Source organism: Ailuropoda melanoleuca, chromosome 6 (assembly GCF_002007445.2).
Source record: "Ailuropoda melanoleuca isolate Jingjing chromosome 6, ASM200744v2, whole genome shotgun sequence".
NCBI classification, from domain to species: Eukaryota; Metazoa; Chordata; class Mammalia; order Carnivora; family Ursidae; genus Ailuropoda; species Ailuropoda melanoleuca.
Window position 1 is genome coordinate 10,684,026 of NC_048223.1, and position 55,524 is coordinate 10,739,549.

Sequence of the window (55,524 nt, forward strand, 5' to 3'; positions counted from 1 at the left end):
TAACACATACAAACACACACAGGTACTGTCCGAGCTACTTCCTGCACACTGTGGGGTTAGAGTGGGGAGAGCACTGAGAAGCAAAGCCTCCAAGCCCCCACAGATTTCACATTGACTGAACTGGAGAGGACACAGCCCTGACCGCCAGGCCCCGGACTAAACCTAGAGATGCTTTAGCTAATTTGGTTCTCATAAAGACCCTGCTAGATAAAGCTTATTTTTCCCATTTTACAGAAGGGTTAAGTGATTTTTCCAGGGCTACAGAGTTTGGGAATGTGGAAATATAAAACGTGTCTTTTAAAAAATTTTAATTCCGGTACAGTTAACATACAGTGTAGTATTAGTTTCAGGTGTACAATATAGTGATTCAACGATTCCGTACATCATCCTGTGCTCGTCACTACACGTGCACTCTTAATCCCCTTCACCTGTTTCATCTGTCCCACCTAGTTCACCCACCTCCCCTCTGGTAACCATCAGTTTGTTCTCTACAGGTAAGAGCCTGTTTTTTGGTTTGATTCTTTCTCTCTCTCTTTTTTTCCTTTGCTTGCTTGTTTTGTTTCTTAAATTCACATATGAGTGAAATCATATGGCATTTGTCTTTCTCTGACTGACTTACTTCGCTTGGCGTTATACTCTCTAGCTCCATCCGTGTTGTTGCAAATGGCTAGACTTCATTCTTTTATGGCTGAGTAATATTCCGTTGTATATATATACCATCTCTTTATCCATTCATCTAGCGATGCACACCTGGACTGCTTCCATAATTGGGCTATTGTAAATAATGCTGCAGTAAACAGAGATGTGTACGTATCCCTTTGAATTAGTGTTTTTGTATTTTTTGAGTAAACACCCAGTAGTGTAATCATAGGGTAGATCTATTTTTAACTTTTTAGGAAACCTCCATACTGTTTTCCAGAGTGGCTGTAGCAGTTTGCTTTCCTACCAACAGTGCATGAGAGTTCCTTTTTCACCACGTCCTCATCAACACTTGTTGTTTCTTGTGCTGTTGGTTTCAGCCATTCTGACAGGTATGAGGTGGTATCTTATTGTAGTTTTGATTTGCATTTCCCTGATGATGACTGATGTTAAGCATCTTTTCATGTGCCAGTTGGCCATCTGAATGTCATCTTTGGAGAAATGTCTGTTCATGTCTTCTGCCCAGTTTTTGATTAGATTATTTGTTTTTAGGATGTTGAGTTGTATCAGTTCTTTATGTATTTTGGATTCTAACCCTTTATTGGATATGCCATTTGCAAATATCTTCTCCAACTTATTAGGTTGCCTTTTAGTTTTATTGATTGTTTCCTTCACTGTGAAGAGGCTTTTATTTTGATGTAGTCCCAACAATTTATTTTTGCTTTTGTTTCCCTTGCCACAGGAGACATATCTAGAAAAATATTGCTACAGCTGATGTCAGAGAAATTGTTGCCTGTGCTCTCTTCCAGGATGTTAACACATCTTTAACTCTAAAGCCTTGACTCTTTTCTCCCCTCTAGTAGGCGGCAGGAATTCCTGGAGTGAGAAGAGTGCCCTGGCCAAGAGGGAGGGGAGGAACAAGATTCCCCACCAGAGTAGATGGCTTACAACATCCCTACTTGATCTTGGTCCTGGCCACCCAGGTCTTTTTTTTTTTTTTCCACTTAAAAAATTGGGGTAATATATATAATAAAATTTACCATTTTAACCACTTTCAAATGCACAATTCGGTGGCATTAAGTAAATTCACATTGTTGCACAGCCAACACCACTATTCATCTTTAGAACCTTGCTGTTGCCCAGACCCAAATTCTGTACCCATTAAACAATAACTTCCTATTCCCTATACTCCCTTCACCCCGCCCCAGCCACTTTCTGGAATATCTCTACGAATATAACTATTCCAGTTACCTTGAATAAGTGGAAGCACAACGTTTCTCCCTTTGTATCTGATTTACTTCACCTGGCATAGTATTTCCCAGGTTCATTTGTATTGTGGCAATCAGTATTTCTTTATGTTTTAAGACTGAATAATAGCTCATTGTATGTATGTAGCACATTTTGTTTATCTGTTTATATGTTGATGGCTTGGGTTGTTTACACCTTTTGGTTATTGTGAATAGTGCTGTTTGAGCTTAAATATACAAATACCTGTTTTAGTCCCTGTTTCCATTTTTTTGAGTATATACCCTGAAATGGAATTGCTGGATCGTATGGTAATTTTATTTTTAGTTTTTTGAGGAATCCCCATTCTCTTTTTCACAGCAGCTGTAGAATCATTTTATATTCCCACCAGCAATGCTCAGGGGGTCCAGTTTCTCCACATCCTTCCAACACTCGTTCCCATGCACTTTTGCTTTGGCTGCCCGAAGAAGACACAGAGTGTGGCAGATTGAGACTGGAGTGGGAGGGAAGGCCTTCGAAATATCCCAGAAATCTGGGTCTCAGTAAAGCAGTGACTGGCTGGGGATCAGGGACCAGTATCAGGAGAGAAAGTTCTTCGGTCCTGCGTTTCAGAGCTGGATCCACAGCACAAGCTAGAGGGTTGGGCGTTGTGGGTTTGCTTGCCTCGAGGACTAGCTCTGCCCCTGCTCTTGCTTTCCAGCAGGCCAGCCTTTGTTGCTAGCGTGTGTGCGTGTGTGTGTGTGTGTGTGTGTGTGTGTGTGTGTGTGGATGGGAGAGCCTCTGGCTCCCTGGGCCCCTCGCGGCCGCCCTCTCAGCAAGGCCTGGGACCCGCTGTCTTGGATCCCGGATTTTCCCGACGGATTAAACGTGGCATTCCCTCCCTCCCGCCTCCGTAACAGACTTAAAAATAGCTCGTTCCGGGGGCGCTGGGGAGAGTCTCCACGCCCGTCTGGGTGAGGTGGGGCTGCGGTCCCGGGAGCCCGCGGCGTCGGAGTCCCCCGGCCTCCAGCTGCTGGCGCGAAAGGCTCGGTGGCCCGCGGGCCCGCAGGTCGGCAGCACTGGGGGTGGGGGGCGGCTCTGTCCCCGCGGGGGAGGGCGTCCGGGCTCCCGGCGCCTGGGGGTGCATCCCCGGCCCGCGTGGCGCCGGGCGTTCCGGGAACGGCCTCCGGGCAGTCGGGGCGGTGGAGCGAGCCGGGAGGCGGGGCCGGGGCCACGCTGGGGAGCCCGCGCCTCTGGACCTGTGCCGGTCCGCCGGCTCCGGCGGCCCCCAGTGAGCCGGGCCGCGTGGGAAAACTATGGGAGGAATTCGGCCCGGGGAGGGCCGCGGTGGCGGGGGGCGCCCTTCCAGTCCGAGCGGTGGGTGCGGCGGGCCGCAGGAGGTTAAACATTAGCGGCTCAGACGCCCTGTAGGGGTGCAGCCCCGGAGCTGCTGGAGCTGCACTCCGGGGCTGCCTCTAGACCGCCGCTAGACCGCCGGGCTCTGCCCTTCATCTCCAGCTCCCTCGGCCTGCTCTGGACCGAGGTACTCCCCCCCACCCCGGCCCCGGGAACCACGGGTGACTGCACCCGCAGGACTGGGCTTCCCTGGGTGGACAGACTTGGATGGCTACTTTTTGAAAAAAATAAATATAGTTTGGAGGGCTTGATGCTTTGAGTTCTGCAGGTAAAGGGGATCTTTTGGTAATGAGATGATTTAAAAACAAACACATTGGCATCTCTGTTTTGTCCCTCTTGCACTCTGGGGCTGGAGTTTAGCAGGAGGCAGCAATGGTATTTTCCTTTTGAGGTGGCTGCAGATAAAAGTGCAAGGGAGACTTGCTTTGTAGGGAACAAGGGTCTAGAAGGGGATCTGGAGAGCTTGGGCAGGGCTACCCTTCACCCAGCACTCCTTAGGGCCCAGCACATTCCTGCCCCCGCATTGTGTCTGGGAATTTAATTTCTTTCTTTCTTTCTTTCTTTCTTTCTTTCTTTCTTTCTTTCTTTCTTTCAGAGAGAGAGGGAACACAAGCAGGGGGAGTGGGAGAGGAAGAAGCAGGCTCATAGCGGAGGAGCCTGATGTGGGGCTCGATCCCATAACGCCAGGATCACGCCCTGAGCCGAAGGCAGATGCTTAACCGCTGTGCCACCCAGGCGCCCCTGGGAATTTAATTTCTTAAAAGGACTTTGAAGAGAGGCCTGTTGAGTGTGAGGTGTTCTGACTGTGGCCTCTCACACTTTCATCTGCAGACAGGGTGGGTGGTCTACCTCTGTCGGCGAGGTCCCCCATCACCTTTTCCTGGCCTCCCAGACCTGAGGACTGGTCAGTGAAAACAACCCCTCTTAGAGAAGGCTGGTCCTCCAGTCAAGTGGTTGATAAGCAATCTTTTTTTTTTTTTTTTGTTCTGTCTCTGTCAGCACCAAGGGTCTAGAGACATCTTCCTCATGTGGAAATAGTTTTGGATACTATCCAACTTGATGAAATGGTCCCAGGAAGTTATGTGCTTCAGGTTGGGAACGGAAACCTGAATTCCTTTGTGGAATTTAACTGGGTTCTGCTACAAAGCTGGAGTTTGGCCAAAAGGCTTGTGGCTCAATGGACACTGACAGGAGCAGGGAAAGGGTCAACTTCGTGGCCTGTTCTAAACCTCCTTGTGGGCCCTCTTCAGAGAGGGTGAGTCCTGGTTAGGGGGCTTAACTACCTGCGATGCCAGCTGTTGCTAGGCCATGCAGCTCTAGGGAGGGTTTTGTGGGGGTCTGATGGCTGAAGCTAGAGAAAGTCTACCAAGAAGCAATGACTCTTCCATGGGAAAGAAAATAGCAGGATATTCTAAACTCCTTTTAGATGTGAAAAGCAGTGCTGATTTTTGACAATTCTGCACCTGGGAAGGCAGGTCACATCAGTTTGTAATCTTCCCCTCTAAAATATTCCTAAGCAATGCCAGTCAAAGCCCTAGCCGTGATTTTTAGTTTAAAGAAAATTGTTTTGTGGCATAAACTTAAGAGAGATTTTTGACAAACCACGTGGCGCTGTCTTTTAAAAATACCTTCTTAGAAGGAGATCCAGGCCTCCAGTTCTGGAGTAAGTCACGGGAATAAAAAGCAGAGCATAAGGGGGGTGCCTGGGTGGCACAGCGGTTAAGCATCTGCCTTCGGCTCAGGGCATGATCCCGGCGTTATGGGATCGAGCCCCACATCAGGCTCTTCCTCTATGAGCCTGCTTCTTCCTCTCCCACTCCCCCTGCTTGTGTTCCCTCTCTCGCTGGCTGTCTCTATCTCTGTCAAATAAATAAATAAAATCNAATAAATAAATAAATAAAATCTTAAAAAAAAAGCAGAGCATAAGGAATAGAGTTAGTGATATTGTAGTAGTGACGGAAGGGGACAGATGGTGGCTATGTTTGTGGTGAACATAGCATAAAGTAGAAACTCGTCAAATCACTAAATTGTACATCTGAAACGAACATAACATTGTGTGCCAACTATACCAAAAAAAAAAAAATCCCTTCCTACAGTTATTGGGAATGGAAGCCAGCTGTAAGGGAGAGCTGTGTTCCATTTGATGGTCTGGCAGTGGGTGCAGCCCCTGTGAAGGGCAAGAAGGAGTGGAAAGGGTACACCTTCCTTTGGAAAACAACAGAATCAGAGAATAAGTTGAAGCTCTGTAATGATGGTGTTCCAGGAGAGTGCCTGAGTCACTCTGGCTCTTTTGGGCTCCCTTGCCTACGGTGTGTGCATAACCTGTTTGCAAACTGTGTGGAGGTTTCCTTGGCAGCCGCAACAATTAGCGCTAATGACAAGCCTGGGCTCCCCTGGGCAGGTACTGCTGAGAGTAGCCCTGGGAGCCAGGGCAGGCTTGTCAGTGACTGCCTGGCGGCTGCCTTGGTAGCTTGGCTCCCCTAACAGCTCCTCTTGGCTGCATTCTTGAGGAAGCAGAAGAGACAGTAAGGTGGCAGCCAGGGTGGTATATTCTAGCTGTCCATTGATATTAAAAAATCAGAATTTAAAAAGATCAGCTGTTTGGTTGATTTTGAGCAAGGTATCTTTGGCAGATTATGGGTGGGTAGGTTTCAGAAGAACCATAAATTCTCCAGGAGTTGTGTCGCCGTGGGATGACTGCCTTGTGAGGTGGTGAACACCCCATCACTGGGGGTGTGCAAAGCAAGGGTGGTAGATGGGCTTTCTTTCTTGGCTGTGGGATTGCTCCAGGTAGAAACCATCTCATCAGAAATGAAGCAAGTTTGGAATACTAGCATAAATATCATTCTTCTAGGTCCCACTAGTTCATGACATCGGTCTAGGATTGGGAAGCTTCCTGGGACCCCATCAAAACATGCAGAGATGGTTAACACAGCTTTGGATTTCCTAATGCTGCCTTGTGTTTCTATTCCCAGATGTGGGGAAGGCAGTCTGCCGATGCCTGGAGAGAGCACAGTGTGACTTCCCTTTGGGGTGTGTGGTTTCCAGGTAACCTGCAGCACTCTCCCTGGGCTTTGTCTCCTGCCATCCTAACCTGGACGCCAGCTGTGGAGTTGAGTCCTGTTCAGCTAAGCTCTGCGGAGATACAGAGAAAATTTTAGGCCCCTGGCACTGATCCTGTTGTGATTTGCCGTAAAGTTTCTATTCTTGCAGTTTGGTCAAGAAATCTCAGGTACTGTCTTTTCCATGGTGGGAAGTAATTTCTGTGTCATTGTCATCATCATTGGGAGGTAGTCGGGCAAAATTCAAAAGCTCTGGAGTTAAGACAGAGCCTGACTTGAATCTTGGCTTCATTACCTAGTAGCTGAGGGTGGGTCTCTTAGCTTTTCTGAGCCTCAGTTTCTACGTTTGTCAGATGAGGCAAATCATAGCTACAGATAAGGTTGTATGGTGGCTAGAAATAGTACTTTTATTTATTTATTTATTTATTATTTTTTTTATTTTTTAAAGATTTTTTATTTATTTATTCGACAGAGAGAGAGATAGCCAGCGAGAGAAGGAACACAAGCAGGGGGAGTGGGAGAGGAAGAAGCAGGCTCATAGCAGAGGAGCCTGATGTGGGGCTCGATCCCAGATCACTGGGATCACGCCCTGAGCTGAAGGCAGACGCTTAACCGCTGTGCCACCCAGGCGCCCCTATTTATTTATTTTTTAAAAAGATTTTATTTATTTATTTGATGGACAGAGAGATAGCCAGCGAGAGAGGGAACACAAGCAGGGGGAGTGGGAGAGGAAGAAGCAGGCTCCCAGCGGAGGAGCCCGATGCAGGGCTTGATCCCAGGACCCCGGGATCACACCCTGAGCCGAAGGCAGATCCTTAACGACTGAGCCACCCAGGCGCCCCTAGAAATAGTACTTTTAAAGGCCGGCACGGTGCCTGGCACACAGACTTAATCAGTGATGGCTGCTAGCATAATCTTCAAATTTCCCCAGTTCTGCTCGCCTTTGGATGCCAGAGCCCTAAGACTTCTGAGAACCCGGGGGTTCTCCTGGAAGACAAAAGTTACACTTTTGGGGTTCAGGAAGACTGCATGAACTCAGATCCCTAATTTAGAATTCTGTATAACTGGGAGTGGGGCTGCGGTCCTTAGTGTTTACCGTGTGCTCAGAGTGTAAGTGTGAGGGTTTCAGGGCTGCAGCCATATCTTGATAGTCAATGTGGGCTCTGGGGCTTCTCGCTGATGAGTCTGAGACCACCCACAAGGGCTCTGGCACTCTTGGCTTTCATTAGCGGCCAGTGGGATCAAGCTGTGGACACTCATGGTAACAAATCCAGCATTTTAGTAAGTCTGAATGGCATTCCTCTCCAGTGGGTCCGAATTAAGGACTCTTAACTCCATTCTTACTCTTTATCCTAATTCTTGCTGGTTGATAGGCTCATTTCTCCAAATCCCCAAGAATATAGACTTTTGAGGCAGATATTCTATGATTTTGATAATTCTGCTCAGGTCAATAGCAATCTGGGCTGCAAGTAATACGCTAGGGGCTAGAATACAACAGATATGAATAAGCCATGGTCTCAGCCCTTGCAGAACTTATAGCTGAGGGACTTGAGGAGAAAGGAGACCTGATTGTCCTGGTATGGCCTCTCCTTGGTACACACACTGTGCCCTGTCCCAGCTCCGAACCTGGCGCATACCACTCTTTATGGTCATTTATGGTCTATTTTTCTGTCTTTCTGGAGAAGTCTGGAGCCAAACACCATCATTTACTACTAGGTGTTTGATTGTGGGAAGTCGTTTGTCCTCTTGGGTCACCTCTAAGTTTCTTCATCTGTGTACTTGGCTGTAGTGAGAACTAAGTGGGGTAGTGCATGGAAAGCCTTGTAATTGTGTGTGCAGAACTGTTAACTAGTTTTATTAACGATGGCAGGGACCGTTGCCTGGGTCACCATCAGTTCTGAGTGCCAGTCATGGTGCCTGGCACTTAGTAGGGGCTCAGCAGTCATTTGTTGACGGGATGAATAAATGAATAAATGAATAAATGACGGCATATCCACACCGATAGAGACCAGAGTGCGGCGAGGCGCCCAAAGGAGTGTATACCTGTGCTCCAGAGGGGGCAGGGCACTTTGACTGTGGGCCTGGGCGGGATTTATGGTGGCTGTCATGTGTGAGCAAGACCTTGAAGCAGGCACTCATTCACCTGCAGTAGGAGCAGGGGGAGGTGGTGGAGGTCCATCTGTACCGACGGGCAGCATGGGATAGTGGCTAAGAGCTCAGACTCCATCAGCAGGCGGTGTGGGTTTGGATCTTGCCTCCTGCACCTGGGGCAGGCTTCTTTTTTCTTTGTGGTTTGGATAATATTAGTACCTCCTTGAGGGATTGTTCTGAGGATTACATGAATTATTCTTCACAAAGCACTTAAAAATAGTGCCCATAAATAAATCGCGTGAATGTGGGGACAGCAAGTCATATTATAAGTGGGAGATGCAGCTAGAAAGGTAGTTTGAAAAGAGTTCATAAAGGTGTTTGAATATCGTTTTGGTGAATTTGGAATTAGCCAATGAGGAACACAGAAAATCCATTCCCATGTGGCTGAGGCCCAGGGGTGGCTGCCCCTTCCTTTGTTTTGTTTTGTTTTGGTTTGGTTTGGTTTGGTTTTTAAGGTTTATTTATTTATTTTGGGGGGCAGAGCAAGTGCCTGTGCACCAGTTGGGGGAGGGGCAGAGGGAGAGAATCTCAAGCAGGTTCCCTGCTGAGTGCGGAGCAGACCCAGGGCTCCATTCTAGGACCCATGAGATCATGACCTGAGCCAAAACCAAGAGTCAGTCTCTCAACCAACTGTGCCCCCCAGATGCCGCAAGGTGGCTGCCCCTTCTAAACAGGGCAGGCAGTCTCCGTTTTGCCACAATCCCCAACACTCCCGGCTACAGTGGTTCTGAATCAATAAATCCGGAGACGTGCATCTCTACCGAGTTCCCAGCTGAGGCTGATGCTCTGATGCTGCTGGTCAGGGACCACACTTTGAGAACCTCTGCCTAATTGTATCTTGGGCACAAAAGAAGGGAATCAGTTGCCCTTTCTCATCAAGCTCATACTCTGATTTTTCTTATACCTGGCACATTTCCTGCATTTAATGCTACCTTCCTGGCCCTGGGGGAATTTGGATTTGCAATTTCTGGTATAATCAGTATCGGAAGGCTGGATCTAAAGGTCCCAAGAGAGATGGGCCAGCGAGAAATCAATTTGGGAGTGACTGAGGCTCAGCCTAAAGCAGGCCTTCGGTCGCTGAAGCTGTGGGTGTGTGTGAGCTCACCGTCAGGGAGAGTGTGCAGGGAGAGATGGGACATGAATGAACAACAGAACATCACGGGGGCACTGCCCACATCCCATCTTCCCCCCGTGTTAAAGAAAGGGTAAAAGGATAGCAACCATTCAAGAAAGAGGCTGGAAGGAACTTTCAAAAAGGTGGGGGGAAGCTGAGAGTTGCCGACGGGGCGTTCTTAGCCTTAATATTAGAGAGAGGATTGTGGGCACACATCGGAGGCCCTAGCTTAAATAGTTAAACAGCAAGTTGTAGGTGAGCGCCCGGTCTGGGGAGGACAGGAAGCAGGTGTCCTGTTACCCTTGCCCACAGCATGCCAGGTAACCTGCTGTTGCTCCAAGGCATAGCTTGTTGTGGCAATCGTCTCCGAGGCTCAGTGAGTCGGTTGCAGCTTGGAGCTGAGCATGGTAAGTGTCATGTGTCCCGTCTCCTTTTTTTGTTTGTTTGCTTAAATAACATAACGCATTAAGTAGAAATGGGCTGATCTTGTCATGGCCATGATGGGGGTGCAGGTGGCTGGTTGCTTTTGGTTTTGGAAACTGTTTGGGGGAAAAGTATCTGAGAAAGGGAAGCATGGGAGCTGAAATGGAAAAGTTGGGTCACTGGCAGCCTGCAGGCTGTCTTCCAGGCCAGGCTAAACAGTGTGGACATGGTACTGTGGCAACAAGGGGGGCCACGCTGAGCTCCTGGGTGGAGGGTGTGTGTGTGGTTCATTTACGTCGGTAGCTCCAGCGCCTGGCATGGGGCCTGGTCCAAGTGGGCATGCTGTAAACGAGGGGGCAGTGGGTGAATGAATGAGGGGGTTTGAGGGATAAGGGGCCATGATCTGATCAAAGCAAGGTTTTAGGACAAGTAGCCTCAAGAATCCATGTTCAGAGCCCACAAGCTTTGGAGCCAGATGTGCCTCCAACTGTGCTTCAACTATGGCCTTCCGGTCTGGGGCAAGACTCTTAACTCCTCCAGACACCTGTTTCCTCTTCTGTAAGATGGGAATAGCGATTGCGGCTTGGGGTTTGCGCGCAGAGTCTGTGTTTGGCATAGAGGCGGGCACTCCCCGCACTGCGGCTGATACTGTTACTGGGCGCCTTGGCCTGGCCCCTCCTCCGGCCCTCAGTACCCTGTGGGCAGGTAGGGCAGGCCTATCCCTGTCTTTCTCAGGTGAAGGCTCAGGGAGGTCGGGGACAAAGACCTCTGGCAGGAACTCTTGCCGTGGACTTGGGTGTGTGGCGCAGTGGAGGGGGGAGTTCACTTGTCTCATTCCTAGCAGGAGGACCTCCTATGTGCCAGGTGCTAGGCTGGGTGCTTCACTTGCCTCATTCCTAACCACAAGCCTGAAAAGTAGGCTCTGTGATCCCCAGTATACACGGAAGGCTTAAGGATGTGAAGGAGCTTGCCCGAGGCTGCGATCTGAATCCACACCTGTGTGATTGTGATTACAGAGCCCACACCGTTGCCTTCTGCAGCTGTCACCCTGTCACCCTGTCAGTGCATCCCAGGCGCACTCCAGCGGCTGCACAGCTCCCTCCCCTCACCCTCCCGCTGTGGGCTGCCCAGTGTACAGTATGTGCAGCCAGATGCATCTTGCTGAACTCAGACACTCTCCTTATTTCCCAGGCCCTGTCTCAGCTCCTGTGCCTGCTGCCGTGGCCTTGGTGGCGCCCTCCCTCGGTGGTCAGCCCAGGGCTTCCTCAGCCCATGCAGTCCCCGGCTACCCCTGCTGAAGGCCTCAGTGGCGCCCTCTTTGGGGCCTACCCACTCCCTACCTTCAAGTTCCAGCCTCGCTCCGAGAGCGTGGACTGGAGGCGCATTAGTGCCCTGGACATGGACCGCGTGGCACGGGAGCTGGACGTGGCCACCCTGCAGGAGAACATCGCTGGGGTCACCTTCTGCAACTTGGACCGGGAGGTGTGCAGCCGCTGTGGGCAGCCTGTGGACCCGGTCCTGCTCAAGGTGCTGCGCTTGGCCCAGCTCATCATCGAGTACCTGCTGCACTGCCAGGATTGCTTGAGTGCCAGCGTCGCCCAGCTGGAGGCACGGCTTCAGGCCAGCCTGGGCCAGCAGCAGCGTGGCCAGCAGGAGCTGGGTCGCCAGGCTGACGAGCTCAAGGGCGTGAGAGAGGAGAGCCGCAGGCGTCGCAAGATGATCAGCACCTTGCAGCAGCTGCTCCTGCAGACGGGGGCCCACAGCTACCATGCGGTGAGGAATCAGTGTGGGGCAGGGGAGGGGAGGGATGTGAGCTGTCACCGGGCCACATGGGGGACACCACCATCCTGGGCCCTGGGGTTGCTGTGGGCCACGCTTACTGGGGCGAGGAGCCGATGTTAGAGACGTCTCATCAAGTTCTCCAGCGTGTGTGTGTGTGTGTGTGTGTGTGTGTGTGTGTGTGTGTGGCAAGTGCATATCTGAAGGATGTGTGTGCATACATGAGTGCATGTGTGTGTGTGTTTGTGGAGGGGTGCATGTCTAGCGTGTGCAGGTGTGAATGTGTGGGGGATGTGCATGTTAAAGGACAGTGCGAATATGCGTGTCTACCATGTGAATGTTTGGAGCACACATCTGTGTGTGATATGTGTATGTATGTATGTGGAGTGTGTGGTGTGTAATGTGTGCTTGTGTGTGAAGTGTGCACCTAAAGATATATTGCGTGTGTGTGTGTGTGTGTGAGTGAATGAAGGATATATATGTGTGTAAGGGTGAGTGTGTATGTTCGAAGGGTTTGTGTGTGCATGTAACAGTGTGATGTAAAAAGGAGTGTGTAAGAGGTGCGTGTGTGTGTGTGTGTGTGTGTAGAATCAGTCTGTAGTAAGAGACTGGTACTGCCAGGCCCATTCCCAAAAAGTGACTCCATCATTCAACCAGGTGACAGTTCATTACCCAGCGCAGCATTTGAACATTCTCATCTGCATGGCAAGTGCGGCCTTGGGACCGTTGCACTTTCACGAATTGTCGTGGTGGCCAGACCCTGGGCCAGGCTCTGAGGAGGCAGGCACAAGTCATGCTGGCTCAGGTGTTCCAGAAATTCATAGTTTGGGGGTGGATGGGACAGAAGGAATCATATGATACAATGTTAATGGATCCAATGGTAATTGATACAATGTTAATTATGAAAAAAGGGTCAGAACTCTTTCAGTAGTAAATGCCAGAGCCCCAGTTTAACTTGGCTTAGGCCAATAAGGAATTTATTGGTTCCTTTAACTGAAAAATCTGAAGCTCTGGTGGGCCTCAGGTGTGGCTTGTCCCTGGAATCAGGTGATGGGCACCGGAATTTAGTTTGTCTGTCTGTAGCTGTTGGCAACTCCTCTTCAGGGTGGATTCTATTCTCAGAAAGATTCTGTCTGTGTGGTAGCAAGTTGGGCCACCAGTGCCAGTATCTGATTTTCCTAGGTTCAAGGCTGGCATGATAGAGGGCCTACTTTGGTCCCAGAAACCTGGTCAGTTTTTCACCATGTCCTGTTGTTGGCTGTTTTTGGATCTCCTACCCATGTGGGAGCCGCTCACGGGTCTCCGGGAATTCAGGGTTGTGACTGGCTTTGGTCTAGGTCACATGTCACACTGTGGAGCTGGGGATGGACTGAAGCCCATGGATGGAGAGTAAGGGGCAGGGTAATTCCCCAGAAGAAAACTGGGGTTCTGTTGTCAGAGGAAGAAGGAGCTGCTACTGTACGGTTTTAACTCTTTAATGATACCTTCTAGAAGTTGCATATGTCACTTCTGCTTACATCTCATTGGCCAGAATTTAGTCACATGGCCACACCTGGCAAGGGAGCCTGGAACATAAAGTGTTTATTCTCATTAACCTCATGACTAGCTAAAAATCAGGGTTTCTATTACCGAGGGAAGAGAGAAAATGGGTCTTGGGGGGCAACTGGAAATTTCTGTCACATTTGTGTAAAGATAGCAAATAATCTGTCCTCTTAGTCTGATTGAGTAGGATTGGCAGCCTGCAAAGTTGTGTTAGAAAAATTTTGAACTTTTACAGTAAAAAGATGACATGATAGATTGGTAATGTCTGAAATGCTTGAGGAGAGTGAAGCGGAATTAGAGATACTATTGTTTTCTACTCTCTGCTCTGGTGGTTCTCAACCCTGGGGTGGGACCTGGGCAGTGGCTTTTTAAAAAAATTTTTTTACTTTGTATTGTGAAAATTTTTAAATGTGTACAAAAGAGAGTAGTGTAATGAACCTTCATCTGTACACTACCAGCCCAATCATTATCAACTCATGTAAAATGTGTTTGCATATGTTCCCCTACCCACTTGCCCACACCCCTGCATCACTTTGAAGTGTGTTAGGCGTATGGTGTTATCTATAACTATTTCAATACGTATTTCTAAAAGGCAGGGACTCTCACTTTTAAACAAACACAAGACCATCAGCATGCCTTGAAAACCCAACAAAAATTCCGTAGTATCCTCAAATACCTAGTCAGTGCTCACAGCTCCCCAGGGCGCTGGCAGTGTTCAGATCAAATTCTTCGTTTTTGAACCAGCCCCAGGAGCCCAAGGAAATGGGAATTTTGATATTGGGAGAACCCCAGGTCGACCCAGATGATTTAATTCTGCGCTTACCACTGTTTCCGTTCTGTGCAGTGCCACCTGTGTGACAAGACATTCATGAATGCCACCTTCCTCCGGGGCCACATCCAGCGCAGGCACGCGGGTGCGGCAGAAGGCGGTGAGTCCAGGTGGTCCTCCTGGGACTGTGGAAGAGTCTGGGTTGGTCTTCAGTGGGTGTGGGGCACGTAGCCCATCACAGCTGCCCTCAGACCTCATCATCTAGTAAAGGAGGGGATGATCCCACCATCCACGATGGGGGGATCCATCCCATGTGGGGCTGGGAGGGTTTCTGACCATGTAGAGAAAAAGGGGGTCAGGTAAGTTCCAGGGTTAGCTTTATCCCTTTCTATTATGACACAGTCAATACATCCACTCTGAGTCTCAGTGGTCTTTGCTGTGAATGGGGCAGGCAGATGGGGTGAGTTTGAAGGGTCCTTACCTTCCAGCCTTCTATGAATCTGCTATTCTCTGATGCTAACTATGAATGTGTTTAAACGGGGTTAATGAGCAGTTAGACCACTTCTTTGACTTTTTGTATGTACATGAGCTAATTATGACTTAACCACTTTAATTTTACTATTTCAAATTCCAAAACAAGTAGCAAGGCTCTAGGTTTCCCCATAAAGAGATTTGCATACCTTATATCCACATTTGTGGTTCCCTAAGAAATAGCTGTGAACGCTTAAAAATAGGTATAAAAATATAAATCATATAAATATAAAAATCCCATTAAATAAAACCTTTTCCTTATTTTCTTCATTTTAATTTCCTTTTCAAAGAGCAGACTTAGAGATTTAAAACAGCACCATTTACCTAGTTATTATGCATTTATTATCTATCTAACTCTTCTTGGTGCTGCATTGGAGGCTGCTAAAGAAAAACAGGTTTTTTACTTCTTAAATGAATTTTTCTGATAAAAAGATGTGTCTTTGAAGAGATATTTGTATACTGATGTTCATAGCAGCAATATTTACGGTAACTAAGATGTGGAAGCACCCAAATGTCTGTAGACAAATGAATAGATAACATGTGGTATGTACATGCAAGGGAATAGAATTCAGCCTTAAAAAGAAAAGGAATTCTATAACATGTTACAACATGAATGAACCTTGAGGATATTACGGTAAGTGAAGTCAATCAGTCTCAAAAGGACTAATACTGTATGATTCCAATTATATGAGGCACCTAGAGTAGTTGAATTCATAGAAACAGGAAGTAGAGTGGTGGTTGCAGGGGGCTGGGGGAGGGGGTCCATGGGGAGTTATTTAAAGCATACGGAGTTTTTGTTTTATAAGAAGAGAAGAGTATGGAAGTGGATGGTGGTGATGGTTGCACAACATTATGAATTATGAATGTATTTAATACCATCGAGCTGTACATTTAAAAATGGTGAAGATGTCACATTTTTATGTTATGTGTATTTCACCACAATAGAAAAATTGGAAACAATGCCTTTGACCTGGAAAATTTAGATACAGAAAGGTAGAAAAGAGAAAATAAAAACCATTGACAATATCACCTAGTTAATATTTTGGTGTGTTCTCTCTTATTATTTTTCTGTGTATGTGTATAACCCTATATTATGCAGTTTTGACTGTTCCTTATCTTCAATTAAGAATATATCACATTTCCAATGTCATTCAGTCGTCTTGGAAAACATGATTTTTAATGGCTGAATAGTACCCCATCCTGTGGCTATCATTAATTTATTTCACAATTATATTACTTCATACTTTATCTGGGTTACTCGTAAATATCCCTATTGTAAATCACATGATGATCAACACTCTCGTGTGTAAATCTTTGTGCATATTCCTTATCATTTGCTTAAGGTTAATTGCTGAAGGAGAGGGAAAATATGTTCTTAAGGCAACTGTTGCTGAATTAATGTTCATGACCTTTTTATTCTGAGGCAGCTGGCTTTTCAGATACCCCTGCTCTCCTATTTGATATTATCTCAGATCACTTTGTTAACCCAAATTAATTTCCACTGCATCTAAAAATTGCTTGTTTCCAAAAAGTCCAGTCTGAGGAAAACCGTATCTCATTTCGGAGACAGGCTTACAGTTTTAATAACGGAGCTATCTATCTAATAGGCACTAAAGGTACTTTAAAAAGTAACAAATGTTGGGGCGCCTGGGTGGCACAGCGGTTAAGCGTCTGCCTTCGGCTCAGGGCGTGATCCCGGCGTTGTGGGATCGAGCTCTACATCAGGCTCCTCCGCTGTGAGCCTGCTTCTTCCTTTCCCACTCCCCCTGCTTGTGTTCCCTCTCTCGCTGGCTGTCTCTATCTCTGTCAAATAAATAAATAAAATCTTAAAAAAAAATAAAAAATAAAAAGTAACAAATGTTCAAGTACAATTGGTACCTTTTTCATGAACCTGTAACTCTTGGTTTATCAGTATGTGGTTTAGTTAGAATGTTCTCTTACAATGCATTCTTTAACCTGAGAAAAGGTAAAGTATCCACTCAAAGCAACCTTGGCTGAAAGTTTCCTTCGTAATGCAGCTGCTTTTATTTTTCATTTGAAACTTAGTACTATGTTATATTTCTGAACAACGTGAACTTAAAGCTACAATTATTTTCACGACGTGAAACTCCTCTCTGATGGCTGTCAGGACGCACAGATGCCTGCTTTGTACTAAGAAGCCCTGTGCCTGTGCAACTTGGCATTCTGCTTCGGTTACTCCGATCTCGCGTCTGCATCTGCGTGTGTCGGGACTGTCAAAATAGTTATTTTCAATGACAATAATAGTTCACCTTTATTGAGCTGTCAGGCCAGGCACTGTGCTAAGCACTTTGCACTCTCACGTTTCATCCTCATGACAACCGTCTGAGTTGGGTGCTGTTGTTTTCTCCATTTTCCAACTCGGGGAAACTGAGGGTCGAGGAGGTTATGTCCCTTGCCCGCGGTCATCGTCCAGGGGAAGCGGCATAGCTGGTCACAGCCTGAGGTGTGGCTGATTGCATAGGCGAGGAACCACGCTTCATTCATGTTTTCACTTAAACTGGCCACCCTGTCTTTGCCTGGACCCCACAGGGATGCGGAAGCAGCAGGAACAGCCAGTGGAGGAGATGTTGGAAGAGCTGCGGGCCAAGCTAAAATGGACCCAAGGGGAGCTGGAAGCCCAGAGGGAGGCGGAGAGGCAGCGGCAGCTGCAGGTGGGCCTGGAGAGGAAGCGCCGGGGAGACCTGCTTGTGGACTGCCCAGGAGACCCCTGAGGCCCCCGTCTCCCACAGGACCAGAAGTCTGGCTGGTTCCCTGCAGCTGGGAGTCAACGCCAGGGTGGCATTTCCTGGGTGTGGAAAGTGATCTTACATTGTCAGGGAAGGGAAATTCAATTATTTTTCCAAATCTGTATGGCCAACAGGAGAGCTGAGCATTGTACTTTCCTGCATTATTCAGCACCCCATGAGGGCATTTGAACCAGCATGTTAGCTTCTTACACTACCCTGCCGGTTTGCTTTTTTGAGAACAAAGACTGGATAAACTCCAAAGTCCGGTCTCGAGGGCGTAGTTAGTACATAATTGTAGAATGAAAATGTGTAAACTTGCCTCACCCCTTCCTTCGTGTAGTCATTCTTCATTCGTTTCCTCAGCACCCATTTACCGAGTGCCAACTATGACGGGAATACAAAGAGAGAGAAAAGACAGGGTCCCTAGCCTCAAGGGACTTTGTAGTTCACATAAGACTAGTCCCACTCCATGTCCAAACGATGGGAGCTGTAGGACGAATGTTCTTTGGGTCTCCACAGTGACTTGCCCAGACAAGAGACCCTAGCAGTCAATATTTGCCATGATGTGGAATTAATGATTCTATTGTTCTTGCTTTTCTTTCCAGGAAGCAGAGATCACCCGTCAGAAGGAAATAGAAGCTAAGAATGAATTTGATGAATGGAAAGAAAAAGAGCGGGCCAAGCTATATGAGGAAATAGACAAGTTAAAAAAATTATTTTGGGATGAATTTAAAAGTGTCGCCAACCATAACTCTGCGCTAGAAGAGGTACCCAACGCAAAAGGCGTTCAAAGTTCTTTTGCTGAAAAACTGTTTATTCTCCAAATTTATTTCTTAGTTTGTACTAATTTTCTTTCATCTGCCATTGGGTACTGATATACTGTGAGGCCAGATACCAGAGGCCAGTGCCAGGGATCGAGTCCCTGCTCTATCACATATTGGCTGTGTGACCTTGGGTGAGTTACTTAACCTTCCTGTGCCTCAGTTTATTTTCTGTAAGATAGGTTGCTGGAAGGGTTCAATTAGCAGATAGACGGCACTTAACATTGTCTAGTATATAGTAAGAACCCCCTAGACGTTATCTTTATTTTTGCCAAGGGCTTTCTTTCATCACTGGACAAGATATGGGGCAAAATTTAAATGAATTCACTTTTCTCTCAACATATATGTGCTGAACGCTGCCTACCTGCCAGGCACTCTGTTGGGGTCTGTGGCGATCACATGTAATAATAAGATTTACTGACTGTATTTACTGGTTTCCAGCCTCTGTGCGGGGCTCTTTAAATATGTTAACTTTCAGTCCTCACAACAACAAAACAACCGTAACATTCTCAAAGTAGATACATTATTCGTTTACTCATTTCTGTTTTAAAGTTCTTTAAAAGAAAACTATTATCATTCCTCCTTTCTAGGGGAAGACATTAAAGCCCCATAACATGCTCAAGGTCACACAGCTACTAAGAGGTAGACCTGGGATTTGAACTTGACTTTCTAAGCTTCAAAGCCTCTGCTCTTCTACTGGGAACGCTGTCAAGTTTATTCAGGAAAACCTTATTAAGGTTATTATCCCTGGACTCTATCTTCCCATATAAACCTATATGACTAAAACCATATCAGGGCAAATGTTTTGAGGGGAAATATTTTCAGAATATATTTAGCTCTTATTGGTCCTTCTGACATCGAGGAGAATCTTTTCTTGTTTTTGCAAAAGAACTGTCTGGTAGCATTTCTCACGATCATCCTATGTTTTGCTAGAGAAACCCCTGGACAACTTTTCCAGGAGGAGATTGTTACAGGATGTGTATGGAGTCTTGGGTGATCCATCATCTCAACCTGAGCTGGGAAGCCAGGGATGGGGAAGGCTGTGGGGTTGAGATGAGAGCCGTGTGTGTGTGTGTGTGTGTGTGTGGTGATCTATAGTGACCCGAGCCCTCCCATTCTAAATGTTCCTGCAGTGTGGTCAGGGACGATAAGTGGGAGACAAGATTTTGCTCCACCATGTGGAGCTCATGGTCTTACCAGCTCCATGCTCATCATTCCTGAGTTCGCCCACACCCCTGCTGACTCTCAATCCTCCCCTAACATGGTGCTCGCTTACTAGACGTTCAATAGATAGGTATTGATTTGACTTTGGAGTTGTTGTTCAGAAACCACCTCATCAAAAGTCCGAGGGTTCCTTTGGTTCAGGAATTCTAGGTTTTGGGGAATGAGGACATAATTCTTACTATCCATGGTTTCTTTTAAACTTGGGTCACATTTTCCTAAGATGGAACCTCACTTATTTGGCCTTTCCTCTCTAGGATTGCTTATGCTGGGCTTTTGGGTTTGTGTGTCTCCCCCACTTCCTCTCAAGTGACATTTTATTATTTTACTTTTATTATAGGAACCAAACTGGATACACAATTCTCAGTGTATTTGGACAATTATTTGGTTAGTTTTTTTCTAATTTGGGGGAGAAAAAGATAAGATCTCATTTACAATTGAGCGTGAATAACACTGTAAGTCCGTACATCTCATCACACAGAAAATATTCCCCCCACTGTTAGGAGGGCCAATGAAAGGGAGATACTTCTCAAAGATGTTTCTCCTCAAAATTTCCCCCTTGATACCAAGGCCTCTGAGCTCACTTTGGCTAAGTTACCTGACTGCAGAGAGAAGTTGAGATACGATGTAGGGTAAATCCAGCCGAAGGAATCCCTAGTTGAATGGAAATTGCCAGGAAGGTTTGTGATGCCAAGAGAGCCAGCTCTCTGGTTGTCTAAGCATCGGTGTGAAGACAGAAACGACGTGTCAGAAGCCGAGGGTTGTGCATACGCTTGAAAAAGCATTAGACGCTATGAAACACTCCACTCTAAATGGTTAATACTGATACCTGATATTGCATTAGCGGTAGAGGAGAATTAAAGATGAGCAAGAATGATAAGTTAAACTCAGGGACTTGCAGTTCTTTAAAGCTTTAATAGGGCTTATGAGTTTTGTGCAGTAATAGAGATGGATATACCATACTTTTGGGACAGCAGCCGTGATATATTTAAAAATATAACCACAGGGGGCAAGGCCTCTTCTCTCGGATCCCCTTTTCTGTGCCTTTTCCTTCACATCACACACTGCTGGCTCAGGAATCATTAGGTCTTGGTGACACCACTGCAAGCCAGGCCAAGCCAGCCCTGCTTGGTGACAGCCAGCATCTTTTGGTGGGAGGAGGGACAGGAGTCCTCAGGGAATGGTCGAGAGTGCATGAGACGCCCCCACAGGCTCCAAGAGTCTGAGTTCTCTTCAGCCTATTTGAGACTGAGGAGGAAACGGGGGCAGGAATGTCTGGCGAGCTCTGAGTTTTGGGTACAGCCAGGTTTCAGTGCAGTTGAAATTCTGCTCTGTTCATCCACGGGCACCTGCTTCTCGTGTGTAAGCCCCGAGCTCTCAGGGGAGCCCTCGTGGAGGGGGAGGCAGACTTGCGTGAGTCTGCGCAGGCACGTAGATGTCTGGTGAGGACAAGCTGGAGTTTGTGGTGGGACAAGGTGTGCCTTTCTGGCATTGCTCAAGGTAGAAAAGACCAGACTAGATCTTCGTCTAAATAAAACTGTCCGGGCTCTTCAGAAGCTGCAGGCGCTGCGGTCCCACAGTGTGGCGGAGTCCAATCTCGGGTCGCTGCAGGATGAGGAGTCCGAGGAGCGGCTCAGGCAGACTCAGGAGCTCCGGGTCCTGAGGGAGAAGATGGACACGCAGGTGAGCTGGTGGCTCCTGCCCTTTCCCCACAGCCAGCCCTGTTGCTTTCAACAGAGTTTCTCAGTTTTGCTCTATGGTTTTACCGAAGTTGGAAGACATCGAGTTTTGAATTTGCAGCCTGTCTGCCAGTGCAGGAAGGCTTGGGATCGGATTCTTGGGGTTCTCGGGTGAGGCTGGTGATGTACGTGCGTGCAGTTTCAGGTTTGCCTGGGATCTTTCCCAAATACATACAGTCATGTCCCTTACTGGGTACCTTCACCCTCATTTTGATTCCAGCCCCATTGAAAACGACTCCTAGAAGTGTGACGGTCTCCCGTTTTGAAGGCATTTGGGGTGGGTCTCATGGGTGATGGTAAATATCCAAAAACCACTCTCTGGACCTAGAAAAGCTTTAATTTGTAGCAGTTGCCATTTTCCGTGGTATACATTTTCCCGCCCCGGCTGATTTCATGCTGCCGCCGAGAGGCCCCTGGATGCGGAGTCGGAGGGCTGGCGCCCAGTCTGCTCTCCTGAGCCGGCAGGAGGCGGCTCGGGCCAGCGCGGCAGGAACCTTACGACAATCTACATACGGTCTGCGGGTCTGCGTCCCGATCGCTCCACGACCCGGAGGGGCCTGAGCGCTCAGCCAGGCTGAGCTTCTGTTTCTGCTAAGACTGAAGAAAGAGCTTGAAGTCTAACTGACAGCAGCAAAGTGTTTCTGCTGCTTGGCGTTTTACAAGTTTCACGTTAAGAAAGCTAATTTTTTCCCCTATGACCTCTGTTCTCATCCTTTGCCTCATTTTCTATGGATTTCCTTACCAATTTGAGAGTTTGTAGAATATATGGAACTTAACCCACCCTTTCTTGTTCTTGTGGTCGTTTTCCACACAACATTCTTCCTTCAATTTTGTTTGTCGTGGTTTAGGCCATATGAAATTTATAATGTTTATGTGGTCAGAATGATCAAATTATCAGGCTTTTGTTTATGGCCACTCTGAGGTTTAAAATGTTTTTGTGTTTCCTTTTAGTGGCTTTATAGCCTTATTTATTTATTCTTTAATTCATATGTACCTCTGTATTGAGGTATGATTGGCGTGTAAAATGTTGTACGTATTTGATGTCCATGACTCAGTGAGTTTGGGCATGGTATTTACCCTCGAAACCGTCACCACCATCAGGTCACGATCATATCCATCACCTCCCAAAGTTTCCTCCCACCGTCTTTTATTATTATTATTATTATTTTCTTTGTGTGTGTGGTGATAACACAACATAAGATCTACCTTCTTAGTAAATTTTCAGTGTACAGCCCCACACTCTTACTGTATTGCTATTTCTCCCTTCAGCTGAATTAATATTTGCTTTATATATTTAGGTACTCTGATTTTGGATGCTTATATATTTACAATTGTTTTATTGATGAACTGACCACTTTGTCATTATATAGTGACCATCTTTGTCTCTTGTAACAGTTTTTTACTCAAAGCCCTTGTGGCCTGATGGAAGTATAGTACCCCTATTCTGGTTACGGTTTGCATGAAATACCTTTTCCCATCCCTTCAGTTTCAGCCTATGTGTGTCCTTAAGGTGTCTGCTGTAGGCAGCCTGTAGCTGGATCTTGTTTTTCTAATCCATTCGGTCACTCTGTGTCTTTTGATTGGAGAACTTAATCCACTTTAATTTAAAGTAATTAATGGTGAGTGAGGACTTACTATTGCCATTTCCTTAATTGTTTTCAGACTGTTTTGTAGTTACTTTGTTCCTTTCTCCTCCCTTGCTGCCTTCCTTTTTGATTTGATGATTTTATTTTGTAGTAGTATGCTTTGATTCCTTTATCTTTTGCACATCTGCTATAGGGTTTTTTGGGGTTAGTGTGAGGCTTACGTAAACCATCTTAAAGTACAGCTGTCTATTTTAAGCTGATAACAACTTAATATCGATTGCATATAAATACTTCTCATCTTACACCTCCTGGTGCCCACAAACCAGCCAGTTGGATATGTGGCTGGTTGTTGAGATCCCTGTGCCAGCACCACAGGCTGATTCTGCTCTGCCCTGTCCCGCAGTTCTGGGAGGGGTGGGACAGACGTGGGCCTCCTGGGCAGCAGCCGGTGAGGCCGGGGCCGTGGGTGCTCACTCACTCTCACTTTCCTCTGTGGGAAGGATTGCGGGCTGAGGGGCGTCTCTCTTGGCACTGAGCTGTGCCACGTTGGGGAGAGCCCATGCAGGTAAAGTGAAACTTCTCTGGAATGCATCTATACTCAGGCTTTTGTTTTTTTCCCCCTCCTTGGAGGTGCTGGAAACTCAGCAGGACTCCTGGGCTTCCATAAAGGAACCCTCACCTGTGGGTGCTTTGAGAGCTGGAATCTCCTACGGCACCTTCTTGCTGATGTCACTTCCATTTTTTTAAGTTTCAATCTTTGACCCACCTAAAACTTATTTTGGTTTAAGATATAAAATAAAGTTTCAAGTTCATATATTTTCTTTCCAGGCAGGTAGCCACCTGTTTGAACTCCATTTGTCAATAATCTATTTTCTCCAGACTAAGATTCTATTCCCCCCACCTTTGTCTGGATTTTTTTTTCTTTTCACTACTCTGCCTAATCATGAATCAGTACTTTTTAATTCCTGCAGCTTTATAGTATATTCGAATATCCAGAGGCCCGTTGGACAACATTTATCTTTTTCAGAAAGCAGAGTGGAAGAGAAAAATGAGAGAACTTCAGGGAGAGCATGCAGCTCAGAAGCGAGAGGTAACTCTGCTTGGGTGGTCTGGGGGAGCCGGTTTCTTGAGACCTCCTCTTATCCTATGGAACCCCCACCCTCCACCACTACCCCCCTCAAGCTGGTTGGCTGGTATTTTGTTGCTGATAGTGTTCCTGGGGGTCGACCCCCATCAATACACGGAAGAGGTCTGCTGCCCGGACAGCAGCCTCCCTGGCCAGGAGTAGGGGCCTCTGGGCCTTTTCTTCTGAACCCAACACCTGCTTTACTCTGTGGTCCCTTATGCAGGGACCTCTTCAGCCCCCCATGGAGAGCTGTGCTGGAAACCTCACATGCATTGACTGGTCATTTCATATTTGGGCCCTTCTCTGAAATCCCACCCAGGAGAGAACCAGGTGGCTGTGGACCTCAGCCATCATTCAAGGGGAGCCCAAATGGAAGGGCTCAGATACTGAGACCAGGGAACAGAGAGCAGCAGGCCTCAGGATGAGAAAACAGCTTCCATGAAAATGCCCCTGAGGAGGAAGCAAGTTGAGGGGGAAGCTGATTGACAGGAGCCCCGGGTGGTGCCCGCAGAAAGCTCCGAAGATCAAAGTGCTCAGATCAGAGGCCCGCACGTGATAGACACCCTCATGTCCACTAATTCCCATCTGATGGTTTTATTTTATTTGAAACGTCTTAAAATGGGAAATAGGGTTTAATTTATTCCCAAAGCGGAAGAAACCTGTTAAGGCACACTCAGTACAATGCACTGAAGTATATTAAGGTTCACGTCCACCCCAGCCCCATCTACCTGCACCCAACAGCCACCCCACGCCTGACCACTTTTACTGCTTTCTTGTGCATTTTTCTAGAGTTTCTTTATGCAAGTAGAAACAGTCTCATTTTCTCTCTACTCTTACAACAGCATGGGACCATATTTTCTTCACCTTTTGTTTTTGCCTAAAAACACCATTTGATGACTTTTGAGTGGTCTCAAGTTATCTGGCTGTCCTTCAGTGGGTGGTCACACTGGACAGAGAGCCTTTTTGCCCTGTTCTTAGGGGCCTGCATCCAATTCTCACTTCCCTTCAAGCACAGCTTGAAAATGTCCCCAAACTGGAAAATAGTCCATTTTGTTAGAAAGCCACCTGCCCAGGTCTGGAACCCTCTACCCCACTTCAGGTGAAACTGTGGCCAGTGTTTGCTGGCAGGTGCAGGCCCTGCAGATACTGGGAGCTCAGAGGTCCCTTTGATATCCGACTGACCGAGTCTCCTGTGTCCACCAGCTGCAGGAGCAGAATGAGAGGCTCCAGGCCTCCCTGTCTCAGGACCAGAGGAAAGCAGCTGCCCAGTCCCAGCGCCAGATCAGTGCTCTCCGCGCCCAGCTCCAGGAACAAGCCAGGCTCATCGCCTCCCAGGAGGAGATGGTAGGTCTCTCACCCTTCCCAGCCAGGCCCCAGGGCCCCTAGACCTCTCCTCTGATTCTCCAGGACTCACTGGCAGTGGTCTCATTAATGGGGCTCTGTAAGGAGAGAGAAGGGTCCTCAGGCTTCAGGGCCACAGAATGATGAGGACGCAGTCTGTCTCTTTCCAGGCTGAAGATGCCCCTGTTGTCCTTAGGGGCTGTGTTAGTGGATTCACACTAACACCAGACACCATCTAAGGGCCAGCACTAGGTTGCTACTTGGCTTATTACTTCATTAAATCTCACTACTGCCCTTCAAGGCAGATCTTGGCTTTCCCCCATCTTCGTTTGACAGATGATGGAACAGGCTGGAGAAGTCAAGTGCTTGCCTTGAGTCCACAGAGCACAGCCTGTAAGAGCCAGGTGGGTTCAGCCCTGGCCAAGCAGTGCCATGCAAAGCTTGTGCTCTTTTCACTGTGTTCGCAGACATAATTTCCTGGCCAGTACTCTTTTCCTAAATTAACAGCCTCCGATGAGGTAGTCAGATGAGCTAGTCTGATGAGAACTCACCTACTCACTAAGCACCTGTCTCCTAGAACCGACCCCTTCACCTACTGCTGGTAACTCTCCCTAGTCCAGGCTCAGCTCCCACTTCTGAGCTGCAGGTCAGTGGAGAGGTGTCTGCCGTCAGAGGGGCCCCTGTGTGGCCTCAGGGCCTTGCCATGGTTCTGAAACCACCCTCCACACAGATGCTCTGAGCAGAGCCCCTCCTGTCACTATCTAGTTCAGTCTTCTTGTTCGTGCTATTTGTGCTTTTCTGCTCTCCCAGCCGCACTTCACCCAGGTTATGTATCTGACCCCGTCCCTGGCTGCTTCTCTTTTTACTGTGCGTCCCCCCACTTAGCTCTTCACTGCTCTGGCCACCTCGGGTCCAGTCTAGGGATTTCTTCCTTCTGTTACCCAGAACTCTTGTTTGCAAATATTTCACTAAGGAACCCTTTGGCTAAACATGGATTTAGAATACATTAATAGGGCTTTATTTTTATTGTTACATCAAAAGAGGTGACAGTTCATGGCCTTGGTTTAGCAGCAAAATTATGCCATTGGAAATCCGAACTCAGTTTTTCATTTTTACCGTCTTCGGTGGGTTGACTTCTGTTCTCATGCTTGGCTCTCATAATTGCAAGATGGCTGCCATAGCCCCAACCATCACGACCATATTTAATAGAAGAAATTGATGAAAAGGCCCCTTCCTAAGACTTTTGTTTATATTTTATCTGTCAAAGCTGTATTTTATGGGCAACCATAGCTATAAGGAAGGTTAGAAAGCAAATAATTAGTTTTAGAGTCTCTAGAATACAGGTAGGCAAAGGAGGAAGTAGTTGAAAATCAGCATTGGATTTGTCATTCATCAGCAGATAATAAAAAACAACTGAAGCTTAAGCAGAAGAGGGGATTTGTCATGAGGGTAGACAGGGTGTCTCAGAGTTCAAGGCAGGAGAGCAGCTGAGTCTGGGATTAAGTGGAACCAGAGACATGAATGTGGTCAGTTTTCCTTTGCTGTGTGTCTCTGTTCTTTTCTCTAGATCTGCTTCAATTTTTTCTTTTATTCTGAAGATCAGCTTTCACATCATATTTGTCCCATGTGGCAAAACAAACAAGCCAACAAATAAAGAAAACCAAAACCCAAACCAGTCGGCTGCCACTGGCTCTTGACTTCCCTTGTTTCCAGTTCGGAGTTCTCTGCCCCATCCTAGACAGTCGGCTATGGCTGTGGCGCGGGGTCACGTTGTCACAAGCGGCTGTCCTGTGTTTGCGTGGAAGGAGGATGAAGAGGCACCTTCTGGAAAAGGGAGGGCTGAGCAGTTTAGCGACTGTCCAGCTCATGCCTCCTTCCACCCGGGGGCCCTCAGCTCAGATGCCCACATGGTGGGAGGGAGCCCGCCTCACCCTGGTTCTCCACCAAGTGTGCCGGTGGTATTGCTGGGGGCCTGTCCCACTCCGCTTGTGTGGGGATCCTGCCCTTCCAATCACAGTCCTTCTCTGAAGGGGGGCATTCTTGCCTCCCCACTGTGGGAAAATGGAGCACGACGCCCGTTCTGGCTGCTGCCGCTCAGCCTCGGTGCTGACCCCCCTCAAGTATGGACGGCAGGAGACGCGCTGGGGGGTTGGGGCGATATACCCTGAGCTGCTCCTACTTCCCGGGGGGGGGGCATGGAAACAGTGGCTGTCCCTTCTTTATGGTGCGGGGCAGGCCCACTGCACCGAGCAGAATTCCCCGCTGGCTGTAACCTGCTCGTTCCACATCTTTGTAGATCCGGACCATGTCTCTCAGGAAGGAGGAGGGTAAGTCTGCACCGGGCATTTTGTAACAGTCTTGGCCTCTTCTCTCTCCTATTCTCCACCAGTCATTTTAAAGAATGGGGGGCAGCGGTGAGAGCAGCTCATGGGTCATGGGGTGTCAGGCTCGCTGGCTGGGTGAGGGAGGACAAGAAGGTATCTGCTTCTGGGGCAGACAGGGCTCCAGCGTGCGCTGCGTTCTTGCCTGGCCAGCTCTTCTCTGTGGGGTGGTGGAGACCCGGGGAAGGGTGAGGACCCTGCGGGCAGTGATTGATGGAGCAGCGTTCATGAAAAGCTTGTCTCTAATTCGTCATGCCTGTGGTTCCAGCCATCAACTTTTACCTTGCTCCCAGGGTGTAGCGAGTTGACCCCAAATCTATGCGAATGCAGCCTGTTTAGAGTGTGTGCTGTCTGCCTCTGGGGTACTCTGGAGTGCTGCTGTGTGGCTTGTGTGTGTGACTGGCTAATGGATGCACGTGCTGGCATCTAAAGGGAGCCAGTGACCCACAGGGGACCGCCCCTGCTTGGAAGCCCTGGGACAGCCCCTTATGAAATCTGGCTCTTCCTACTCCATCCCACTTCTTCTTTGCTTGCAACCCCCCGCGTCTCTCCCCATCCCCTGCCCCTTTCCCAGCTTTGCAGCCAGGTAGAGGCACCATCCCTGCAGCCCCAAATGTCCTGCGGGCTGGGGCTGGGAAGGGTGCCCTGCGCTCCGCCAAGCACTTGAGATCCATTGTCTCTTTACATCGTCCCCGCTATTTAATGTGGGCTGGCCGTTATCATCCTCATTTTCTAGACGAGGAGACCGGGGCTTGGCGAGGTTCTGGGACCCCCATGTGGTGCTTGGGCAGTGATGGGCAGAGCTGGACGGTGAACCCTGGTCTGTCTGGCTCCTACTATCTGTGATTGTGACCACGGCTGCATCCTGCCTCTCCTGGTGAAGAAACGGCTGGAGGGCTTGCTTGTTCTGGCTGGCACTTGCATGGTGTTCCGTGCTTTCCTCTAAGTTGAGGATGGGGTCCGGGGCATTGAGGCCACTAACTGTTGGGCTCTCCTCAGGGACCTGCAAGGGTCCGAAGACTGTGGACACAGAAGAGGACTCTTCCGAGGAAGGTGAGGCCTGACTCTTTCTCTGGTGTCTAATGCACATTTGTCCTCCTCGTTGTTTATCTTGTTTCTCCCTCACTGTGTCTGGCTACCAGGAACTGGGGGGAAGGGAAGTAGGGACATGAAATGAGTATTTCTCAAGCACTTGCGTGTGCCAGGCAGGCTACATGCAGGCACTAACGTGCGATTCGGCGTTTCACTGTTGGGGGAACCCAGAGAGGGTCAGCGACTTGCCCAGAGTCACAGAGCCAGCAGGTGGGTGGAGGCGGAATTTGGAGCAGCTTCTGAGGCATAACCTGTCCCCTGTGCCTGTCCCACTGCCTCTCCCCGGTACTGTGCAGAGCCCTGGATGAGGACTCCCTGTGCCGGCTGGAAGCGGCCCGCGCGGTTTTATCCCGCATGGTGAGTGTGCATAGAGCACGCAGGCCCGGACTGCCGCGCAGGGGTCTGCCTCGGCCCCCTCTTCACAGCACGGGGCACCTGCTGTTTTCATTCAGTCCGTTCAGTGGTGAGTCTGATACGCAGAGAGATCGCAATCAGACATTTCAAGGGGATGCAAAGGAGAAGTGGAAAAAAAAAAATAAGAGTGTTCCCTGACTGAGGGGAGCTCCTGGGGGAGCTGGGGGAAGGAGCTCCCAGGAAAGATCGGGGAGTGCTCATAGCTGACCCGCTGACAAGGGCCTGCCCTCTTGAGCCAGGCTATGATATGACAATTCCAAAGCGACTGACCCAACAGATGCACCCGGGAAAGGGTTTTATTTGTGTCATCAAAGAGTTCACCATGGGGTATTTTAGTGTGTTTTTTAATGTAATAATTTTTCTTTACTTCTGAGACAGTAATCTATGCTCTTGGAAAAAAAGAAAAAAAGCAAGCAAGCAAAAGGGTGTAGGTACAGTGAGAAGTAGGTCTCCCTCCTGCTGGGCTATCCAGTTTCCACCCAGGGATTGCATTGCTACGGTGTCTCATATATCTTTCCAGAGATATTTGGTGCAGATATAAGCACATATGTGTACGCATTTTTTCCCTTTTACCCAAATGGGATCATACTATACATACTGCTCTGTATTTGGTTGTTTATTTTCTTAACTTATTTGGGTAATCATTTCATTTCCCTTTATATAGAATTGCTTCATTATTTTTTTCAGGGTTTTACAGTATTCTACTGAATGGATGAACCAAAATTCATTTAACTATTTCTCTACTATCCCTCACCCCCACCCTGTGCATGTAACCTTGGAATTTAGTAGTAAGAATTAGAGTTGCACCTAACTTTTTGGGGGGACGGTATCTGCTGAGTAGCACAAGCTGTGACTGGACCTGTTGAGGTCCACAGAGGGGATGAACCAATTCCTCCAACAGGGGCTGCCGAGAGCTAGAGAGGAGGAGGCTGAGGAGGGTGCTTTGGCTGACCCCTACCCGGTCCATCTTATCACACGCAGTGGAGGTCTCCCACACTGGTCACACCGCGCTCGGCCTCTTCGTGTGTCTGTCTGCCTCTTCTAGTCCCCGATCAGCAGGAGCAGTATCACTTGGGAACTCGTTAGAAAGGAAAGTTTTCACACTCTCAGCCCTATCCCACATAAACAGAATCGGAAATTCTGGGGCGGGGTCCAGCAGCCTATGTTTTCACGCACTCTCCAGGGCATCCCGATTCTTGCTCAGGTTGGAGACCCACTGTCAGACCAGTGGCTGTTGCAGCTGGCCGCACATTAAGAATCAGCCAGGTCGCTTGTGACTCCCCGAGAACCACACCGGCCCCCTATGGCCTAAATCAGAACACCAGGCATCAGTGGTATTTAAAACTCCTGGTGATTCCAATGTGTGGCCAAGGTTGGGGCTAATGCCCCAGTGTAGACTTGAGGGAGGAGAGTCAACCTGGTGGGGGGTGGCTTGTTAAAACACAGATCATTGGGCTCCACATCCATAACGTTTGACTTAGTAGGGTTGGAGTGGGATCTGAAAATCCGCATTTCTTTTTTTGTTTTTTAAATTTTATTTATTTATCAGAGAGAGAGAGAGCAAGAGCACAAGCAGGGGGAGTGGCAGGCAGCGGGAGAAGCAGACTCCAGGGGGCCTGACGTAGGTTTAAATCCCAGGACCCTGGGATCATGACCTGAACTGAAGGCAGACGCTTAACGCTTAACCAACGGAGCCACCCAGGCGCCCCTGAAAATCTGCATTTCTAATAAGTTACCAGGTGGTGCTGATGCTGAGCTCACACTTCGAGAACCATTGCTCTAGAACAATTGGTTCTCAGGCTTGGGTATTTGTTAGAAGATCTGGGAAGTTTTAAACATGAATATTGAGGCCTGGGAATGGAGGTTTTGGGCACCCAGGCTGACCTTGGTGGATTGTCGTGTGCTGCAGATCTGGAGGACTCCCGAGATGGACAGCAGATGGTGCTGGCCGCTCTGAGGCGAAACCCCACCCTGCTGAAGCAGTTCAGGCCAATCCTGGAGGACACCCTGGAAGAGAAACTGGAAAGCATGGGCATAAAGAGAGTAAGCGCCGGGGCTACTGTTTTAAGAGCTGCTGCCTACCATTTAGACACTGGCCTTCTTCACCTGACAAACGCTTGATTGCTCTTGCTGGTGTGGCTTGTTCATCTACTTGTTCCAGTTGGGGTGCCTTTCATATCCGGGAATATAAGCCCACACAGCTTCTCCTCACCTCACGCCAGCAGTGTGGTCTCTCTTCTCCGTTTCCAGCGGTTTCTTGGGGTGTCACCCTGCATCCTGACCTCTCTCTGCTCTCCACTCAGTAGCTGCTTTCTTCTGTGTCCATTTCTTTCTTTTTTTTTCCTTTAATTTTAATTTATTTATTAGAGCAAGAGAACACAAGCAGGGGGAACGGCAGAGGCAGAGGGGAAAAACAGACTCCCCATTGAGCAGGGAGCTCGATGTGGGGCTCGATCCTAGGACCCTGAGATCATGACCTGTGCTGAAGGCAGATGCGTAACTAACAGCCACCCAGGTGCTGTCAGTTCTGACAGAGAATTTAACTGGCTCAGTCTGCCCTCTGGAAGGGTCCCCTGGTGAATGTCCGTCATCAGTGGCACACATGGCCGGCCATGCCACTCAGCAAGTGGCCGTGGGTGAGGCGGGCACTGAAAGCTACATCTGGTACAAATTAGCATTTGAATGCCATTGTTCCCCCACGCCTGTGTTCAACCAGAGTGTGCGTTTTATCATTAAAGGCACCCATGAAATATATTACTAAATAGAAATGCTAATCTTTGACAGTTTTCAACTACCATTCCATCTAACTTTGGCCTTCTGATCAGACTAGATTAAACATTTCTTTCTAACCTTGAATGAATCCTCATGGGCTCTGGGTAGATGCCAAAAGCCCAAGCAACTTCTAGTAGGTCTTGGAAGGTTACCTGGCTTTTGTTTTTTGCAGTTGATTTTTCAAATGTTGTTAGCCATGGAGGGCAACGTGTGTAGCATGATGATAGCGCACGAGGTACAAAAAGGAGCAAGCTGTGGTCTCCATCCTTAGATGCAGTCGGGGGGTGGAAAGGCAGTCTGCTCTGAGCCCTGTAAGCTGGCATGTCGATGGAGTTGTGCACAGCCCCTTTGCATCATCTTGCCATGCATGGTTTTTTTTTAATAACTTTAAAAAAAAAGTTATTTTAATTTTATTGTTTTAAAAATATTTTATTTATTTATTTGAGAGAGAGTGAGCGAGAGAACACAAGCAGGGGGAGCAGCAGAGGGAGAAGCAGGCTCCCCACTGAGCAGGGAGCCCGATGCGGGACTTGATCCTAGGGCCCTGGGATCATGACCCGAGCTGAAGGCAGACGCTTAACCAACTGAGCCACCCGGGCGCCTGCCATGCGTGTTTTGACAAGGCTCCCAGACCCTAAGCCACCACAATTTCTGCAGTGTGTGCAGCACTGCCCACCCCGCCCCGATGCTCACCCCATCCTCTCCCAGAGAGAACCCGGGGCTGATCACTGTGACTCCGAGGCCAGCAGCAGGTACGAGAGGCTTAGGGGAAGGAGAAGGGGGGCTTCTGTCTCCAAAGAGGAACTTCTGTCTTTTTTAGGATGCAAAGGGAATCCCCTTTCAAACTCTCAGACACCTTGAGTCCCTCCTGAGAACCCAGCGGGAGCAGAAGGCACGGAGGTTTTCTGAATTTCTGAGTCTGAGGGAAAAGCTTGTCAAGGAAGCCACCAGCAGAGTGAAGGAGAGACAGAGAAACAGGGCCCTGGCGTCCCAGCCAGACACCGAGGCTCCAGGTGAGCTGACGAGAGGCTTGCTTGGGAGCTGTGACCGGGAGGATCCAGGCTGGCTTGCGCACAAGGAGGGCGTACTCCCTGCCTGCAGCAGGGCATTACTTTCAAGGGTGAGAGGGTAGCATCCTCACAGATGACTGAGTCCAAAAGTCCTCTGTTGGGGTTAACAGAGTCCAGGGGTGGACCCCAGAGTCACCCAGGGACGTTGGAGGAGAGCCAGAGTTAGGGTCTGTGATCAGCCCCGAGCTTGCTGCCCCGCTCAGCAGCTTAGCTCTGCCCTGCTTTACTTGCTTTGACCTTTGTTCCAACAGAGAGTCGCCCACTCCGTTTCTGGCTCTGAGGCCGGGCATGTCAGTGCTGGGAGAAGGCCCGAGGCTTGAGAGCACTGGGGCTGTGGGTGGAGGCAAATACGAATCAAATGAAAACTCTGCTCTGGAGCTGTGGGAGGTTCACGAGAGGCTGGGCGAGCTCTGCCTGCTGACACATCCTCAGAACTCGGACTGTGGTTCCCTGGGCCAGGTCACAGCCCCTGCTCTGCCCCTGGGGGTCGTGACAAGGACAGGCCCAGTGGTTCTTGGGGAGGATTCAAGTGTGTGGGTGAGGACCCTCCAGTCTCTGTCCTCAAGGAACTGAGAAGGCAAGGGAACTTGCATTCCTAGGTTTGAGAGCCCCCCATTTCTAGAAGATTCTTAGATCCACTGGGCTGCTGAAATTGCGGGGGGAGGAGCTTCAGGGGGTCTGAGGCTGTTCGTGCAGGATGGCCCTGCAGCTCCTTTCCCTCATATGTGGCCAGAGGAACACCGGCTCTCTTATCTCCTTGTGTCTGGGCAGACCCAACTTGAACTCTTCACGCTAAGGAATTTTCCAGAGTTTGGACCACATTCTCTGGGGTTATGAGAGATGAATTTAGTTGGTACAGGGACCAATAATGTGAAAATCTATTGAGGCTGATCTGTGCCAAGGCTTGCCACCTCAGCTGGGAAGCCAGCCTGGACTAGGAGGTGTGAAGGGGCCAAGCACAGGGGCGGGGTGGGGGTCGGGGGGCATGGGCTCAGAGGAGAGAGGGGACAGGAGGCAGGGAAGAGGAACGAAAGCATCTTCTGAGGACAGGCTTCCAAAAGAGGAAAGGTATCTTGCTCCTCCAGGTGCCCCCTCCCATCCAGCCCTTGCCCCTGGGGTCAGAAAGCTGGGAATGAGAACTACCCCCTTGCCTAGCTCGCCTTCCCTGGTCCTGGGGCCCTGCCTTCTCCAGGGCATGTCTCAGAGGTGTGAAATGAGCACTGTTTTTGCAGCATTTTGTAGATCTTTCTTTCCAGCTCTATGCCCACATGCTCGTTTAGGTCCCATGAGTGCTGTGTGAATGCTCACCTCTGATCTCTGCCTCGATTGTGCCTCTTTTTTTGGGGGGGCAAAGCTGTGGGATGAAGCAAGGCCGTGACTGGCAAGAGCCCTAGATTTGGGGTGGCCGATGACCTGGGTTTGCACCTACCACTTCCTTCCATGGAATTCCTTGATTGCATCCCTGGATCTCCCGCAGCCTCGGTAAAGCAGGGAGCACGACACTGTGCTAAGGGCTCGGGGCTCAGGGGTGCCGTAGATAGAAGGCTTAGCTCCCTGTCTGTGTGCGGCAACTAGCTGTTGCTACTTTTCCTCAGCCTGTTTGTCTGCCTTCCCTTCCCTTCAGTCTGCCCCTCCTAGAAGATCCGTGTAAATGCATTCTCTGAGAGCAGTGTATTTCAGACGTTTTCTATCTTGAACTACAGTAAGAAACACATTCTACATGGTGACAGTCCACGCATGTGGGAGTTTCATGGAGAAGTACTTACTCTGACCCCCTGCGATGCACTTCCCTTCCATTAAAAAAATTGCGGATCCTGGATCCTCCCCGCCTCCCACCCCCCACCTCAGTGGGACTTGATGATTTGGAAGAGGGAGGGGCTGGGTCTGCTGGACTGCCTTTCGCCCCCCTGCCACCCCCAGTTTGAGTTTGGGAGGACAGTGGTGGATGTGGACAGCCCATGTGGTCCTGTGGCGACCTCTGGTGGCAGCAGGGCCTTCCTGCAAGGGTGCTGCACTCCTGCAGCAGCCGCGTGGGTGGGGAGAGAGGGTAGGTGCTCTTGGTGAGATCAGCCCCTAGGTCTGCACTGGGAGGGTGAAGCTGCAGACAAGCTGGGCCCCTCCTCAGACCTGCCGCCTCCTGTGGGACTCTGGGAATGATGACAGGAGCCCGGAACACCAGCTGTTCTCCTGGTCTCTGGCAGAACTGTGGTATGTCCCAACGAGTCTGGCCAGCAGCAGGACACCTGGGGGTGGGGGCAATGACTGTATTGGCTGTGGTTATTACGGTATAGAGTGACAGAGTGACTTGTCCATTTCTAGTGTGCCGGAACCTCTCTCTACGTCTTCTTCAGGCTTGAGGGCCCAGATGATCGTGCCCTGGAACTTATTTCTATCTGTATTTCTAGTCAAAAGCCAGCAGAACCCATTGGTCATCAAAGAGGCCCAGCCAAAGTCCAGGACCCTGCATGTGGCATTGCCGTCCAAGCTGGCAGAGCCACCCACGGCGACTGTTCAGAGCCGCGGCAGCCATGGCCCTGGCCTGGCTCATGGGCCCACCCCTACTCCACGTTCCAGAGCGCAGGGACCCTCCGGCACCCCTGCTTCTCCAGGGCCTGGTCTAAGGTGAGCCCCGGACTCTGCACTCGCACCAGGCCTGAGGTAGTGGCTCCCAGCCTCAGATTGCCGGTACCCAGGCCTCCCGCAGGCTTCTGCAGACAGGTGAAGGGCGGAGACAGAACCGAACAGGAGGGGCCTCAGATGGGTCCCTCCCAAGCCCTCATGAAGAGACCAGGGCCCTTTGCTCTCAGCCAGGACAAACCTACCCTTTCCTTCCTCATTTCTTCCCTAAGCCTTAGTTGCCGCACCAGGAGAGTTCGGTACCCGTCTTCTAACAGAGTTGTTGGTGTGGCTGCAATGCTCCAGGGTGACTCCTGACTGTCGCCTAGTCCTAAGGAAGGAGCAGGGCTAACTCAGGGCAAACCAAACACGCTTGCAAGTGGTGAGGTGTGGCTTTTAAAGTTTTTCTGGTCCATATAGGCCTCATTTCTTTCCCTCCACGCCAGTACACCCCCATTCAGTTCTGAAGAGGACTCGGAGGAGGGAAATTCGGTGCAGCGGACATCTCTCCAGCCCCCACGTGGTCCTTCCAGGATGGGGCCCCAGCCAGAGGATGACTGGGACTGGTCTGACACTGAGACCTCGGAGGGGAGTGCCCAGCCCCCTGACAAGGCCTCAGGTGGGCTGGCTTCCTCAGGTGAGTGATTGGAGACAGCCCTTCTCCAGCCCAGGTTTCTCTAGTTCTGGAAATACCCTGTGATTTTCTTTGGGTTTTCTGATTTGGCAACTCTGACTTGGAGAGAATGACCCTCCCTCCTATCAGATATTTTCCTGGGATCACAGAGATATCAGAAGAAAGAACCTGAGTGAGGTTCATTTTGCCCCTTGTTTTGTCACATTGAATTGCTTAACTGTTGGAGGTTGGAGGAGCTCACTCGCTCGTTCCAAGCCTACCAGTCCATCAGAATCCACCAGAACCAGGAACTGATAGCCACCAGGTGGGGCGATAGGGTGAAAAGGTGTTGGCAGCAGGAGTCAGGGGTCCTCTGATACAGTTGGGGCTCTGTCACTTGCTGCCTGCTTGTGCTTGAGTGAGGGTATCGGTTCCTTTGCTGTAAAATGAAGAATCGGGACAAGACAGTTAATGAGGGGTGAGGAACATGGTGCCTGGCACATAGTGGCCCGTAACAAACAATTCTTTTTTTTTTTTTAAGATTTTATTTATATACTTATTTATTTGAGACAGCGTACCCATGCGAGTGGATGGGGGAGGGGCAGAGGGAGAGGGAGAGAGAGAATCTCAAGCAGACTCCACGCTGAGCATGGAGCCGACTCAGGGCTTGATCTCACGACCCTGAGATCATGACCTCAGCCGAAATCAAGAGTCGGATGCTTAAATGACTGAGGCACCCAGGTGCCCCTTAACAAACAATCCTTGAATGAATCAGTGAACCAAGGGCTGTTGTAGCCCCAGCCATCTGCTCAGGCCCTCGGACGTTTGAATCCTACAAGGCGGTGGTTAGCTGCCTGCTTCCAGGCCGTTCCTGAGGTCTGGACATCCACTGTGTTGTAGCATGTCACCATGAGTCTATGTCCCTGCTTAGCCCCCTTCCTGCATGGAGTTTGCAGAAAGCCTGTGTGGCCCTCGGTCCCTCTGTGATAATTTATATTTATGATATTTCTTCTCAGTGAAGATGTTGGAGGAGGCGGTGTTTGCATGTTGGTCTTGCTTTCCATACACTAGCTGAGCAAACGTTCTGCCTCTGCCTCCCGTTAAGGGGGAAGGACGGCTTCCTAAGCCTCTGTCCGCAGCATTATTTTTAGGACGGTCAAAGCCTCTTTTTACCGGCACGCGCTGGCCTGGGCCTTCTCTCTGTCCTTGCTCCTCTTCTTTGAGGCTGCCCTTCCTTCTTCCTCCTGACCCTTCTCCACACCCTCTCCATCCACACCAGAGCCTAGTCATGACTTGTAAGGATGAGGCATTCATTCTCTGGAATTTTCCCTCTGTTTGCCTTCCAGGAACACTGGTGCAGTCGCTGGTCAAAAACCTCGAGAAACAGCTGGAGGCTCCAGTGAAGAAGCCTGCTGGAGGGGTCAGTCTGTTCCTGATGCCCAACACGGGGCCCCAGAGGGCGGCCGAGCCAGGAAGGAAGCCTCAGGTAGGGTGGAGGGCTCTTGGAGGTTGCCCTGCCAGTTCCAGTACAGCCAACTCCGAGTGTTGGGGTGCTGAGGTGGGGTCTAGTGAGTGTCAGCCTCGGCCCTAGTGGGACATTGCAGGTGACCTCACTGTCTCTTCTGCCCCTGCACAGGGGGAGGGACGGCCACTTCTTGTTTGTATCCTTGTTCATGTTAAAAAGGCTTTTGGTTCATTACACCAGCCACTGCTCAGTAGGTCATTTTTCCTGGTCACTCACGTTCCCATTTCCGGCCTCTGATAGAGCCTGGACCTGGTTCTGTGCCTGGCTGCTTGCAGAAGCTACTCTCTTCTGGCTCTGCTTTATCCAGCCACGGGCCCCACCCCTCCTTCCCTCAGCTCAGGACCCCATCACCAGGCTGTGTGCAGAGAAGACTTCTCCCCGAGGGCGGGGTGTTGCAGTGGCCTTCCGTGGCACATCAGGGTAGGCGACAGCATAATGGGGATATTTAGATACCTTTGTTCTAAATATTCAAGGCCATTCCTCATCACTAAGAATGTCTTGGTGGCCTTGCCTCTCTGAGGCTCCAGCTGCCATCAGACTTAGAGCTCAGATGCTTAGCCTTCCCAGCCATTCCCTTAGGACGCCCTCCTTATGGCGTCTGGTCAGGGAACAACTACCACATGCCCATCACTTGCTTAGGCAGGAACATTCAGAGCTCTCGGTACTTCGCGTTCCTGTCTCACCCTTCTCAGCGGAAGAGGTGCCTCCTGGGATGACCAGGGGTCGCGGGCAATCACTTTCTGGCCTTGAGGAGAGGAGCAGCCTGTGCATGTTTGGGACTAGTGAGTCCAAAGGATTAGAAAAGTGTTTGTCCCTTCTCCTATATTGGGAAAGAGCGCCGGTAGCTCAGAGCGGACTGAGGCCCTGCTCGGAGCCTGCTGCCCTGGGGCTGGGGTGGCTCTGGTGGCTTGGCCTTACATTCTCGCAGAAAATGCATAGCATGTTCCTATCAAAGCCCAGGTGGCCCTCAGTCCCAGGAGGGCACTGAGGGCTCTGGAGTAGTGACTGTGGTCCAGGGGTTGCCTGGGCCCTTGGCCCACTCTGGCTCTCCTGTTGGCTGCAGCCCAGCTGCTTTCCAGGCCGAGGGTTCCTGGAGCCCTGGGGCTACTCTGCTACTCCTCGAGTCAGGGTGTTTACTGGGCCCCAGAGAAGCTATCTGAGAGGAGGCGCCCACGGTGGGGGCCACTTTAGCCTGGGCTGCATTCAGCTCAGGAATTCTTGAATTCAGAAAAGTCAACACTCTGGGCTTTCAGCTCCATCAATGTGGGGAATTAAAAAACCTGGACAAAGTTTAAATTACAAGAGCAACCTTGCCACCAGCCTTTCCAAAGAGCTTGCCTTGGTTTGGCCAGTGGAATTTCAGGAGCGTTTGAAATCACTCTGACCCCGGATCTCTGGGTCAGGTCTTCACAGATGGGGAAACATGAAAAAGCAGGAGAAGGAGTGTGTCCCTTCTGCTTCTTCCAAACCTGCAATTTGCCGCCATGTCTGTCCAGCATTTTCATATGACCTCCCTTGTCAGAATGCATCTTCTTCTCCCCCTGCCCTCCCTGCAGCTTTCTGATGATGAGAGTGACTTGGAGATCTCTTCCTTGGAAGATCTCCCCCAGGACCTGGGCCAGAGAGAAAAACCGAAGCCCTTGTCTCGTTCAAAGCCATTGGAGAAGTTTGGCACCAGCCCTTGGAGCCCTAGCCGACCCACGGTTCCTGGTTGGTGACCCTGTTCCAGAGCCTGGCTGAGGCCAGCTCAGGGGTCCCCTAACAGAAGAGGCTGCTGGGCCTCTTGTCTTCGCCAGTAACCAAGAGATCTTCTCCTTTGGAAAGAAGCAGAGCAGAAGATGGATGTAATTTCTCCCCTCCCGCCTGTGAGGGGTCCTGCACCAGACCACCAGCGGTGCCTGGCTGGGTGCCCCTGGGTCCCCTGGCTTGAGAAAGGGTTGTATGAGCAGTCCCCTTTCCCCACCTCCATGTTCAGTCCAGCCTGAAGGAGCCCCCAATCTTTATTCTCTGGCATTTGGTACATCTGTGGGAACAGTGTGTAGATGTCTTCCCTTACATGGTGTCTTTTTGGGGACACACGCCTCAGTCAGTCATTCAGTGGTTGATCCAAAGTCATTTGCTGAGTGCTTGCTCTGTGCCAGCCTCTCCCTGCCGAATCGGGGTGCTGTTAGAGGTGACTGGGGCGGAAGTACAGGGGAGTAATCAGTGACAGCGATTAGGGTGTTATGGGAGCATAGCCTGGGCCACCCAGAGCAGTCAGGGGCGATTTTGGAGAGTCTCAGAGCCTCCCTCAGGGGCAGGAGGGAAGGAGAGCCACCTGGCAGGGGCCTCGAGCTCAAAGGACCACAAATTTAATTTTTGATATTATCTCCAAAATTAGGTTATATATGCTACCACTGTATTTTTTTAATGTGAAAAGCTTAACTTATTATATGTGAACGTTTAAATATAGCACAATGTCATAACTCACGTGTATTCATTATTTTTGGAGCTTCAGCAGGGGCACAGTGGGGTGAAGCGAGCGCACCCCTTTTGTGACAGGTGAGGTCCTTTGGGATGCAGTTGCCAAGATGGAGTGAAGGGTGCCAGAGGTTTGTTGGGCTGAAGGCGGAGGAAGCAGGAGGAGTAGGAAGAGCCCTCAGTGAGCAATGCAGGTCTCACCACTGCAAGAGGAGAGGGGGCCCCCAGACTGTCTGGCAGGGCTGCCATCTCCGTCAGCGCAGTGGGAGCTGCGGAGCGGGGAGTCCCCAGTGGCGAGAAAGGGCCAGGCTCTAGTGCCCCCACCCTGTCAGCCTACTTCATTCCTCAGAGTCTTGCCTGAAGGGAGACCCAGCCTTGTGCCTCCGAGCCTCACACATAGGGGAACCCAAGTCCATCTGCCTGTTCGTCGTGCAGCAAAGGCAGTGACGGAGACATCGAGTATGCATCAAGGAAAGGGTTTAGTGGAGAGGCAGCCAAACAGGGAGACAGGAGAGTAAGCCTCAAACCCCTCTTCGCAGGAGGAGAGCCAGGGAAACGTAAGGGAAACTAAAAGAGGGCAGGTAAGAAGTCGCAGCTGTATTTACTAGTCTGCTGCTGCGGTGGGTCTCCTTTGCTCACAGGTTTCAGGAATATGTGGTAAGTGCACGTTCCCAACACCCAGTCTCAGCCATTAACTCATGGCCCCCGTCTTGCTCCATCTCTCTCTCCCCTCACCTGGGGTCTCTCACTCTCCCCAACCCTCCATCCAGGCTTCTTTTGACCTTTGGGTGGCCCTGACACCCGGCCAGGCCTAGAAGTTCTGGTGGGAAGAACCAGGGGAAGCAAGGGAGGAAGGCACTGCAGAGGGCAAAGGGTGTCTGGGGGCGGGGCGGGGCGGGGGAGGGAGAAGGCTTGGAGGGCTGGGGTACCAGGCTGTTCAGTGAGGCCAGAGCACAGCTGAGGAAGGGCATGATGTGGGGCTGGTGCAGCCCTGGCCGGCTGGGAGGTAAATTCCCTTTGTGTATCTCACACCTTTGAACAGCTGAGGACCTGTGCAGTGATGATCGCAGTGAGTGTGTGAGGGGCAGAAGGGACAGTGAGTGGGAAGTGTGGTGCATTCATCCCCCTCCCAGGATTCTCCCAACAGAGTCCTGGTTTCCTATTCGCTGGGTTTGGGCAAGGGAGGTGTAGAAGACTGTGGCACCACATCCAGGTCCCCCCCACCCCGGCCACATCCGGGTCTCCTGCAGCCCTGAGTACATGCCAGCCCCCCACATCACACATGCACCCTGGGGGTTCTGCTGTTTGGCCCCAGGGTTGTCTCTGATGCTGTGGGAGGCCGTGCAGTCTGTTTGCAGGTGCAACCCTGAAGTGCAGGATCGCTGACGATGCCAGGGCAGCCCGCAGCCCAGGCGGGAGGGAAGTTGTTGAGCAATTGCTCCAACCTGCCTGTGCGTTGGTGGGACAGCTCTGAGGTTTATCCCAGTTTCTCAGAGAGTCCCAGTGGGAGTGAATTGGACTGTGTCCCCGCTGTTTCATTTTTTTTCACTCTCACTTCTGCTTCTTGGGAGCACTTCTGAAGTAATGAACCTGCTCCCAAATGCTTGCCTCAGGCTCTGCTTTCAGGGGGAACCCAAGTGAAATAGATGTGTGTGTACATGTGTTTGCCTGTGCGTACACATGCGTACACACACACACACACTAGTGATAATTACCAATGAGAATGACTCTGTAACTGAATGTTCACTATGAAGTTATATGTTTCCAACTGTGTTTTTTTATGTACTTTGGAGACTGACCTATTAGTTTTGTATTTCTACGCTGCTTATCCCTCCCCACTTTCAAGCACATTTTAGAATGTTTGTCAAGATTTATAAGAACTTTGGAACATATGTGTATTAATCAGGGTTCTCCAGAGAAACAGAAGCCATAGGATATAGGTATGGATATAGGTTTAGAGAGGGGATTTATGGTAGGAATTTGCTGATATGGTTATGGAGGCGGAGAAGTCCCATGAGCTGCCATCTACAGCTTGGAGAACAAGGAAAACTCCTGGTGTCCAAAGGCCCCCAAATCAGAAGCTCTGATGTCTGAGGGCAGGAGAAGATAAATGTCCAGCTCAGGAAGAGAGGGCTAACTCATCCTCCCTCTGCCTTTTTGTTGTATTCTGGCCCCCAATTGATTGGATGATGCCCACCCACATTGGGGAGGATGGATCTTCTTCACTCAGTCTACTGATTCAAATGCTCATCTCATCCAGAAACGTCCTGAGAGACATATCCACAAAGAATACTTCCCAGCTATTTGAGCATCCCTTAGCTCAGTCAGATTGACTGAGATTAACCATCACAGTATGTAACATATTAAATTATTTAAAAATTATACAATGAGATTGATGTAGAAAAACTGGAAGTCACAGATAAACAAAAAAGAAAAATAAATTTGAATAACCCCCAAATCCAGAGTCAACCACCGTTAACATCTAGCTATACATGCTCTGATTAAAAACACACATATGTCTGCTTCCTTGGGTTCCACTGTATTTATTCTTCTCTAGCTTGATTTCCCTTCTCAGAAACAGAATCTAAATGTGCTCACATCAGTACATATGTATCAACATAATTATACTTAATGGACCCATAGTATTACAAGGTAAAGATTGCAAAAATTTATTTAACCAGCCATTTCCACTTTTGGCCTTTCTCTAAATCATGAAGTGATAAACAAATGCATAAATACATCTTTGTGCACTTAATTAAGATTTCCCTAGGATGAATACTTGGAAGTGAGGTTGCTGGGCCAACATAATGATGAAAGCCATGTTCTGTGCCAGGCACTGGTCCACGGTGCTCATAAATATTCACTGGCTGAGCCTCACAGCAGTCAGGGAGGTGGTGCAACTGTTACAGTCATTGTACGCTAGTCACTGAGACACAGAGCAGTTCTCGACAGCAACTTGCTGCATGTCCTGGTGCCAGCAAGCAGTACAACTGGGATCTGACCTGCCTGGCTGGCCCTGGAGCCCTGGCTCCTGACCATGTACTTTTGGGGATTTTGGTTACCGATGGCCAAATGCTCTCAGAAATCCTAAGCCAAGTTAGCTTAATGCTTGCTGTGCTGGCTCATTTTCACGTTCCCTTGCCACCAGGGGGTATTGTTCTTCTTTAAATGGTGTGATGTGACAATGTGATGAGTGAGAAATGAAAGCCTGTTTTTAAAAAATTGACATTTTTTAGTGTTCTTCTATTAGGATTCCCCTTTTCATTTTCATATCAATTATTTCTATTTCTCCTCGTACAAATTGCCTGATCATATTCTTAGTCTCTGTTTATTTATTTATTTATTTTTTTCCAGGTGACGTGATTAAATTACCTTTCTGTTGTATACCACAGAAATTATTTGGGCCTTAATGGGAGTATCTTTTGAATACTTCTTTGTAGAATGTCCCATTCTTCACAACCCCGAGATCAAGACCTCAGTCGAAATCAAGAGTTGGATGCCTAACTGACAGAGCTACCCAGGCGCCCCATAATTGGTTGTGTCTTCTGAAGTAACTTCAAAAATGTGTTTAACTTAGGGGCACCTGGCTGGCTCAGTGGGAAGAGCATGTGACTCTTGATCTCAGGGTCATAAGTTTGAGCCCATAGAGCTTACTTTAAAAAATGGACGTAGAATTTACTTTAAAAAAAGAAAAAAAAAAGAGTTTAACTTAGACACGTAGGAGGACGTTGATTGGAAGTTGGTAATAAGTTTATGGTTACAACCTGAAACCATCTAAAAATATAAACCCACAATTTAGGGAGCAGAAGGTGCTTTGGGCTCATGGCTGGAACTTGGTGGTAGTATATAACCGAGATGCAGATTAAGACCATTTTCAGCTTTGGAAAGTCTAACGTGAAATAACCCAAGTTGATTTACATACTATAATCAAACTCTAAGTTTATAGGGAAGTCAAATAAAGCAACTGCTAAAGTCGACAAAACCTCAAGTGGAATTCTGTACCTTTTCTTCGCTCTGCCCCCTCGCCTGCTGCCAGTTTCTGAGGGGAGTTGCAAAGATCCATCGAGTCCTTTCTAGATTTAGGAGGAAAGGACTGGCAGGAATCATCCTGCACCTGCAGGGCCTGCTCTATGTCTGTTTTCATGCCTGTTACAAATGGCTACAAGCCTGTGTTCCTGCCGGAGATAATGCTGCAGGCTCCGCAGGAAATAGAGCTAATAGGCACTAACACTCGGTAAGTTCTGTAGGGAGGAGGATGCGTTGCTGACTGTTGGATCGCTGGAACGTGCGCGGAGCAGACGCTTGCCGTCCTATATGCTGAGCTGGGCCAGTTCCAAGTAAGTTCCTGTGCCAGGAGTGTCTTCATATGCTGTTCTACCTAATGACAAGACAAGACAGCGGAGCTAACCTAAGCAAGGAACCAGAAAGAAAAATATTTCCAAGGGGCACAGGGGACCTAAAAGAAAGGTGAGAGGGTGGTGGGTAGAAGGACCCGATCCAGGGCGAGATAATGATCTGCATTGTCCCGCGATGCCAATAGCTGGTCATTGCTAGGCTCTTGTGGAAGCGGAAGCTGCATTTCCTACTCCACAGAAGCCATCAGCGGACTGGATCACATGGGTGGTCTCAGGGAGAGCCACCCGCTGCTCACTGATTCCACGATTCTGACCACAGCTGACCTTACAGAGGAGACCGGTGAGAACTCGGGCCTGAGAGCTGGTCCCTAAGGTCTCTTGCACCCTAAGGCTCAACAGCCTTTTCTCTGCATTGGTTCAGCACAGTAGCTGCAATAAGAAAAGTCCTTAGGATTCTCTGGCCCGAAGTGCTGTGTTGGCTTAAAGCTTCAGTTATGTTTTGTGCGGGATCAGCCAACCGGTGCCTAGCACAGGGTGGCACTGTGGGCCACCAAGCCATGGCTACCCGCAAACTAAACAGTAGGGGGACTTCTCTGCAAGAGATAACCAGGGTTCTTCTAGGCTGCACCTCTCCAGGACAGGTGGGCAGGACTTGGCCAACTGTCTCATTCAACCAGGCAACTCCCCTATGATTAAAAAAACCAAAACCGAAAAGCAAAACCTTTAAAGATAGGGTAGAGAGCAGGGACTTGTCTTGCTTTCCTGATTACCTTGGTCTTGGCAAGGCCTCCTGAGAGTCTATCGTGGAAAGAGCAATCAACAGATATTGAGAGGTTTCCACGAGGGGTGCTCTCAAGGAGTCCATTAGGAGGTGTTTCCCGTCCTGGGAATAGCTGACACACAGGGCAATCCTGCACTGAGAAATCCTTCTGACCTTGTTGCTTCCTAAGTTGCTGTACCATTTCTCTCATTTTGTTTATAGATACATCTAATTGATTTGCCTCTATCTGCTGCATCCTGTTCCTTGGTCCATCGATTTCTTAGATGAACCCCATTATAACAGAGTCTCAGCTTTGGTGAGATGCCCTTAGTTGCCCTTGAACTGTCCCATCAGCACATACATATGCCACGAGCACCACTGGCTCCTGCATCGCCACCGCCTCCACAGCCAGCACTCCCATCCACTGCCCCCACCACCAGGCAGGCATCTGTTCGTGTAATTCTGGGGATCATTGCCCATTTGGGAACACAGCTGCTTTCGTAGACTGAGCAGAGAGAACCTCAAGAAGGAAGTCAGGAGCCCTGATTCGAATCCTGACAGCCACAGACAGGTTTGGTGGCCTTGGGAAAGTCATGTAAACTTTGTCTTCTCACCTGAGGAGTGAGGAGGTGAGCAGAGGCCATCTCCTAGACTTCTGGTATTTTAGAATCCCAGGAATGCCTTAGGATTTAGTAATTCACTTTTACCTTTAAACAGGTTAGTCAATTTACTAATTATAACCTGAAAGTCCTTTTGATATTTAAAAATCCTCTTGCTTTCTCTTTGTTCTTTGAAAATTTAGAGCTGCCTCATTTCATAATGCCTCAAGCCCATATTTATAATCAGCCTCTATTTCATGGTTCTGAGCCGTTTTTCACATAATTGTCTTTTTTTTTTTTTTTGCTTTAGAATTAGTTCTTTTGTGGTTAGTGTATAGCAGAAACAAAAATGACTTTTGAAAAGCCCTTTAGGGTTTACGGGTTCAGGGCTGTTTCACTAGGGGGGCCCATGAGGCTGTGGGAGAGACCTGCGTCTTGGGAGGGGAAGGCAGCCCATTGTGGGCAGAGAGGGGCTGCCGAGGTCAGAGGCAGTTCTGCTATGGTGAGACAGTCGTTTCAGGGTGGTCTGGAGGAAGCCAGAGAATGGTAGTCTGGACTCCACAGGGGAGGGGACGAGGTGCATCTGTGAGACAAGCAGGGGCGGCAGGGCACAGGGAGGGGGAGAGCTGAGGGAGGGTGCAGGCAGAGGTTCTGGTTTTATGTGGGGCCTCCTGGGCTCTCCAGGAAGGAGCATGACCCTACTTAGGACCCCCAGGTAAGCAGATCGAAGTACATTTGTGTTTCACATGTAAATTCTGAGAGATCTGAAATGTTAGGGAGGGTACTGTGGCAAAAGATGGAATTTCCTATTGGCCAAAGGTAGAGAGGCTTGGAGCCCCAATAGTTGGAATGTGACTCTGTGTAAACGATCACAGAATTTTGACTCATCAGCAGTGGTAACCCAGTGGCAAATACACTTGGGTTTAACAGCCCATAAATTTGTATGTTTTTCTCATCCCAGAGTGTGGATTCGGCGTTCTCAATGTATTCTTTAGTCACATAGGGGGCTGCCAGTTTCCATATTGATGGGCTTTAGGGGTGACAGTCCAACAGGGGGATAAGGCATGAGAAGACCTGTCTTGAGTTGCATGGGTTTAGGGATGCACTATGCTTTTACACTGTGTACCATTAGAGTAAGTGAAAATGGAAAATAAAAAGATTTCACTCTCATTCTTGAAAGATAGAATATTTAGGTATAGAATACGAGGCTGATAATTGCTTTCCGTCATTACATTAAAGACACGATTCCACTGTGTTCTGGAAAAGTCTGTCATCACTCCAAATGCTGTTGCTTTGTAGTCAATCTGCCTTTTTCTTGATTTACGTGTAAGCTCTTCTTTTAATCTCTGCAATTCTATAAAACTCACAGTGTTTGTAGGTATGGATTGATTTGTTTTTGTCTATCCTTACTTGGATACAGTGCGATTTTAAATGGGAAGACTCATATCCTTTTAAAAACACTTTTTAAAAATGAAAGTATGCTAAAAATAAAGACAAATGGGATAATTAACTGGATTTTATAGAAGCAGAGCTGGGATTTTTTTTTTTTCTGTGTATGGTTGGCCTGTTCCCTCTACAAATAAACAGTAGTTTACACTGATTGAGCATTTGTTTGCAAATAGTATGTCAATGAGAGGTAATTATACAAATCGCATGTCAATGAGAGGTACTATTATTCCCCCATTTTACAGAGCAGAGTGCTGAGGCTCAGATAGTTCCGAGGTCACATGACTATAAATGATGGAGGTGGGGTTTGAGCCCAGGGTAATCGGCTTTAGAAGCCACTGTTCATAACTACTCTGCTATACTTCCTCCTGACATTAACCTAGAGTGTTCAAGCCTTTAATTTTGCTCAGTTTTCTTTTTTACAATTTATTTTTATTATATTTGGGGAGGTTTTGGGGGACTAATGAAGATTATTTGAAGGGGACAAAAGCCTCCACTCATTACCAGGTTCTCAGGTTTGAGCTCACTTTCCCAGGTAATCTTCTACCCCGCGCTTCCCCACAAACCCCATCCCCCCCCCAAAGACACACCCCTGCTCAGACAACCTCCAGGGGGTGCATGGCCTTGGGCAAATATTTTTCATGGGGCTGTCTATATAAACAATTGGATTAAAACAAAGAATTACAAAACTCAGGGGCTCATGTGTGATATAGTGATTTATCGAGAGCAGCATAGACAAATCAGTGGAGAAGAGGTACTTACAGATTTGTCTCTTGTCCAGTCAGTGCGTGTAAAGACCCTTGGTACTGTCCTGGCACCATCTTCCTGCTCTTTCTTGTCAAATGCACCATTCCCGGCTAATTTCATATCCTTCATCATGTGGAAAAGGTAGCAACACTGTTATCACTCCCAAAGCTGTGACTGTGTGTATGGAAACAATACAGATCTACTGGTCTCTGCAATTCCCTGATACCTGTTATATAAAGCTGGTTCCATCGTTACTTACACTGCAGCATTTGCATCGTGCCACCTGTGAATACTGCCTTCCAATGACTGTCTCACTGTCTCAAATGTCGTTGTAGGACTTCGTTGTTGATGAGCGCAAGATAAATCTTGCCCAGTGTATACAGGAAAATCAGGATGGTAATTTTCTGGTCTTGTTAAATTTACCATTTAGAATTTTATAACACAAATGTAGATTAACACCTCTTCCGACCATGTCTTCTCTTGAAGTTGTTAGACCTTAATCACTGCCTTTCTAGAATGTGATCCCTTTCAATGCTGACCACACCCTTGCTTTCCACAGACGCTGCAGGCAGCGAGGATAGGCGAGGGGCCCTTGGGTGGAGGGAGAAGAGCAAGGTGGGTTCCGTTATGTAACACATGTCCCTCTGTTCTCTACCATGGCATAAGACTGACCCAGGAGCGCAGGATGTCATCTCATCAACTGGAGGTAAGAGAGGACATCCATTGGAAGAGCCCATCTGTGTTGCTAAGCAACAGTCTTAAAACACCTCAGGGGGTACAGGAGGGACAACCCCAGAGGACTGCTAGACACAGGGCGTGGAGCCTGTGAGTGCTTGGAGGACTGTCCTGGGTGCCCGCAGTGAGGACATTCAGGATAAATGACACCTGGTTCTCTCCCAAGTTGCCAGACTGCGGTGGCGCTGAGCTAAAACGTGGAACAGTGAGAGCGGACACGTGGACCTGTTCACGTGGTAGTGGACTTCTGGTAGCTCAGAACCCTGAACTTTCTCTGTGAAAAATGTGTCACCCCAAACTAACATGTTAATAGCATTTTAGAAGCCTGATTTTGCATGCTCCCACAGGTAAACACTGCAGCAGCTAGTAAGAGCTTGTGCCTGCCTGGCTGCCACAAGTCCCAGAGCCCCCTTGGGCATCTGATTGACCCCTCATTCGGGGTAGAGAGTCAGAGAGCACTGAGAAGGGTCATCTGGGCTTGAGGAGCCCTTTCAGACGGTCCTGCTGCCCCAGCCCGTCCGGGCCCGGGGGGGGGGGCACTGAAAATTCCAAGGAGGACATATAGAAGAGCAGAGCCCCTTGAGGCCTGGGCTTCTTGCCTGCCTGGGTCCAAGTGATGTACTGCTCCTCGTTACATGACCACACCGCCGTTAGGAGAGGCAGATGAGAGCCCTCGGCCCCTGCACGCTGGCGCCAGGAAGTGAGGCTGCGGTGAGCTCGGGCTTGGTGGGTGGTGATGGATGGGAGTCCCCCAAATTCGGTCTCCTCTTTGATACAATCACCTCTTTTACCAGTTGATCCATTAAAATAAGTACTGTTCTGAAGACATTTTGTTCTTGACCATACAGTCTGAACCCATAACGAGGAAAAGACATTTCTTCCATCTGTAGAAGTCTGCCGTAACCTTGGCCTTAACGGGTCTCTATGACTGGGTGGAGGAACTTTTTTTTCTTGCTTCACCTGGAAACCTTTCATGAAATGTTTGCTCCTTTTTTTTTTTTCTTTCTTTTTTGTTCTTTGGTTACCTCATATCTCCTGCCTTGAATAAGCTTTTTCAAATCTGGAGATACCCTTCAGTGAGTATGAATATCTGTATATGTGGTGTTCTGGGGGCTGCTGTAGTTGTTTTGGTTTTTGCCAATTATTCCTGTGACATAAAGCGTATTTTTCTTTGGGTGTGTTTCATGTTATAGTAAGTACTAGATTCCTGATTTAACCGAGGAGGAAATGCATGGTCTCAGAGACCTGACCGTACCAGGGTCCCACAGCAAGGATTTACACCCTGGCACTCCCACACACTGGGATCACACCTGGTGTCACAACATTGAATCCACACCCTAGGATCCCGTACTGAGACTACACCTTGGGACTCACACCTTGCGATTATACTGAAGAGGTGCAGGGAAAGACACCCCAAAATGTGCCCCTTTGGCATAAAGGTTATTTTGAGTTAAAAGTAACAAAAACCCAGCAGATGCCAGAAAAGCACTCCGCTTCCCTCATAACTGCCTAAACTTACATTGGGAGGAGAGCCTGCAACTGAAAGGGAAGCATTGACCGAGGAGGCCCTCTTTACCCCCCAAAAGGTTCTGGCCTGAAGCAATCCTTTCTTTTCTTTTGCTAATAACTTCTTGCCCCTCCCTCTTTCCTATAAAAACCTTTCATTTGTACAGCGCCTAGGAGCAGCTCTCTACTTGCTAGATGGGATGCTGCCCGATTCATAGAATTGCTTAATAAAAGCAATCGGATTTACAAACTTACTTCTTCGAATTTTGTTTTTTAACCCCCTTCAAAAGCCATAGCAAGTGGAGGTATTCTAGGGAGTGGAAGGTAAAAAGCACAAGAGAGTCCCTACTTAGAGCCCTGCACTTGAGTCCAGGCCCTCCAGCCCTCCCAAGGACAAGTTTCCCAAGGCTGTTTCCCTTGCTTTTGTTTTGTTTTAATGTGTTTTTTATTATTATGGAGATTTAATTTATATAACATAAACGTCACCACTTTAAAACGCACAGTTCTGTAGTTTGCGGTATATTCTCAGTGTTGTGCTGCTACCCCCACCATTACTCTATTTTTAAGGGGTTCTTTGCTGAAAAAATTTGGGAAGTGCTGCCTGCCTATGCCACTGCCTCCAAAGTAGAATTAGCAGCACCCGTGACAGGCAATAAGAGAACGATTTTACTGGGTGGCGATGGGGGTACTTGGGGTGTCATGAGGATGTGTCTTCAGCTTCTCTCAAGTCCTTCCACCCAGGCAACGATCCTTCTCTATTTGGGAGGCAGCCTGTTCCTTGAGGGTTCATGCTGCCCGGTGGATGGATTACCTCTAGAAGAAACAAGGATGGAGTCTTCCTGCCATAGAAATTACTGAATCACAAAGGACTAAGCAGCTTAGAAACCATGGGCACTCCTGAGAGAATAGAAGGGGTTGGACTTGCTTTCGATCAGGTTTCAATGTAGAGACAGGTGTCCTGTCAATTCCCTCATTCAAGGACACATTTGTGGCATTAACAAACAAAGTCAGCCTCCCTCTAGAGACCATCAAAAGCCTGATCCGTTGTGCATTTGTGCCTTCCTGTAAAGATTTGCCATGGGATTCCGGGCAGTTGAGATAATGGCCTTGCTCTCACTGCAGATGCCCCGGCTATTCCAGGGGGCCGGACCTGGTGGTTCTGTTGCTTATCACTTTTCATGCAAAATCACAAGCAGGCTCAACAATGGTGAGTCCTCTTGTCATTCCTGGCCCGCAGTCCTGCTGAAGGAAGACTTGGGAATAGGAAAGCTAGTCTTCAAACTTGCCTCTGATTTGGGATTTTCTCTTCTTGCAGACTCTCCTGAGATTCCTGAGACAACCATATGCTTTCTCAAAGCCATGTAACAAAATCTTGTTAACTTTGATCCTAGATTTCATAATTTGTACCCAGCCTAAGCTTTGAGAATTCAGTGTGTAAGAAAATGACTCTTGCCTCTTTAAGAAATGATAATTTACATGGATCTGCATAACAATATCTATTCTTTTATAGACTGCCATGTGCTAGGTGCTTTACACATATCATCTTTAATCCTTGCAACAACCCAGCAAGGTAGGTATTAGCCTGTGTTGACAGAGCTGCTGAGGCTAAGAGTGGTTAATAACTGGCTCACTTTCACACAGCTTGCTAGAAAGTATGACTCCAAATTTCCCAGGACCCTTCCTCCCACGTTCCTATGAACCATATTTCTAATTCAGTCTTATGTCATGGTGCATTGAAACACCATGGGCTTTGAGTCAGACAGACAGGATTCAAATCCCAGCTCTAGTAATCACCAGATGAGTGAGTCTGCAAGTCGTGTAACCTCCCTGAGCCTCAGTTTCCTCAGCTGTGTTTGTGATAATGATGCTTTGAGAGGTTGTTATGGAAATGAAATGAGCTGAAACACTTCAATGTCCCCATCATGGTATTGGCACATTACATAGCACCGCAGGATCTCAACAAATGATACTTTCTCTTCCTTCTTTATTCATCTCTGTACCTGCCATGGCCCCTGGTACAAAGTAGGTGCTCAAGAAATATTTGTGGAAGTAAATTCAAAGGATTCTGCATGGCCTTGCTTCCCAGGGACATTATGAAGTTGGACCCTCTCCAAAAGCTCCCTGAAAGAACAAAAGAAGTTTTGAAGCATGTCAAATCTACGCATGGTTAAAATCTTTAGCACGAAGCAGGAAGACAAGAATAATCCTAAAAACAACAATAGTACTAAGATTCTGAAGTGAAATTCACTAGGTGGAGTGCTGTTGCTTTTCAAGAAATAGCAATAGTTGAGGATTGTTAAGTGCTCTGAAGCATAAGGGACAAAAAATGCAATGAGAATGACTCTTGGGTTTGGTGGATTGTTCAACAAGGACTGGATTGGCTGGAGACAGTGCACTTCTATAAGTATACCCTTGCTTAAGAGGAGATAAAAAATAAATACAAGATTTTTGAATGCGTAACACAGGATGTTGAAAGAAGCACATCCTCACTGTGGTGCAGAGAACAGTTGGCTGGGTTCCATCTCAGAGGGATTCAGAAGGGTGAGTGTGTGGCATGTGTGCTGCCATTCCCCAGCCAGTTTCATGACAGACACTGCTCATTGATTGTAGCATTCTCTCATGCCTGAGTCCTTCTAACCACAGTTCATTGGAATCAGTCTGAGTTGGCGTTTAAGATCTAACCATTTGTTGTCCCTGGCTCCAAACAAGGAGACTTAATGCCAGCTTAGTACCCAAGATTCAGAGACCATTCCTCCTTCCTGGGAAACTTCAGTCCTGTCTCCTGGTACAGCCAGGTCATGGTACCAAAGCTACCAATACCTCTCAAAGTATGTCATGGAGATTTTAGTGAAGAAGTTGTCAATATTTTTCATTTCTTTTTATAGTGCACTTGGCCTAGAATTCAGATACAAGTCTATGCACAGATTAGAGGACAATCAAAATGAAACCATCATACTGCATCCAGAATCATCCCTACTCATCTTTGAAGGAAACTTGTTCTTTCCCGCTTTTCTTCCCTTGAGATGGGATGTCTTAGGACGTGCTTTGATTTTCACTCTCCTCATATTCACCAAACCCGTGCGGCACAGTGGATATTTCTGCGGGAGCTGTATCCCCCCATGGTCTTTGCTGAAAGCCTGGTTCGGGTGTCCATGTTTGTTTTGATTAGGAGGCATTGGCTTTAAATAATAGTGAATCCCAACTGAAATTAGTTAAGCAATAAAGAAGGTAATTATCATACATTATGAAGAGTTCAGAGATGGGATGTCTGCAGGTGAGGAACATAAGTTCGAACTGCTAAGGAACAGACATTCAACTGTGTAAATTTGAAAATCTAATTGGTTTTATTTAATAATTGATAGTGAGCTTATCTTTAGTGAAAGACGTTTTTTTGTATGGGAAGCTTCCCAAGGCTGTTTCCCTTGCTTTTGTTTTGTTTTAATGTGTTTTTTTATTATTATGGAGATTTAATTTATATAACATAAATGTCACCACTTTAAAACGCACAGTTCTGTAGTTTACGGTATATTCACAGTGTTGTACTGCTACCCCCACCATATGTTCTGGAATGTGGGTGCATCCATATGGAGTACCTACCATGAAGCCAATTTTTTTTCTTTCTTTCTTTGATGATTAAAAAAAATATTTTGCTACACAATTCATAAATGTTGTATTTTACCAGCAAATTTTCTTCATGTTGGTGTAAAATAGCCATGAAATACATATTTATTCAGTAAATGAGTACAGTGAATCTTGAAAGTATATTATCTGCATGAAGCTCAATGTGGAAAACAATAAACTCAGTGCCAAGCCTCAGGTTCAGATAAAGGGGAGCTAGCTTCCTCGTAGAAAAGAGGATGGTAAAGGGTTGCTCCTAAGTGGAGGAATCCCACGTTCAGCTTCTTTCCAGAGTCTCCATTCCATGGCGACATGAATCAGAGCAGGGCAACTGGAGGGCAGCCAGCTGTGGGGCTCACAGTAGTGTCATTCCTCCCTGTCTGTCCTGCCCTCCTCGGCAAGCCACACCACTCAGCAGCTCTCCGAAGCTCAGCTGTCCACTGCAGGAGCCCAGTCATTCCCTTGAGGGAGCCTGGCCTGAGGACTGCTGCTTCAGAAAGGCTTTTCTTCCCCATCCGGCAGGGAAATGTGCTTAAAGGGAGGGGAGAACTGAACTATTTGCCATTAATGATGATGACTAATTGACACTCTGTAATCCTTTTGTGAAATAGTTTCTAGGTGATTAAAAGCAGAGTAAAATTAGTTTCATTTCTTTTAAAATCCTGTCTCCCTACAGCTTTCATACATACACACGATTCTCCCACTATCACACTTGTGTTGAAAAGTTATTTTAGCAGGTATTTTCAATTGATTCAATGTAGTAGGCATAAAATTACATGGTTTTTTTTTTTTTTTTTTTTTTTTTTTTTTTTTTTTTTTTTTTTTTTTTTTTTTTTTTTGCTGTTATTCTTCCAGGAGTCGAGACATCTCCCATTCCTTAGCACATTCTGGTTGAGAACCAAGAACTATGGAATTGACTTTGTTCTAGCTGATAACCGCTTTATCCATAAACACAAAACAAAGAAAGACATGTGTCACACAAAATATTCAATGTTAACACACAATAAAGGGGAGATTAAAATGTAAGAAGAGATGTCTAACAAACTGATAGCTTGGTAAGAAATACGAAATGAAAAAAGATTTTTTTTTAAAGCTGATGTTACCTCCTAATATGGGACAAGACATGCAGAAAATGACCATTGATTATTTCTTTGTCTTTTGTGCTGGCTTTTTTGATCATCTAGGGATTTCTTGGGAGATGCCTTTGAGATATGGGGTCGCAAAGAAATTTGCAACCTGAGGCTCCTACTTCTCTATCAAATGTCTACAGAATCACATTTTTATAGTTGTTCTTTCGATTGGTTCCCAAAGTTAAGAATTTCCTGGTTTAGGGGCACCTGGGTGGCTCAGTCAGTTAAGTGGCCAACTCTTGATTTTTGGACCATGATCTCAGGGTCCTGGGATCAAGCCCCATGTTGGGCTCCTCAATTATTTGGGGAATGTGCTTGAGGATTCTCTCTTTCTCTCCCTCTGTCCCTCCCCCCACTCAGGCTCACTCACTCACTCTGCCTCTCAAATAAAAAAATAAATCTTTAAACAAAAAGAATTTCATGGTTTATTACTGAGTATAGAGACTGCCAAGAT

The 55,524-nt window shown here is 48.2% G+C and overlaps 1 protein-coding gene across 9 annotated transcripts; it reads left to right on the plus strand.

The window, feature by feature from the left end:
* Positions 1 to 2,668: 2,668 nt before the first annotated feature.
* DZIP1L (DAZ interacting zinc finger protein 1 like) lies at positions 2,669 to 40,320 on the plus strand. Of its 9 annotated transcripts, none has more exons than XM_034661949.1 (17): positions 2,669 to 2,932; positions 6,255 to 6,511; positions 11,046 to 11,802; positions 14,195 to 14,279; positions 17,201 to 17,322; positions 18,003 to 18,164; positions 20,994 to 21,122; positions 23,792 to 23,854; positions 25,094 to 25,234; positions 27,528 to 27,558; positions 28,612 to 28,665; positions 31,028 to 31,161; positions 32,711 to 32,903; positions 35,366 to 35,582; positions 36,023 to 36,213; positions 37,536 to 37,675; positions 39,271 to 40,320. In XM_034661949.1, the coding sequence occupies exons 3-17, from the start codon at positions 11,302 to 11,304 to the stop codon at positions 39,430 to 39,432; spliced, it is 2,325 nt and encodes a 774-aa protein (XP_034517840.1). In that variant the 5' UTR covers positions 2,669 to 2,932; positions 6,255 to 6,511; positions 11,046 to 11,301; the 3' UTR covers positions 39,433 to 40,320. The 9 variants fall into 9 exon arrangements, with proteins under 9 accessions (XP_034517840.1, XP_034517838.1, XP_034517842.1 ...); XM_034661947.1 differs by having other exon boundaries at positions 11,221 to 11,802; XM_034661951.1 differs by having other exon boundaries at positions 6,255 to 6,327; positions 11,221 to 11,802.
* Positions 40,321 to 55,524: the final 15,204 nt, after the last annotated feature.

What these genes read in the sequence shown, in the direction of transcription:
- DZIP1L (XM_034661946.1), top strand. An exon ending in AAAGCATGGGCATAAAGAGA is followed by an intron (nt 31,162 to 32,710) that starts GTAAGCGCCGGG and finishes TGTCTTTTTTAG; the next exon opens with GATGCAAAGGGAATCCCCTT. An exon ending in AGCCAGGAAGGAAGCCTCAG is followed by an intron (nt 37,676 to 39,270) that starts GTAGGGTGGAGG and finishes CCCTCCCTGCAG; the next exon opens with CTTTCTGATGATGAGAGTGA.